The following is a 72,089-nucleotide window of genomic DNA, read 5'->3' on the forward strand; positions in this document are numbered from 1 at the left end:
TCCTAGAAGAAAATATAGAAAGTTTGTAGACATTACCCTTAGTAATATTCCCCTCGGGCAAGGGAAGTAAGAGAAAAAAGTAAACATATGGGATTCATCAAACTAAACAGTTTTTTCACAGCTAAGGAAACCATCAATAAAACAAAAAGTCATACTACTGAATGGAAGAAGATATTTGTGAACAATATATCTGATAAGGGGTAATATCCAAAATTTATCCAAAAACTCATTCAACTCAACACCAAAAAAAAAACCAACCCAATTGAAAAATGGGCAGAGGATATGAAGAAACATTTTTCTAAAGAGGACATACAGATGGCCAACAGACATGAAAAAATGCTCAACCTCACTAATCATTAGAGAAATGCAAATAAAAACCACACTGAGATACCACCTCACCCCAGTCAAAATGGCTATCATCAATAAGTCAACAAAGAAAAAGTGCTGGCGAGGATGTGGAGAAAAGGGAACATTGGGGCACTGCTGCTGGGATTGCAGATTGGTGCAGCCACTATGGAAATCAGTATGGAGGTATCTCAAAAATCTGGAAATGGAGTTACCTTATGACCTAGCAATTCCACTCGTAGGTGTCTATCCAGAGAAATCCAAACACTAATTTGAAAAAATTTGTGCACCCTATGTTTATTGCAGCACTATTCACATTAGGCAAGACATGGAAACAACTGAAATGCTCATCGGTAGATGACTGGACCAAGAGACTGTGGTGCATTTATACAATGGAGTGTTACTTGGCCATAAAGAAGAATGAAATCTTACCATTTGCAATGATATGGATGGATCTAGAGAACACTATGCTAAGTGAAATAAGTCAGATGGAGAAAAACAAATACCATGTGATCTCACTTATATGTGGAATCTGAAGAATAGAATAAGTGAACAATCTAATCAGAAACAGTCTCATAGATATAGAGGAAAAACTGAGGGTTGCTAGATGGGAGGTCACTGAGGGTGAGAGAGAAGATGAGGGGATTAGAAACAATGGGTAACCACAAGATTACCAGGGGCATATGAAAAACAGTTTGGGGAGTATAATCAACAATGTTGTAAAGATTTTGTACTGTATCCAATAGACACTTGTCTTATTAGGGAGACCACTTCATGGATGGTATAGGTGACTGACCACTGAAGTGTACACCTGAAGCTGAAGCTGAATAATAATGAATGTCAACTATAATTATATATACACAGGAAGTGAAGTACAGCATAAGGAATAGAGACAGTGGAAATGTAACGTCTCTGTGCGATGTTAGAGGAGTAGTAGTTTGGGGGAGGAGGCTTATCACTTTGTGAGGGGTATAAAGGTCTAACTATTACATTGTTTTGTACACCTGAAACTAATAATAATAACAAAAAAGAAATGATAAAGTAGAAGTGAAAACTGATACCATAGAAATACCAATGACTATAAGAAAATACTGTGAACAATTATATGGCAACTAATCGGACAATATTTAAGAAAAGGATAAATTCCTAGAAGTATACAATCTTCCAAGGCTGAATCAAGTAACAGAAAACCTAAACAGACTGATTATTACTAACAAAGTTGAATCAGTAACCAAAAAAATCCCAAGAAAGAAAGTCCTGGACCAGATGGCTTCAGAGATGAATTTTGCCAAACATTTAAAGAAGAATCAACACCTATCTTTCTAAAATTATTCCAAAATATTCAAGAAGAGTGAATGCTCCCAAGCTCATTTTATGATTCCAAAACCAGATGAAAACATTACAAAAGAAAAAAGAATATTATTGGCTGATATCCCTGATGAAGATAGATGCAAAAATCCTCAACAAAATATTAGCAAACCAAATTCAGCAATACACTGAAAAGATCATACACTGGATCAAGTGGGATTTATTCCTGGGGTGCAAGTTTGGGTCAGTATCCACAAGTCAATTAACGTGATACACCACGGAAACAAAATGAAGGATAAAAATCATATGATCATATCAATAGATGCAGAAAATTATTTGACAAAATCCAGCATCAATTTATGATAAAGATTCTCAGCAAACTGGGAGTAGAGGTTACGTAGCTCAACATAATAAAGACCCTATATGGCAAACCCACAACTAAAATCATAGTCAAGGGTGAAAAGCTAAAAGCGTGTTCCTTAATATCAGGAACAAGACAAAGATGTCCACTTTCACTACTTTTATTCAACATAGTATTGGAAGCCCTAGTCACAGCAATCAGACAAGACAAAGAAATAAAAGTCATCCAAATGGAAAAAGTCATCCAAAGGAAAAAGTAAAACTGTCATTATTTGCAGATGACATGATACTATATAGAGAGAACCCTAAAGATTCCACCAAGAAAAACGTTAGAACTGATAGATGAATTCAGTAAAGTAGTAGGATATAAACTTAATATTCAGAAATAAGTTGCATTTTATGTGCAAATAACAATGAGAAAGAGAAATTATGAAAACAATTCTAGTTATAATTGCAACAAAGTAAAATAAAATACCTAGGTATAAATTTAATCAAGAAAGTAAAAGACCTGTACTTGGAAAATTATAAGACATTGAAGACAGAAATTGAAAATACAAATAAATGGAAGCATATACCATGCTCATGGATAGGAAGAATTAACAGCATTAAAATGTCCATAGTATACAGAGCAATCTATAGATTTAATGCAATCTCTATCAAAATACCAATGGAGCTTTTCACAGAACTAGAACAAATAATTCTAAAATTTGATGGAACTACAAAAGACCCCAAATAGCCATGGCAATCTTGAGAAAGAAGAACAAAGTTGGAAGTGTCACACTACCTGATACTACAAGGACATAGTAATCAAAACAGCATGATACTGTTATAAAACAACAACAACACATAGATCAGTGGAACAGAATAGAGAACCCAGAAATAAACCTATGCTTATATGGTCAATTAATCTATGACAAAGGAGGCGAGAATATACAATGAGGTAAAGACAGTCTATTTGATAAATGATGTTAGAAAAACTAGACAGATACATGCAAAAAAATGAAACTAGACCACCTTATTACAACATATAGAAAAATAATCTCAAAATGAATTAAAGACTTAAATATAACACCTGAAACCATAAAATTCCTAGAAGAAATATGGGCAGTAAATACTCTGACATTGTCCTTAGTAATATATTTTTTTTCTGATACATATCCTCGGGCAAGGGAAACAAAAGGAAAAGTAAGTAAATGGGACTACATCAAACTAAGAAGTTTTGCACAGCAACAGAAACCTTCAATACAGTGAAAAAAAATAGTCTGCTGATTGGAAGAAGATATTTGTCAATGAAACAAATACTCCAGATGCTCCAGAAACAAGGGCAGCTTTAAGGCTCTTAAATACTTTTTAACAATGGTGCAGCTACTGAACTTCTTTGCTCATTAATTTAGCTTATGTCTTAGGGAACAAATTGGAAGTGATATTGGGAAGACTCATTATTATGAGGTACTCCAGAAGGGCTGGATTGTGGAATAAGGGTCCTGTGCCCACCTACAGTCATTTTGAATGCCTTCACAGCATGCTGGAGCAGTGCTCAGCTAATGAGTGAGATCTCTATGCTGTGAAGGCATGGAGGGAAACACAGAGGAGACGGGAGTTACTTAGACCTAGATTCCAGTCCTGACTTTGCCACCAGCTTTGTGTATAACCTTGGGCAAGTCACTATTCTTTTTGGGCTTCAGTTTCTCCATCCAAATAATGAAGGGTTGGGGCTCTTTCTGTTATGAGATTTCTCTGATTACTGGCCAGGGTCATCATTCTCCAGATGTTCTCTTCCCATTCTACTTTTTACATTACTCCAGTAAAAACAGCCACTGCACAATTGGGGGTAAGGAGAGTTCACATGTTTGTTATGAAGGTAGGACAATTATATTCGCAAACTTGTTCCAATGATGTTGCTAACCTTTTTTTGATATCAGAGGGATTATTCATTATGAATTTGTACCAACTGGACAAACAATAAACCAAATGGACTACTTGGAAGAGCTGAAAAGGCTGTGTGAAAAAGTTAGACAACCTGAACTTTTCGCCAACAATTGATCGCTCTTGCATCATGACAATGCACCAGCTCACATGGCACTGTCTGTGAGGGAGTTTTTAGCCAGTAAACAAATAACTGTATTGGAACACCCTCCCTACTCACCTGATCTGGCCCCCAATGACTTCTTTCTTTACCCAAACATAAAGGAAATATTGAAAGGAAGACTTTTTTTTTTAATTTTAAGTGTGGTTTTCCAGGACCCATTAGCTCCAAGTCAAGTAGTTGTTTCAATCTAGTTGTGGAGGGCACAGCTCACAGTGGCCCATGTGGGGATTCAACCAGCATCCTTGTTGTTAAGAGCACCGTGTTCTAACCAGCAGAGTTAACTGGCTGGCCGAAAAGGAAGACATTTTAACGACATTCAGGATGTCAAGGGTAATATGACGACAGCTCTGATGGCTATTCCAGAAAAAGAGTTCCAAAATTGCTTTGAAGGGTGGACTAGGCACTGGCATCAGTGCATAACTTCCCAAGGGGAGTACTTCGAAGGTGACTGTAATCATATTCAGCAATGAGGCATGTAGCACTTTGTCTAGAATGAGTTCGCGAACTTAATTGTCCTCATATTTCTAACTATTGGTATTGACCCATCTAAGAATCTGTTGGACAAGTTGTGATGATTTTACCCAAATAAAAGTATCCAATTAAGGACACTTGATATGTATCATAAACATGTGATTATTAGTATGACTATACAGTTCCTTCAATAAACATTTATTATTGGCTTTGGGGACCAGCACTACTGGTGAGAACACATAGTCTTACTATCTCATAGTGTTGGTAATACATATACACAAATATTTATGAGAATATGTAACATTTATACAATGCTTGCCTTACCAGAAGAACCAAGCACTTTATCAAGTACCTTATAGGTACTGATTTATTTAATCTTTCCAATAACCCAGGGAGCTAGGTACTAACCTGTTTTCAGATGAAGAACCCAAGTCTCAGAAAGGGCAAATAATTTACCCAAAGTTACCTATGTAATAAGTGACAGAGCTGCCGTATTCCAGAACACACGTGCTTAACCACTATGACTCACTGCTTCCTAATTTGATCCAAGACAGTATGAGTAAGGCATTAGAAGTGCAAATAAAGGGATATGTGGTCCCAGAGAAGTGAGAATTTGCTTCTCAAAGCTCAGTGAGTGGAGACAGATACGAAAATTGGTCATTTGAATATGCTGTTGGGGTCATTTGAATATGCCCACGGGGGTTTCAGAGTGATTAATCAGGGTTGCATTCCTTGCCTCATGAACCTCACTTCCAGAGTGGGTAAGCTGGTGGAGGACCTTCTCCATAGGTCCACAGGGCACAGCGTGCAGACACAAAAGTGTTCCCAACACACTGCAAAAGTAACTGCCAATGGAAGGTACAGCCACAGCTGTTACAAAGTGGGCAAAGTCACCATGGGCAAGAATGGCCTGAGAAAGAAGGAAGATGAGATCTTGGATCTGGGACTGGAAAAATGGATGCAATTTGGTTAAATGGAAAGAAAGAATAGATTAAAACATGATTCTCTCATGTGTTCAGCTCTTTAAATCTTGCTCTAAACCCATGCCTTCTATTTACTGAATGTTGCTTGCCTTGAACACTTGGTTAGTTGTATTTTTTCCCCTTGGGCATTTTGAAGGCTAAGATAGGTGGGAGAAAGGATTTAGACAAAGGAAGAATGAATAAGGTGTTATAATTAAACATTGATAGAATTTTCTGCAATGATTGGAAGGTTCTATTCTGTGCTGTCCAATATCACATGTGGCTACTGAGCAATGAAAATGTGGCCAGTGTGACTGAGGAAATGATTTTTTTCATTTTATTCATTTTAATTTAAACATGGTTAGTATCTACTAGATTGGAAAGCACAGCTCTTAACCACTTAGCAAATAACCCATACACACCCTAGTAATGGTGTAATTACATATGAGTGATTCTATTAACCTAGTTATGGGGGGCACTCATTTGGGGGTGCATGGGCTTACTGAATCAGGGGTTGGAGCACCGACTCTACAAGGGTTTATTCCTACTGGTACAGTGCCTTTAGGCACATTATCTCATTTAATCCCGTAGCAACCCTGAAGAGGGTAGGGTGGAGATGATCATCCCCATGAGACCTGGTAAATTTTAGTAATGATATCATGGCCCTACAGCAGATAAGGGTGTGGACTGGAGGCCAGGTGTTTTTCCTCCTAGGTGGAAGATTTTTTCTAGGGGGAAAACATGGGGAAATGATGTCATGCTACTAATGCCCGCTGCTCACAGCCTGGGCCTCACAGATGAAGAGGTGCTCTGCTTCATGTCTCTGCCTTTTTCCTATTGGACTGTGGCTATCTTATTCCCTTCCCACTGCCTTGATTTAGGCAAAAGGGATGTTTTTGAAAAATGTATTTATATATTCAAGATTAAGTATTGAGCACTATGCCCCAGGCACTGTTCTAGATTTGGGGATACAGCTGTGAACAAGGTGGAAATCTCTTTCTTGTGGGGCTGACAATTGCGATGGAGGGAGATTGGTAATAAATGGTGTATGTACTGAATTGTATTAACATTTCAAACATATTTTAAATATACCGTGGCATACATTATGCACTGTCCAGTGTATAATTTGTGTAAATATGGACTTGCACTTCAAGCAAACTTCCTGGCCAGCTGAAATGTGGAAACACCTTTCAGTTTAGTCTTTTAACATGTCTTGAGTGCCACCTATGTGCAGAGTTAGATATTGGGGACTTCAGAGAGATGCAGAAGAAAGAGCAGACAGGATCCAATCTTAGGGGGTTCCCAGTCCAGTGAATAAGGTAGTCCCTTCCTTTGCGAGCTCCAAGGCTGTAGAAGCCAACAGTCTAGTCTGGGAAGGCAAATAACTTCACCACCCACTTACAAAGGGGAATCCGCAGGACATGTATAATGAATCCAGTCTAGACTGTTGGAGTCGGGCAAACCGTCCTCTCTCAATGATGGGGAACAGGAGCTGTTGTATATCCCAACAGCCAGGAGGAACCCAGGGGCAGCCCCTCCTGGAATATTGTTATCCTGGCAAGTCTTCCGAATAAGATGGGATCTGAGGTGCCGCTGCAAGAATGAAAAACTCACGGGCAGGATGGGCTGGGTGGGGCCATTCCAGGTAGAGGGTGCCTCCTCGGGGCACTGGGCAATGAAGCAGTCTTAGACACAAGCCTGGGCAATAATCTCCAACGCAAACCCAGTTTGTGTTGCAGAAAAGAGAGGAGGGCCAGTGTGGGGTGGTCTTGGACAAGCCCTGTTGCTGCGGAAAGGCAGGGAAAGGAGAGGGTCAGAGATGTTGTGGGTGAGTGGGGGCAACCTGGGCGGGGTCCTTCCCAGAGCACCAGGGTTCCTTGACAACTATTAAGGAGGTCAGGTGAGAAAGGGTTAAGTGTGCCCCTCCACCGCCCCCAAATGCTTTCTGTGTTTGAAATCCTTCAGGTCTCCCAAACCCTCTGGCTTCCAGCCAGGGGGGCATTGTCCAGGGAGCGGTTGTGGTTGCTGGAGCTGCAGTGCAGCCTTTGTTGTGGGGCTACCTCCAGGTTCCCTCTAGCGCCCTGGCTGGGGCCACAGACTGCGTGCCCAGAGTGGGGAGGTGTGGGATGCTCGCCCCTCTCCGTCTTCCTGGCTTTCCCTCCAGCCCTCCGGATGACCACATGACCAAGTGGGCTCGAGGCCAAGCCACAAGCTACAAAATGCAGCCCCTGGAGTGAGCAAGCAGCATTCTCGCTGGCAGTCTGGACCACGGGCAGCTAGAGCCTCGGCCGAGCAGCTAGCCTCTTGGAAAGAGTTCGCCGCTGCCACAGGAGCCGCTGAGGCCAGCTTGGCGGCGCTGCCCGCTCAGGGGTGGGAGGCTGAAGGCGAGTGGAGACGGAGAGCACCCACGGCTTGCCAGCCTACGGTGCGGCCCAGGAGCCCCGCAACCTCCGCGCACACCCGCCGGCACCAGCCGCAGCTCGCGCTTTTCTTGGCCTGCGGGCGCTGGGCCTCTCCGCCTCCCTGCCCCCTGGCCAGGGCCGCGGCGTGGTGGCCGGAGGAGCAGCATGAATCTGCGGTTCTGCGTGCCAGCGCTCCTGCTGTTGTGGCTCTCCCTGACCGCGGTGTGTGGAGGTGAGTGCGCTCCTCCCGCTCGCCGGCGCTCCCCTAGCCGCTCTCCAGCTGACGCCGCCGCGCTGCCTACCCTCGGCCGCAGCCGCTCGCTCTCCGCCTGCCGAAGCGCAGCGCCCGCAGGGCAGGAGCAGCTACGGGTCGGCTGCACCCGGCAGTCAACTGACAGGACGCCCCCCGGCTAGGGACCACCCGGCTGCGGCCTCGGGCATCATCCGCCCTGCGTCTTGCCCCTCCTGGCCGCTGCTAGCAATCTCAGGAGCTCAGGGCCGCAGGAGTGCACCCCGTGTCCCGCGCCCCATGTCCCACATGGTGGAGGGTGGTAGGGGCCATATCCCGCTCCCCTCATGGATCAATGAAGGGAGCCCGGTGGGCTAGGCTCCCGCCTTGAAGGTTTTTGGCCCCTGAAGGTTAGGAACTGCTGGCCTGTACCTGGGCACAAGCCACTGGGGATGATGTGCCAAGATGCAGACGTGACACTTGTTGCATAGGCTGGAGAATGCGGAGGGGGCAGCGACAGGGAGCCCAGCTGTTGCTCCCTTCAGCTTGCATGTGAGCAGAGGCAGCCTCCCCCTGGCCTAGCCCAGCAGGGCCAGGCCAGGCTGGTCTACCTTACCCCAAGGTCCTGTCTGGTCTGTTCTGTTCCTTCACAGGAGGTCCACAGACTGTTCTTCCATATCCTGGCTCAGGCCTCCCCTCTGGCTTAGACACAGGCATGTTTCACCTTAGTACCCCTGTCTCCAGGCACTAAACCAGGAAAGCGTGCCTGACTAACAACTCCATTCAGCTCAGGGAAGGGGAGTTCTTTGGTCCCCACCTGCACCACACCCCCCACCTGGCATACTTGGCATTGGTGCTCCCTTGCCCACCCCAAACCTGTTCTCCAATCATGACCCAGGCGCCCCAGCCTGACCTGCCTGGCCTTCGTGTCAGTGTCTCCTGGGGCTGCCAGCTCCCACCTCTACCTGCCACAGTCCTGTGATCTGGCTGTCACTGCTGCCTGCCTGGCACCACAGAAGGGAGGGCCAAGACCAGATGGACTAATGTCAGTGCCAGGGCTGGAGTCCCAAGGAGGTTGGAGCAGAGGGGAGGAGAGGGCAGGGCAACAAGTCTCCTAGAGGAAAGGCAAAGGACCCCACTTGGTTGCAGACCTTCCAGAGCAGGAGCATGGTCTGCAGCCCAGGAGCCTCTGAGGCGCCTGGTGGGGCTCCACCTCTCTCTCTTTGTAGGCCTCCTCCTTTGTCAGCTCTAGTCCTTTGTCACTACTCTGGCCCTGGCTGTTTAGAAAGGTATATCGGTTGGATGTGGCATCACACTGCCATCACCAGTGGTCTTCCACTCAGGGCCTGAGTGCTGGGTCAAGCCATCTCTTTGGTAAGAAGGGAGCAGGCTTTTTCCTTAGAAATTCCTAGTCAGACAGGCAATGGCAGGAAGAGAGCAAGAAATATGAATGAAAGGAACTACCTGGGTCTGCCCTCCACGAGCCTACCATCCATGCAGTTGGCAGGACAAGATAGCCACCTGATACCATTACCAGCCAACAGTCCAAGGTGGTGCCTTCAGGGAAGAAAGGGTGGATGCAGAAAGGATGTCCCAGAGGAAGCTGAAGCTACCTGATCTGCATACCTGGTGCTCCCCCGGAGGCCAAGTGACCACCACTAGAACTCTTTTGGGGTCCAGTTGTTAGGGCAGTACTGGTTAGGGAACACTGTGTCTGGCCCAGACCCTGACGCTTCTTGCTTTGATTCACCCTTCTTCATCGTATCATCTATCTTCACATTCTGACTTGGGTAAATTTGTTGCTCTCACATTTTGCTTAAGCCTAGCACAGGAAACTCCCAAGGCTCCCACTGCCACTTCTCCACCCCATGACCTCTCCTGGAGCTGAGGAATGGCACCTCTGTACAGGTGGCAACCAGTTAAGGACCCAGGTACCCATGCAATCTTCCTCCTGCTTTCTGTCTTGGGTCAGAAACAAGATCCCCAGAACCACGTTACCCTTGGCCCAGACTTGCATGCTCTTCCCACACAGAGTCCCTAGTGAGAGTCCTGGGCCTGAAAACCATGCTTCCTCCACAATACACTCTGTCCTGACTTGGAATGTCCCTCCTCCCCCACACAGCACACACATACTCCTCCACTGCCTCTTGACCTGGGACGCACTTTGCTCTTCTGAGTCTGAGAGTTGCTGGGCTAGGGCCAAGTGTCCCTTGGTCTTTGTCTGGGCACCTCTCTTTCTCTCCTTCTCCTCCCCCTTCCCAGCCCCAGCTCAAAGCCTGTAGTCACAATGATAATGTGAGGACAGCCTACTATACCTCTCCTGCTCAAGGAGTGGGAATCACCACTCCATCCCCAATCCCTATGTGCTAAGCACCCATGTAACCTGAGTCAGGCCTCACAGGGTGGCAAAGGACTAATGCAAGTGAAGTGGAGGTCCAGGCTGCAAGGGCAGCAAAGCTGGCCTGGGAAGATCCCTTAGGGCACTGTGGTGGGGGGCCAGGCAGAAAAAGGAAAGGGGCCTCATCCTGGAGACACATGCAGCACACCCGAACAGTGGAGGAGACACAGCCAGCAAGGTCCCCACCAGAGCACTTGTGTGGGCTTTAAAAGCAATCACAAGATAGCCTGGGTGACTAGAGGTATGTCATTCCTGGTGAGGTTGGCTTGTTCTTGAAAAGTCACATGTACCTTTTTGTGCATTGGCAGACTTGGAATCTAGGCTGTCTGAAAATCAAACCCTGCTTACCCCTGACTGTGGTTCTCGGTGTGGAGATGCGGGAGCTTCATTGCTAATGGTGTTTTGGAGAGCAGTGGCTGCAGTCCCTCTAGGCTGGAGATTCTTTGGGGAATTGCCCCAGCCTCCCTTTAAGTAGCAAATTAGTTTGAAGAAACTATTTAAGTGCACTGAGGATGGCCCCCATTTCTAAAGGGTATTCTTTTGTACAGCCAGGACATCTGTGGTGATGAGAATCAACAGCCTCTAAAAGTCTCTTTGGACAGGATAAAGCCTAGGTGTCAGCTTATCTTAGGGTGAGCCAGACTCAGAATCAAAAGTAGGAAAACGGTGGGTGATGTGGTGGGTGATGTGATCGTGGTGAAGGAAGAGCTGCAGACTTCCGGCTATCAGTACAGTGAGCCCCCCACCCTATGGGATGCCAGAAGCCAGGGCCTTCTGAGTGGCTGCTCTTCAGGGCGTGGCTGAGAGCTCAGTCAGGTCAGAGTAGTTCTTCTCTGCAGACTTAAGAGTCTAGGCGTCTCCCTGGTCAGAGTGTGAGCCACTGTCCTTATTCTCCATACTGGTTCTCGGTTTCCCGTCACTTAGAGCTCTTCACCCCTAGCCCTCCCTCCCTGAATGCCACCAACACTCACAGTCCTGGGTACTGAGCGTATGGAGATGATACCCCCCATCATTTGGCACCATGCCTCTCTTCTCCATGTCCACTGTATCCTTGGGGCTGTAGCCCATGCCCACCTTACCCCCAGTAGTCAGCAGGGATACAAGACCCAAGGCCTCACTTACATTGTCAAGGCCGCTAGGGTCCTTCTCTGTGTCTGGCCACACCTTCAGCACAGTCCTTCCATCCCTAGTGTTTATTTGGTACTGATTCCTCATCAGCATCATTTTTATCACCGTTAGTGAGCTGGGAGAGTTTTGAGGGGATCCCAAAACACAAGGAAGAAGCTGAAGCAGCTGGGGTAGGGGGTTTAGTGAAGATTCTTCCCTCCTCTCCCTTCATGGCCCAGTCCCTTTGCTGGTGACACCAAGAGGGTAGCTCTGTGGAAGACGGAAGTGGCCTTCTGGCCCCCATCCATGCCTACAGATCCAAAGTACAAATCTAATTGGTGTTTTAATTCTTATTAGGTGATGGGTTTAGGGGAGGAGCTGACATATTAATCCATCCTGACCAGACTCATGAGAGGGTGACTGGTAAATAGGGTTGTAATGGGTCTGTGACTTTTCTCGGGGAAGGAGGGTGGAGGACTAGAGTGTGTGTGAGTGTGCGGCGGGTGTGCAGGTCTGAGAGGAGAGCAGCAGGTCCCAGGACCCTGGGTAGGGAGGGCCCTAAGGACCAAGAGGAGGATAAACACCTGGAAATTGTGTGCAAGTGGAGGAGGAATCACAAGAGGAGCCAAGGAAGGAACCAGAGCATAGAGATGCCGGAGGCAGGGAGGAGGGAAAGGAGGAGCCATCAAGGGCATGACTGGGGGCTAACAGCCAACAGGGGTTTATATGGAAACTGTGAACTAGTGGTGTGGATTCCTGGATGGATGGAACAGGAGCTTGAGGGACAGGGATACAGCTGAAGATTAATCTGATGTTGTCAGGGGAGAGAGACTGGGATTCCTGATCACTGGCCTTGGAAGCCATATTCCTGCAGGCCAGCCCCATATTGGGCATTGCACAAATACCCTGCCACTCCACCTCTTGCCCAACACTATCTCACCACATCCTGTTCCTGCTTCCAGCTTTCCTTGGCTGGACTGCAGCCTCCACAAGAGCCGGCCCATATGCCTGTTCCCTTATCGCACCTAGGAAGACCCAGCACCACTTGGATTCTATTGCCAGAGCTTGGGCTTCTACTCTAAGCGAGATGTGGACAGATGCAGAGCAGGACCACAGAGAGCAGAAGAGAAGTCAACTGGGATTGAAATGGATGGAAATTACATCCGACATAGGATGGGAGTATGATCTGGGGATGAACAGAGATAGGGCATGTGGTGGGGATGTGCCAAATGCAGCAGCCCAGCACCCTCCTTGTGCAGACTTGTTGCCGTTCACTCACTTACTCACTCATCCATTCAGGCGATATTTACTGGCCTCTAAATCTGGTCACAGGCTGAGTAGAACCCAGCATAAGGCACATGTAAGAGGCAGAGGACACTCCCAACCATGCTCACAGAGAGGCCACAGGAGAAGTGAGTCCCAGAGATGCCTAACCACTGATGAGATGCCAGGGGTGAGGTATGAGATCTACCACACTCAGAAGTGGGTCACCTGCAGAGCAAAGGACGTGGGAGTATAATGACATGATGTTCCAGATTGGCTTGAAAATACTTCAGCAAAGAGAAAAGAAAAGGGATAACAAAAACATATGAGACTCCATCTGGATGACTTGAGTATGGGTGATGGGTACGTGGCAGTGGGGGCATTCATTTCACTTAAATGTTTTATGTTTAAGTGCATCTGTTGCAAGGGTGCAATGGGGGCTTATTGGCTGCTGTGCCCCAGCCAAGTACAGGCATCATGCCCAAACTGCACCCCCTAATGATGTTCTAAACAAAGAACAAGTTTGTGCCTGCCCAAAACATAATGAAACTGTCAAGAGGACATCAAGTTAGCTCCAGAAATAGCAAGATGTGAGTAGTGAGTTCCATTTGCCCCAGGGCAGTGTAAAAATTGCAAATTATTCTCAAAATATTAGACAAAAACAAAGAATAGCTATGAGGAATACCACCTCATGGAGAAATTGTCCCCTACTAAGGGCTTATGATCTGTGGCCGTCTGCCCATTCACATCAGCCTTCCTACTAACAGTCTTTCTCCTTTCTACAGGGCCCCTGCTGCAGCCTTCTGCTGGGAAGGGGCTGGAGGAAGGCAATATCCGCCACTTGGTGCAGCCTAGAGGGTCGAGGAATGGACCAGGACCTTGGCAGGGAGGTCGGAGGAAATTCCGCCGCCAGCGGCCGCGCCTTTCCCATAAGGGCCCCATGCCTTTCTGAAGCAGGTACTTGAACCTCCTGGTCAGTGGGCAGCGTGGAGAGGGCGGGGGAAGGGCAGCCTGGAAGCTGGGTGACCCTGTGCTTATCACTGGCCAGATACCTGCCCCAAGCAGTCCTGGCACTACACACAACATAGGGGCTTACAGAGCACCTGTCTCACCCCTTCATTTTACAGAAGAGGAGACTGAGGCCCAGAGAAGGGCTTGGAACTCCAGGCAAATCTTCTGGCTCCCCAGGAGTTGGGTGCTGGGTACCCCCACCCTGGGGTTCGATAGGCTGGCCTCGTTGGAGAGTTCTAGAAGTCCTGAGGGGCCTTGATGAGCTAGGGAGGGGTGCCCCAGGGCATGCCTACAGGTGTGCAGTGTGGATCCTTGCCACAGAGGGGGAGGGATGCAGAGAGCCTTGAGGGGTAGCAGGCAGAGAACTGGAAAAGAGTTGCCCAGAGCATGGAAAGGAGAGAAAAATCAAAAGTGGCAGAAGAGAGAGCACGGCCTAAGGCTGTCCCTGAGGCCTGGTCGGCTGTCTCTCCCCATGTAGCCAGGACAGAGTGGCACCAATTCAGAGGCCTGAGGCTTTAGGTTTAGGGTTGTGGGGAGGAGGCAGAATGAAGGCTGTTTCCCCTCCTTTCCCTAATGGTTTCTTTGACCTAGGTATGTCAATGACTTCTCTCTGGTCATTTTTGTCTCTTTAGGACTGAAGGGGCCCTCGAGTACCCACCCCCTGCACTTCTCTCTACTCCATAGATTGGTCTGCTTTTCTGGAGCCCTCACATCCATTCGCCTCTCATCTTGCACCCGTCCTAGCTGCTGATGGTCCTGGCTCTTCTCATCCACCAACCTCCCTGAATGGTGTGGTCCTGCCTCTAGTTCATGATTCCCTTTCTCTCCCAAGGACCCATTCAGCCCCTCTTCCTGGCCCTTACCCTGACTGACTTTGGAGACCCAGCATTGGAAAGCCATCCTTCTCCCCTGCTCTAGTCTCCATCTCTCCCACCTAGAACCCCAACCCTTCACCCAGCCCTGCCTTCCTCAGGTTTGCCCTGGGGGCTGTGTGGAAACACTCCTTTCTTCAGTGGGCTCCATCAGATCCCAGGTTTTTGCGCCAGTTCGATCCTTCAGCCAGCCTCCAGAGGGAGGAGAGAGATGCACAACGAGAGACTCTGGTTAGAGGCCAGGGGCATTGGGATGCAGACAGGGTGCCTTGGGGAGCATTGGAGTGGGAAGCTGGTGCTCTGGTGAAGGGAAGGGGTGAAGTATTGGAGAAGAGGAAGAACAGTTCTGTGGCCTCTTCCTCATCCCCATGTATGGCCTGGTTAAGGGAGAGGTGAAGGAGAAGGGCCACAAAGTACTTTGTCACTTCTCTCGCCTTAACTGTGTCTTCTAACACTCCCCTCAACTCACTTTCCACCCCAACTTACTCTGCCTCCTCTCCTGCTATTTCAAGTTCTAGATCAGGAGGGGAGGGTGCTGGGCCTGAGGTGGCTCTATACCCTCCTGGGAGCAAAAGCCAAGCAGATGGAGTTTTTGTCAAGAATTGCAGACTATCAGAGCCAAAAGGAACCTGGGGGATCACTTAGTTCCACCTCCTTATGCAAACTCCTGCAAAAACAGAAGCCTAGAGAGGGACAGTGACCTGCTTAGGGTCACTGCAGAGCCTGAATGAGGACTCAGTTCTCCCAACTCCCATTTGATGATGTCCTCTTCCCTCTTGATGTCTTTTCAAAACACATTAAGTGCCTTTTCTTGGGTTTGGGGCTGGGAAGCAACTGGGAGGGGAGAGGCAAGCTGGCTGTGAACTGCCCCATGGTGGGGGTGGCATGGGGAGAGAGCTGCTCCCACCTCCCTGGCCTACCCCTGCTGGTCCATTCCCTAACCTGGGCTGAAAAGTTTCTTAATGGACCTGCTGACCCCATTTCTTCAGCACTCCCAGACCCCTGGTATTTTCTTAGGGACAGCTAGGCACCGAGACTACCATTCCAACCTCAACAATGTTTTTCAGGAGCCGAGAGGTGGCCTGAAATAATTAGACTCAATAGTCTTCCCTTAATGTTGACTGGATCTTCTTTGCCAGTGGCCTTCCCTTGGAGGAGGAGGAGAGAGAGAAGAAGGAACAGAGGAAGGAAAAGAGAGGAGGAAGGAAGGAAAGATAGAGGGACGTACAGGTCTGAGCAGGCTTCCTTCTCAGAGGCCTCTCAGGAGGGAGAAAAGGGGAGACAAGAGTCTGATGGTCACCTAAGTATGTGTGGGGGTAGGGGGAGTTAGGGTCCCCCCATTCTCACAGTAACCCCGATGTTGCCTGCCCACCTCTCCTCCTTACCTCCGCTGCTGCTAATGTTACTGCCCTGCTGCTGCTGCTGCTGCTGCTGCTGCTTCAAGACCCACCCTGGGGAGCCAGGCTGGGTACCCGCCTCCCCTCACACCCCTCAGGCTCAGAGTGGGGGCTGACCAGAGTCTAGCAAACCTCTTCTGCCACTGATGCCCCCACCCGGTGCTGGGCCTTCTTCTCCCTCCTCCTCTCTGCGTCTCCTGCCTCATCAGCTGCCCACCCCATGGGGAAGAGGGGAAAGGGGGACAGCACAGGGCAGCTGAGGGCAGTTGGGGAGCTGGGGAGCTGTCTTATTTAAAGTGGGTGTGTATGATTCTTATACTAATTTATGCAAAGATATTAAGGCCCTTTTCATTAAGAAATTGTCCGTTTCCCATAATTGTGTTCACTGTGTTTGTAAAGATTATTCTGTGTAAATATGTCTTTATAATAAAGAGTTAAAGCTGACAATTTGCCCTTACTCTTAGAGGTCATGTTCAGGAGGGGTGTTCCTATCCCCTGAGGTCTATGGTTGTCCCCATGTCCACATGTTGCACGTGTAGGGCAGTAAGCCTGCATCCCAAATCAGTTGCAAGTCAGATTGCCACAAGCCAATTTGCCATAAACTCAAAAAGGAATCTCTATACTTACTGGTTCAGATAAAATTCAGTCTACTTTTAAGTGTTTTGGCATCTGTTTGGGTGCCCTGATTTCTTTTTTTTTTCTTTTTCTTTTAATTTAAGAACATTCTGGTTAAAGGTGGGGATAGCTCCTAAAAATTGTTTTGTATTCTTGGTGGGTGTCTTCTAATTTTATCTACATTTGAACACTTTCAGGACTTTTAAGCCAGTTTGTCTTTCTTGAAAAATGTTATGTTTCCTGCAATAAACACATTTTGTAATGACTTTGTATGTATCATTTTATGTTTCACAAAGCAGAGTTGCTTGATGAATGAGATAGCCTGAAAAATAAAACGCAAGGAGTTCGATACAACTCTGCCCCATCTGTCTCACTTATTCATGCTTGTCAAAATGTCAATGCCTTGCTAAACAAAGGAACATTGGGTACATGCTAATTCAGTTAATCAATCCGTTAGGTGCACACGGGCCAACCGGTGTTTATGGTGCTAAGTTAAACCCAGCAAAGGGGGAGGGAGGTGATCAAAAAAGTGCATTCGATAAATCTTGTGGGAAAGTCTACAGATTTGACAACTGTTTAGTGCTAGAAATATACAATTTTAAGAGAATCTTCAGACAAATTTGCTAAAAAGTCATAAAACTGCTCAATAGGAGATAAAATAGAAAAGTCATCCACAAGCATACGAAAGTATCTCATCATCGACAGACTGTGACAGAGAGATTTAAAAATATGACATTATGTTGGAAGTGCCTCTTAAGAAAATTGGTACAAAATGCCTTTTTTCAAAATTACTAGTTTGACTTTTAGGCAAACTGCTTGTCAGAGTATTTGGTTTTAGGAAAGGAGGTTTTGGGTAGGCTGGCTTTATACTGATTCATCTGTTAGCTCCCTAATGACCCCCAAAGCTCTAATTTCACATGAAACCAAGGAGAAGGTGGTGGTGGCAGGGCAAGACAACTTAATACTGACACATAAGTGTATAGCCCTTTAACAGTTTACAGAGCTCTTTAAAAAAACACAACCTCATTTTATCATCCTAACAATTGGGCAACACAGACCACAATGCCTATTTTACAAATGAGAAAATAGGCTCAGAGAGGTTAAGTGACTTGCCCAAAGCCTCACAGCCAGTAAGTTAATCTAGAATCTGGATCTTGAATTCTAGAATGCGAACTCTTTCTATGGTACTATAGAAGGTCCCCTCATTAGAGAGCAGACTTAAGAACAAAGTATGTTTGGTATTTTCAGTAAGTACAGTAGAAATGGATGGCATGGTGTGAGAAAGTCTAATGGAAGCTAACCAACTAACACTGGCTCCAGAAGGCCCAATTGAATTTGGTTAAATTGGTAGGAGGATGCTGGGCAGTGGAGGTGGAAACAGAAAGGAGGAGAAGCCACCAGGGTCCTCTGGGCACATGCTCTCAACTAGACGCTAGTTGGTGGCTGAAAGTCTGAGCTCCTTGGGGCAGGGGATGAGGGAAAGGAAAGCTGGTGGCTTTCTGGGAAGATAATTAGATCTCAAACCAAAAGAAGGCAGGACATGTGGGTTGCCACCCTTTGGCGATATCTTAACTTGACCAAATTGCTTGTCAAGTTTCAGGTCCCATGCCTTGCCTTTTGCAAGTTTAAAAAGTAGTTCTACCTCCCCTCAACCTATGCTAACATTTTCAGACCCCAAGCATAAGAAAGCTCATTTTTCCTGCCCCCTACTCAAAGACCAATTCAAAATAATTCCCTGGATGATCAGCTGAAAAACACTCACCCTGGGTAGGACACAACATGAGAAACAGTGGAAAAGACTTGTCTGTGGGACGTTCCACAGAAGGGTGTGCGGTGAGTAGGGTTTCCAGGCGGGAATTTCTGCTCGTTCTCAGGAATTTTTTTCATTTTCCCTTTCCCGAATCCTGAGATATAAGCTGGTTTCTGTTCTCCACGATGAATCGTTTCCACTAAGTGACAGCCGATACTACCAACAACCTGGGTTCAAGGAGCCGATTTGCCGATTTCCTGACCAACTTTTCTCAGGATTTGGGAAGGGAAAAGCAAAAAAAAATCCTGAGAAAGGGCAGGAATCCTGCCTGGAAACCCTAGTGGTGACGGTGTGACAATCCTTGATGACTGTGGCTGCCACAGTGCCCTCTAGACAGCCTAGGCTGTGACCCTGGCCCCAGCAGGGGTGTGAAAGAGTGAATAGCTATCAGGAAGCAGAAACTGGGAAGGCCTCAGCCTAGGTCACCCAAACCCCATTGCTCCTCTAGCTCCTCTGGTCTCCCCAGGCTTTCCTTCCCTGGTTCTCTGCCTCCCTCAAATTCTCCATGAAGCTTCACCCAATGCTCATCCAGCCCTGAAGGTCACCGGCAGGTGATGCCCAGATGGGAACCCAGGCTTGTCTCCCTGCAAAGCCTGTGTGCTTTCCAACCATACACTCTCTTGCTAGACTGAGCACTGCTCTAACCATAGTGGAGGTGACGATGCCCACAGTGATGACAGGAATCTAATGATTGCACCTTCTAACACAGGGTCTGGAGACTGAAAAATCCTGACTCCTCCAAGTACCAAGCCTGGGTTGCTTACTTCACCTTTCTGGGCCTCAGTTTTATTGTTTCTAAAATGGAAATAATAATCCCTAGCTTCCTCACAGGCTTGTAGTGAGGCTCAAGTAAGTTTCTGAAGTTAAATGTTTGGATGTTGGTGTGAAACAGGAAGAAATATGCCAAACCTCAGAGGGTGTCCTGTTTGCATATGAAAGTGCTTTGTCATCGCAAAAGTTCATAGAAATTCATTTCTCAGCATTCAACAAATGTGTATTGAGTGCCTAGCCTGTGCCAAATTCCTTACAACCTGGTGACGGAGAAAATCACAAGGGAATGTCTGACCAAACTGTCGGAAGGGCTCTAGGAAGTTTATTACAGAGAGAACTCATGACCTAGTTGGCCAGAGGGGTCAGAGAGGCTTCCTTGATAAGTGGGAGCCGAGACTTCAGGGTGAGTAGAAGTTAGGCAGGAGGAGAGAAGTCCTGGCACAGAGAGCACAGGCACTGAGCAGCGAGAGAGCAGAGGTGATTTATTCTTACACCTATTTTACAGACAGGAAGTAGGGTCCCAGAGGGCTGTGACTTGCAGAATGAGATATTCTATTCAACTCCTGTGTGCTGGCTGATTCCCTTTCACGCTCTCTCTCAGCTTGGCAGAGCTAGAGCAGGGCCCTCTATGATAGCTAAGACATCCTCTCTTCATAATCTGCCCGATGCTCTATCGATTTCACCAGCTGGGCAGATAGGGCTGAGGCCTCCCACCTACAGGAGTGAGTGGCTGTGTGCGCCTGGGCCAGCCTAGCTGGCGGGGCCTTTTGAAAACTTCTTAGGAAGTTCCGCTTTCCTTGCACTCCGAGGCCTGCCTCCTCTGGGCCTATCAGTTTTAGGGTAAAATTCAATGCGGTGTGAGCGGCTGCCCCCTGCTGGCAGAGCCTGGGAACTGCAGGGATTTCTTACTGCCCGCACCAAGCCTAGGACAGGATCACTTAAGGGGAAGCTCCTGAAGTCACCTCATCTGTGCTTTTCCACAGAAGGTGTGAGGAAGAGCAAAGACCTAGATGTGTGTGGAGGGGCATCGATTGGAGTTAGTCAAAGCAGACTCTTCGTTACTTCTGCTGCAGGATTCTGAGTTTGTGAATGATTTTGTGGGTGTGAGTTTAAAACCCATGACTTGAGAGCGGGTGAGGGTGTATCTACAGGTCATGGGCATAGGTGGACTCTGTACAAACACTGACTGTCAGGTATGTACATTTGCACTGTGTTAAGTCTGTGTGCATACTAACTGCTTGTTCATGGTATGTGGGTGGGGGAGAGAGAGAAGTTGCACCCAAGAGTCCCAGTGGTGATGTTCTCCAGTTTGTGACTGCAAAGGGAAGCAGCCGGCTCTCTTGAGTCCAGGCCAATCTCTGTCTGTATCCATACAGGATGGTCCTGGCTGTCTGGCTCCCAAGGAGCATTTCTTTATTCCACCAGTCTTCCCCCAAGCAGGTATACCATGCACCCTGCTGCAGGAGATCTTATAGCCTTGGGAGGCAATGAGCAAATCTGAATTCTGCATGTGCTCACAGTGGAGGCCTAAAGGAACAGTACCACCCCAGGCAAGTCACAATCCAGGGCTGCCCTTTTCCTCTGTGTGTTCTAGTACCCCCTTCCTGGGTGTTTCTGACCAGCGAACATATTGATTAGCTGGTACCCATACCATGCTGGTTATTAAAAATTTTCGGGGCAGCCGGTTTGTTCAGTTGGTTAGAGTATGGTGCTCTTAACAACAAGGTTGCGGGTTCAATCTCCACGTGGGCCACTGTGAGCTGCGCCCTCCATAACTAGATTGAAACAACTACTTGAGTTGGAGCTGATGAGTCCTGGAAAAACACACTTAAAAATAAATAAAAGTTAAAAAAAAGATTTTCAGTGTTGCCCCTGTTAATATAAATATATTAACCTGGAGCTTCAGGAGGCCATGAGTTAGTGTATTACTCTTGTTCTCAAGTCTAACAGAAAGTGGTGTGTTTTTTTTTTCAACAACCCTCTTCATCGCCTCTCCAAATAGCATGAAAACAATAGTCCACCTTACTAGTCTCAGCAAGCAAAATCCCTTGGTCAGGCTATCAGCCATCAGATAAACACTTGAGCCATTAGGTTGGGAACAGAAATGCCAGATCAGAGTCTAATGACTCCCTTGAACTTTACCCAAACGCCCAGCTTTCTGAGTGAGTTCAGAGGGATGGGAATGCTGGAGGATTCAAGTTCAGCTTCAAGTCAGTGCTCAGGAGCAGTCCTAGCATTGTCCTTTGCCCATGGGTGGGGCATACCAGCCAAACCCAAAGCATTTCTAGGAAAGACCTTCTTCTACTCCCTGGTCTTTAGGCTTAGCTCCTCGGAGAAAGCAGTGGGGAGCTGCTTTCCACAGGTTACTACTGGGAAGGGCTTCTCTTCTGCACACTGCATGATTTGCCCCTTCCAACTGCTGTCTTTCCAATAAGCTGGCCCTGAGGACTATGAGGTGGTATGATAGAGTGGAAACTTCCATCTCAGTTCTGCCACTTGGTAGCTGTGTCACTCTTCCCCTCTGAGCTTCACGTCCTTTATCTATAACATGGGGATGATAATTGTATCTCTTGCATTGTCTTGAAACTCAATTAAGACACTGAATCGGAAAACACTTTGAAAAGGAAGCTATTGCTGGAAGCATGAAAGGGAGTGCAAAGCTCTAAGGTGCTCCCTTCAGCCAGCTTCCCAGAAGGACAGTCTCATCCTTGCCAGAATCCTTTTTATAACCCAAGGGTGTTCGGGAAGATTTGTAACCAACAGTAGTATAGAATCCCAGGGTTGAGTCATCATTAGATAAGGCAAGCTAATGTTTATTGAGCACTTATTATATGTTAGGTACTGTTCTAAGTGCTTTTCATATATAGAGGGTGCCAAAAAAAAGTATACACATTTTAAGAAAGGAAAAAACTATATTAAAATAAAGAGGCAACCTACCGAATGGGAGAAGATTTTTGCAAACAGTTCCTCCGATAAGGGTCTAATATCCAAAATATACAAGGAACTCATGAAACTCAGCAACAAAAAAACAAACAACCCAATTGAAAAATGGGCAGAGGACCTGAAGAGACATTTCTCCAAAGAGGACTTACAAATGGCAAATAGACATATGAAAAATTGCTCAACATCACTAATCATCAGAGAAATGCAAATAAAAACCACAATGAGATATCACCTCACCCCAGTCAGAATGGCTATCATCAACAAGAGAAATAGCAACAAGGGTTGGAGAGGCTGTGGAGAAAAAGGAACCCTCATACACTGTTGGTGGGAATGCAGACTGGTGCAGCCGCTATGGAAGGCAGTGTGGAGGTTCCTCAAAAAATTACAAATAGAATTACCATATGACCCAGCAATCCCTCTCCTGGGTATCTACCCAAAGAATTTGAAATCATTATTCATAAAGACACGTGTGCTCCAATGTTCATTGCAGCTTTGTTTACGGTGGCCAAGACATGGAAACAACCAAAATGTCCTTCGATAGACGAATGGATAAAGAAGTTGTGGTATATATACACAATGGAATATTATTCTGCTTTAAGGAAAGATGATATAGGAACATTTGTGACAACATGGATGGATCTTGAGAGTATAATGCTAAGCGAAATAAGTCAGACAGAAAAAGCAGAGAATCCTATGATTTCACTGATATGTGGTATATAAACCAAAAACAAGACAAACAAATGAGAAACAAAAACTCATAGACACAGACAATAGTTTAGTGGTTACCAGAGGGTAAGGGGGTTGGGGGATGGGAGATGAGGGTAAGTGGGTCAAATACATGGTGATGGAAGGAGAACTGACTCTGGGTGGTGAACACACAATGGGATTTATAGATGATGTAATACAGAATTGTACACCTGAAATTATGTAATTTCATTAACAATTGTCACCCCAATAAATGAATTAAAAAAAATTGTAATACAATGAATGACGCTAGCATTAATTTGACTGACGCCATCTTTTGAGCGAACATCATAGTACACATTGCTATGTAGTTCAACTTCGAAAAGTAATACGTAGATAACATCTCTTAAAATGTGTATGCATTTTTGGCACCCCTGGTATTATACTCGTTTAATTCCCACAACAACTCCACTAGGAACAGACTCTTATCATCCCCATTTTACAGAAGACGAAACCAAAGCTCACAAACTAAGTAAATTGCCTCATAGATAGCCCATTGAGATGAGATTTGAAATCTGGCAGTCTGACTCCAGAACCTGTGCTCTCAATCATTATGTTCTATGGTCTCTGCAGTTTTCACTGAGCAGTTGTTTTATCTCTGCTTGCATACCTTCAGTGATGGGGAGCTCATTAGATCTCAGGGTAGCCTGTTCTGACTTCCCACAGCAGTGGCTGCTAGAATCTTCTTACATGTCTGGCCAAGCCTTTGGTAATCCAGCTTACACAAAGGTCCTAATTCCTTGAAGACTCAAGCAGGGTGTAGGCTAAAAACAGGAGTCTATAGAAAGCAAACATTTTCCTAGTGCCCACCACTCCACAGACCCTCTTATGCCATTCTCTTTGGCATGCCAACACCTTCTCCTCAAATGGAGATTGAAGCAGGAAGATGGTTCCCCCACCTCACTATTCTTCTTTCAGCTGAGGAGAGTGAGTGAGCAGGTATTCCTATAGTTAGTGCCCAGGGCACACACAGCATTCATTGTATTAATAGGTGCTCAATAAATGCTGAATGAATGCATGGACAAGTGGATGAAGGGCTGGCTCATAGCCTCCTTTCCTACCAGTCACAATTTATTGGAGGAGTTAGTTTTTGCATCATGCTTTGAGATCCTTAAAGGCAGCGTTTCCATGGTAACGAGACATAGCTCTGACACTCTACAGGGTCCGATTCTTTCATGCACACTGGCTGTGAGCTCACTCCAGAAAAGATCCTAAACTACCTTAAGTGTCCGAGGTGTGAGTCACTGTCCACTGGGAGGCATGCAGAATGGGCACTGCCATGGGTGGATCCCCTTGTGCACATCTCCTCAGGGAAGTTCCCAGGCTGATCGACCTTGCAGGGGTTTCCATGGCAACAACACTAGGCTAATGGGTTTCCAGGGTGATGGTGTGCTATTGCTAAGATTGCACAGGACTGGACCACACAAGGCCACTGAGTTGAAAAAATGCTAATAACACCTTTCTGAGTCTCCATGGCAACAACACTTAAGCACTGGATAGGCTTTGTCCAAATGCAGATTAGACCCCAACCTCCACACTCAGCAAGAATGCCCTGGGAGGTGGACCACTGGCTCAGTGTCCTGGGGGCTTGGCCCCTGCCATTCTCTCCCAAAAGGAAGAGCCAGCCAAGACTTCTTCCCCATCTCTGCCCCAGGCTCTCTCACCATAGTGCTCCTTGGGGTTGTTTGGCCAAAAGAACCTGGTTTCGGGCAGTTGGGACTGTCAGGGAGAAGGGCTGAGGCAGGAAGATGGCTCAGGCTAGTTCGCACTGGAGAAAATGGAGATTGGGGCACCTTTTGGATCAGGGGCATCTCTTGGTATGGCGGCTCCCAGGCCAAGGAGCTCATGGACTCTGGAGTTGAGGAAGCAACCAAGGAACCATCTTACCCTGGCAAAGCCAGGAGCATGGGGCCAGAGTTTTCAACCTACTTTTTTTTTTTTTTTTTTTATTAATTAATTTATTTATTAGTTTCAGCTGTACAAAACAAGGTAATACTTAGACGTTCATCATTTATATCCCTCATACTGTGAACCCCCCTCCCCCCATCCACTATCCCTCCGACCTCACACTGAACCATCACATTATATATATAAAATTATAGTTGGCATTCATTAATGTTTAGCTTCTGATGTATTAAAGCTGTGGCACATATGAAGTCCACCAAACCAAGATTAGAGCCCCAGAGCCTCACCCATTCAGTCTTGTTTGTTTGTTTGTCTAAGATTTTTATTACCAAAATACAGCTAACATACAATATTATATTAATTTCAGGTGTACACCACAGTTATTCAACATTTATATACCTAAAGAAGTGTTCACCACGTTAAGTCCAGCAACCATCTGACACCGTATCATGCTATCACAATATTACTGGCTATATTCCCTATGTTGTACATTATATCCCCATGACATAACATGGTGCTTAGACATTTATATAATTTAAGAAGTGATCCCCCTGACTAATCTAGTACCCATCTAGCATTATACTGAATTATTACTACATTATTGACTAAATTCCCTATACTTTACATCCCCATTACTATTTTGTAACTATCAATTTGTATTTCTTAATCCCGTCACCTTTTCCACCCTGTCCCCCAACCCCCCTCCCCATTCAGTCTTATCCTTTTTCTCACTGCAGTGTCCCCATAAGCTCCTAGACTTTTGGGGAACATAGTATTAAAAACCTCTGACGTAGGCCAGTCCCTCATAGTCCATATGGAGAGGCTAACTGGGAACCAGAGAGGGCAAGTTACTTGCCCAAGGCCCCACAGACAGTCATTAGTGTATCCAGGATTAAAACCCAGGAGTGTCATGCCAGTAGGGCCACTCTCGATAAACCACGGTATTATTAACTTGTAAGTGACCTCTAACTTGGGCTCTTTGAATTCCCAAGAACTGCTGGGGCTTTTGTTATAATAAGGATCTGGAGATGGCAGAAGGTTCCACTGTTGGGGCGGGCAAAAATATTTAGAATGGGGCTTCCAGATTGACATTTTTGAGTACCTACTATGTGTTAGATATTGTGCTAAAGCATGCTTTTTGTGCTAGATGTCATCCTACTTCTTTTTCTTTTTTTTAGTTTATTGGGGTGACAATTGTTAGTAAAATTACATAGATTTCAGGTGTACAATTCTATATTACATCACCTATAAATTCCATTGTATGTTCGCCACCCAGAGTCAGTTCTCCTGCCATCACCATATATTTGATCCCTCTTACCCTCATCTCCCACCCCCCACGCCCCTAACCCTCTGGTAACAACTAAACTATTGTCTGTGTCTATGAGTTTTTGTTTCTCATTTGATGTCTTGTTCTTTTGTTGTTTGGGGGTTTATATACCACATATCAGTGAAATCATAGGGTTCTCTGCTTTTTCTGTCTGACTTATTTCACTTACCATTATACTCTCAAGATCCATCCATATTGTCACAAATGGTCCTATATCATTTTTTCTTACTGCCGCATAGTATTCCATTGCGTATATATACCACAACTTCTTTATCCATTCATCTATTGAAGGACATTTTGGTTATTTCCATGTCTTGGCCACCGTAAACAAAGCTGCAATGAACATTGGAGCACACGTGTCTGTATGGATAAATACTTTCAGAATTTTTGGCTAGATACCCAGGAGAGGGATTGCTGGGTCATATGGAAATTCTCATCGTAATTTATTGAGGAACCTCCACACTGCCTTCCATAGCGCCTGCACCAGTCTGCATTCCCACCAACAGTGTATGAGGGTTCCTTTTTCTCCACAGCCTCTCCAACACTTATTTACTATTTGTCTTGTTGATGGTAGCCATTCTTTTTTTTAAATTTAAATTTATTTATTGGGGTGACAATTGTTAATGAAATTACATAATTTCAGGTGTACAATTCTGTATTACATCAACTATAAATCCCATTGTGTGTTCACCAACCAGAGTCAGTTCTCCTTACATCACCATATATTTGATCCTCCTTACCCTCATCTCCCTCCCCCCACCCCCTTTACCCTCTGGTAACCACTAAACTATTGTCTGTGTCTATGAGATTTTGTTTCTCATTTGTTTGTCTTGTTTTTGGTTTATATACCACATATCAGTGAAATCATAGGGTTCTCTGCTTTTTCTGTCTGACTTATTTCGCTTAGCATTATACTCTCAAGATCCATCCATGTTGTCACAAATGTTCCTATATCATCTTTCCTTAATGCTGAATAGTATTCCATTGTGTATATATACCACAACTTCTTTATCCATTCGTCTATCGAAGGACATTTTGGTTGTTTCCATGTCTTGGCCACCGTAAACAAAGCTGCAATGAACATTGGAGTACACGTGTCTCTATAGAGAAATGCTTTCAAATTTTTTGGGTAGATACCCAGGAGAGCGATTGCTGGGTCATATGGTAATTCTATTCGTAATTTCTTGAGGAATCTCCACACTGCCTTCCATAGCGGCTGCACCAGTCTGCATTCCCACCAACAGTGTATGAGGGTTCCTTTTTCTCCACAGCCTCTCCAACACTTGTTGCTATTTCTCTTGTTGATGATAGCCATTCTGACTGGGATGAGGTGATATCTCATTGTGGTTTTTATTTGCATTTCTCTGATGATTAGTGATGTTGAGCAATTTTTCATATGTCTATTTGCCATTTGTATGTCCTCTTTGGAGAAATGTTTCTTCAGGTCCTCTGCCCATTTTTCAGTTGGGTTGTTTGTTTATTTGTTGTTGAGTTTCATGAGTTCCTTGCATATTTTGGATATTAGCCCCTTATCGGAGGCACTGTTTGCAAAAATTTTCCCATTCAGTTGGTTGCCTCTTTTTTTTGTCGATGGTTTCTTTTGCTGTGCAGAAGCTTGTAAGTTTCATATATTACCATTCGTTTATTTTAGCTTATACTTCCATTGCCTTTGGAGTCAAATACATGAAATGCTCTTTGACACCCAAGGTCCATAAGTTTAGTACCTGTGTTTTCTTCTATGCAGTTTACTGTGTCAGGTCTTAGGCTTAATTCTTTGATCCATTTTGAATTAATTTTAGTATATTGTGACAGATAGCAGTCCAGTTTCATTCTTTTGCACGTGGCTATCCAATTCTCCCAGCACCATTTATTGAAGAGGCTGTCTTTCCTCCATTGTATGTTTTTAGCTTCTTTGTCAAAAATTATCTGTCCATATTTATGTGGTTTGATTTCTGGGTTCTCAATTCTATTCCATTGGTCTATGTGTCTGTTTTTCTGCCAATACCGTGCTGTTTTGATTATTGTAGCCCTGTACTACAAGCTAAAGTCAGGGAGTGTGATACCTCCAGTATTGTTCTTTTTTCTTAAGATTGCTTTGGCTATTCGGGGTCTTTTGTGGTTCCAAACAAATCTGATGATTTTTTGTTCTATTTCTTTAAAAAATGCCATTGGGATTTTGATGGGGATTGCATTAAATCTGTATATTGCTTTGGGTAATATGACCATTTTAACTATGTTGATTCTTCCAATCCATGAGCATGGAATATCTTTCCATTTCTTTGTGTCTTCTTAAACTTCTTTTGAAAATGTCTTATAGTTTTCAGCATAGGTCTTTCACATCCTTGGTTAAGTTTATTTCTAGGTATTTTATTTTTTTTTCCTGCAATTGCAAAAGGAATTGTTTTCTGTATTTCTTTTTCTGAAATTTCATTGTTAGTATATAGAAATGCAATGGACTTTTGTACGTTGATTTTGTAGCCAGCAACTTTACTGTATTCATTGATTGTTTCTAACAGCTTTTTGGTGGAATCTTTAGGGTTTTCTATATATAGCATCATGTAATCCGCAAAGAGTGACAATTCAACTTCTTCACTCCCAATTTGGATGCCTTTTATTTCTTTCTCTTGCTGATTGCTCTGGCAAGGGCTTCCAACACTATTTTGAAAAGAAGAAGTGATAGTGGACAGCCCTTGTCGTGTTCCTGAACGTAGAGCAAAGGGCTTCAGCTTTTCACCATTAATTACGAGATTAGCTGAGTGCTTGTCATAGATGACCTTTATTATGTTAAGGTTTTTTCCTTCTATACCATTTTATTAAGTGTTTTAATCATAAATGGATGTTGTATCTTGTCAAATGTTTTTTCTGCATCAATTGATATAATCATATGATTTTTGTCCCTTATTTTGTTTATGTGATGTATCACATTGGTGGATTTGTGGATGTTGAAACATCCTTGTGCTCCAGGGATGAACCCCTCTTGGTCGTGATGAATAATCTTTTTAATGCACGGTTATATTCTATTTGCTAGGATTCTGCTTAGGATTTTTGCATCTGTATTCATCAGAGATATTAGTCTGTAGTTTTTTTGTGTGTGTGTCTTGTCCTTACCAGGTTTTGGTATCAGGGTAATGTTGGCCTCATAAAATGAATTTAGGAGTATTGTCTCTTCTTCAACTTTTGGAAGAGTTTGAGCAGGATTGGTATTAGATCCTCTTTGAAGGTTTGGTAGAATTCACTAGTGAAGCCATCTGGTCCCAGACTTTTGCTTTTGGGTAAGTTTTGGATGACTGATTCAATTTCGTTACTGATGATCGGTCTGTTTAGATTTTCCAGTTCTTCATGTTTCAGCCTAGGAATGCTATATGTTTCTAAGAACTTGTCCATTTCTTCTAGGTTATTGAATTTGGTGGCATATAGTCCTTCATAGTATTCTTGGATAATCCTTTGTATTTCTGTGGTGTCCATGATAACTTCCATTTTTTCATTTCTGATTTTGTTAATTAGTGTCTTCTCTCTTTTTATCTTACTGAGTCTAGCCAAGAGTTTGTCAATTTTGTTAATCTTTTCAAAGAACCAGCTGTTTGTCACATTAATTTTTTCTATTGTCTTTTTGTTCTCTATTTCATTTAGTTCTGCTCTGATTTTTGTTATTTCCTTTCTTCTGCTGACCTTGGTTTTCCTTTGTTCTTCTTTTTCTAGTTATTTAAGGTGTAACATGAGGTTACTTGTTTGGGATTTTTCTTGTTCCTTGAGATAGGCCTGTAATGATATAAATTTCCCTCTTAAAACTGCTTTCGCTGCATGCCACAAATTTTGGTAGGATGTATTTTCATTCTTATTCGTTTTTATGTATCTTTTGATCTTTCCTCTAATTTCGTCTTTGACCCAGTCGTTCTTTAAAAGTATGTTGTTTAATCTCCATGTATTTGTGTTTTTTCCTGCTTTCTTTTTGCAGTTGATATCCAATTTCAAAGCTTTGTGATCAGAGAATATGCTTGGCATTATTTCAATCTTCTTAAATTTGCTGAGGCTGATTTTATGTCCCAATATATGGTATATCCTTGAGAATGTTCCATGTACACTAGAAAAAAAGTATAGTCTGATGTATTAGGATGAAGTGCTCTATAAATGACAATTTTGTCCATTTCATCTAATGTTTCATTTAGGGCTGCTATTTTGTTATTTGTTTTCTGTTTGGATGATCTATCCATAGCTGTCAATGATGTATTCAAGTCCCGTAGTACAATTGTGTTTTGTTCCATTTCTCCCTTTAGTTCTGTTAGGAGTTGATTGGTATATTTCGGTGCTCCCTGATTGGGGGCATAAATATTGATGATGATTATGTCTTCTTATTGTATAGTCCCCTTTACCATTATGAAATGTCCATCTTTATTTCTTGGTACCTTTTTCACCCTGAAGTCTGTTTCATCTGATATCAATATGGCTACACCTGATTTTCTCTGGGTACCATTTGCTTGGTGTGTCAATTTCCACCCTTTCACTTTGAGTCTATGCTTGTCCTTGTAGCTGAGCTGTGTGTCTTGGAGACAGCACATGGTTGGTTTTAGTTATTTTATGCAATCTGTTACTCTGTGCCTTTTTATTGGTTAGTTCAGTCCATTTACATTTAGGGTGATTGTTAACATGTGAGGATTTCCTGTCTTTCTATCTTTAGTTCTCTGGTAAGGATGTGTCTCCATTGTTTCTCTGCCTTTTTGCTGTTGTCTATTATTTCTGTGTGGTGGTATTTTATGATGTTTCCCTCTGTTTCTTCTTTTATTACAGTATATATTTCAGTTCTGGATTTTTTTTGAGTGGTTATCCTTAAGTTTATGTAAAAGAAAGTTTGATATTTAGTGTATTCCATTTTCTTCAGCACGCTTACTTTCTGCATTCCCATATTCTGGTTTAGGCCTTTACTCCCACCCTTTTTATGTTTTGGTTGTCACAAATTGTCCCTTTCCATAGTGGTTGAACAGCCTCCTTTAGTATTTCTTGTAGTGCAGGTTGTGTATTAAAAAATTCCCTCAGCTTCTGTATGTCTGGAAAGATCTTCATTCCTTTTTCATATCCAAAGGATATGTTTGCTGGATATATTATTCTTGGCTCATAATTTCTCTCTTTCAATAGTTTTGAATATTTGGGTCCACTCCCTCCTAGCTTGTAGAGTTTCTGCTGAAAAATCTGATGATAATCTAATGGGATTTCCTTTGTAGGTTACCGTCTTCTTTTCCCTGGCTGGCTTGAGGATTCTTTCTTTGTCAATGATTTTAGACAGCTTCAATACAATGTGCCTTGGAGAAGGCCTGTTGGGATGAGGTAATTAGGTGTTCCATTTGCTTCTTGGATTCGAGGATCCAGTTCTGTCCACAAGTTTGGGAAGTTCTCATCGACAATTTGTTTGAATATATTCTCTGTTCCCTTCTCTCTTTCTTCTCCTTCTGGTATGCCCATTATTGTTATATTGCTCTTTCTGATGGATTCAGAAAGTTCTTGTACAGTTCTTTCATTTCTTTTAAGTCTCAAGTCTCTTTCTTCTTCCATTTGTGTAATTTCCAGGTTTCTATCTTTGATGTCACTGATTCTTTCCTCCATCTGGTCAACTCTACTACCTAAGCTGGTTATTTCATTCTTAATTTCTTCTATTGAGTTCTTAATCTCCAGAAATTCTATTTGGTTCTTTTTTAAAATTTCAATCTTTTTTGTAAAGTGCTCATGCTTTTATTTAACTGTGTTTCTGGGTTCATTAAGCTGCCTTTTTCTGTTTTCTTGCATCTCGTTGAGTTTTTTTAGAACTGAAATCTTGAATTCTCTGTCATTTAAGTCATATATTCCCATATCTTTAAGTTCCTTTTCTGGAGACTTTTCACTTTCTTTCTGAGCTGTCTCGTTGCCTCGGTTATTCATGGCAATTACTGATTTATTATTTCTGTTCCTAGACATCTACAGGGGTGGCTTCTGCAACAGGTTGATAGGAAGAGGTCTTTCTTTTGTTTTCCAGTACTTTTTGGTAGAATGTTTTATTTTCTCTCCGACTACTGCCTTTTTTTTTTCTTTCTCACACGGTAGTGCTATGTCTTCTCTGAACTATTCCAGCTTCTCACACAATGGGGTTATTCCCTGGGAGACAGGCTTCTTCTCTGTTAATAGTTCACCTTGGTCACAGGGCGCAGTGTCCGTGTGGGTATGCAGAGAGCTTTTGAAGTTCCAAAGCTCTTCCTGCACCTGATTCAGAACCCGTATGTTTCAGCAGTTCTGTTTACTCCTGCAGGGATCTGCCCAGATAGGTGGGGCCAGGGGCTGGGTGAGTTGTGAGAGGTGGCCCAGAGCAATGGGGGTGACCACACCACAGTCGGTCCTGCTTCCACATCTCCTTCCCCTTTGCAGGAACTAGTTGGGATGCGAATCCGTGTCTGTGGTCCACAGTTCTCAGAGCAGCAAATGTTTTGTTGATTTGATCTGACACTGCTACTGTTCTGCTTCTAGCACCGGATGTGGGGCGAGCTCTGGGAGGGCAGGGAGGGGGCGGGTAGTCTCAGTGCCTAAGTCTTCCGTTCTCTGCTCGGCAGTGAGGGCTTAAACCACCATTTTCAGCCTTCTTCCCTCAGTCTTTTCTCCAAGGTCTCTGCCATGAGCGTTGGGTTCATCCGTGTTATATGCTGTCCCCTCAGCCCTGTTGCCCATGAACGGAGCCCTAGCAGTCAGAGTTCTTCCCTCTCCTGAAGCTGCGGTAGTTCCAGGATCCAGTGAGCTCGGAGTACTGAGCTAAGTCTGCGTCCTGCGCCCGCGAGGGTTCATGTATGCACTTCTCTCTTCCCTGCTCCCCTGCTCACGCGATTCGCCCACGTTTAAATGAATTCAGCAGTGGGCCTCTTCGTCTTGCCTGTCTGATGTGCAGGGAGTCCTTTGTGGAGTTATAGTTGTTCGATCAGTTGTAAATTCCAGGGGAGATTTACAGAGGTTCACCTCATGCTGCCATTTTGATCTTTTATTTCTTCTTTGTAACAAGCTGTTTACATAGGCATAATTATCTCAAATTAGCAGATGAGAAATCAGAAGCTTCAAAAGTTGACTGAAGCTTGAGTCTATTAAATATTGACATCTCTTCAGAAGGCATACCTTTGGACTAGCTCCAAGATGATTCTGGGATGAATGCTGACCCCGGCCTACCTCTGGTGACATTGAGATGGGGCAGATAGATGCATTCAGAGCATTAAAAATCTTTATCACCTGCTCCCCGCCAACGAATATCCACATCTAACTCTGTCCCATCTGGGGACACTGGAGGGTACATCCAGTTTTGAAGGTTGGGTGTGTGTTATTTCTTTACACAGCTGCTGACCACAACAGACAGAGCATCCTATGAGTTGGGATGAAGTGTGGTGATTCTTAGTAGCCATAGGAACTCAGGGGTTGGTGTCATGAATATGAAGTCTGCCAAGTGGAAGGTCTGGGGCAGCAGCAGACCCAGTTGGTGGGCTTGGTGGATGTGGCCCTCCTTTGGCTGCACCAGGCACTGCCAAGTGTAGGGGCTGCTGTTAGAGGCTTTCCCGGGACTTCACTGGGGCTCAAAGGACACTGAGCTTTCTCAAGTCGCACTCCTCCCCCTAGATACTTGTTCCCTCCTTTGGACTCCATCTCCCGTAGGATCACTTCCTTTTCAACCCTGCCTGTCTCCCACCACTTTTCTAGTGCACAACTCCTTTCCATCATTGGGGCTTGTTTGCATTTGCTCTGCTGCAGTGGGGAGCTGACTCTGGGTCATTCCTTTTTGACTCACTGACTGTGTGTTCCTGGGAAAGTCATTTGACATCTCTGGGCCTCAATCTTCCTCTCTGGAAACTGGGCTGTGGTGAGAATCAAACAAGATCTCAGCTGCAAGTGTCAAGTTCTCGGGGAAACATTCCCTGGCACAGTAGACCAGATTTGGACTAGAACTAGGTTCGGTCCCACAGCCATCTCACTGGCCCCCTACTGGCTCCATAATATCACAGTGCGACTGTTTGCTAGTTGCTCTCCCTCTCTAGACACTGAACTCAGTGACTGCAGGGGCAGGCTTCTAGCCTATTGCTGAAGCCCCAGCCCCCTGCATAGGTACATAGTAGGTGCTTAATAAGTATTAAGTAAATAGAAAGACATGCTGCCCTGTACATTCTTCCTCCTTTCCTTCATGGCAGCCTCCTGAGGACCCTATGGATATCTGAGAGACTTATGTTAAAGCCTTCATTGGGGCCAATGGCTTAATAAGCCCTTCCCTCAAGTGCATCAGGCCCCATGACAAGTAGAGGTTGCATGGAAGTGTGTGGGATTCTGGCAACCCCAAATCATGTCCTGTTATGTCACCAGCAGTGGCAACAGCTCCACTACAAGCTGCCTTTTTTCAGTCAAAAGGCAGTGTAGTCTAGTGGTTAGGAGCATGGGCATTAAAACCACTTATTACCTTTTTACTGTTCTGTAAAATCGAGGTGTTGATAGTGCCTGCTTCATAAGGATCTTCTGTGTCAGTGCTGTGTGTGTGTGTGTGTGTGTGTGTGTGTGTGTTTCTAATGCTGTTTAGCACCAAGCAAGCACTCAAAAACTGAAGGGGAGGGCAGCCAGATTGTTCTGTTGGTTAGAGCACAAGCTCTGAACAACAGGGTTGCTGGTTCAATTCCCATATGGGCCAGGGAGCTGAGCCTTCCACAACTAGACTGAAGACATTGAGCTGCCGCTGAGCCTTCAGAGGGGAAGCTGGATGGCTCAGTTGGTTAGAGCGCAAGTTCTCAACAACAAGGTTGTCGGTTCAATTCCAGCATGGGATGGTGGGCTGCGCCCCCTGCAACTAAAGATTTAAAATGGCAACTGGACTTGGAGCTGAGCTGCACCCTCCACAACTAGATTGAAGGACAACGACTTGGAGCTGATGGGCCCTGGAGAAGCACACTGTTCCCCAATATTTCCCAATTTAAAAAAAATAAAAAATATTGAAAGGGAAAACAAGGTTGCAGTGGGGAGGGGGCTGTTCATCCCAAGTAAAGGTACAGCTTCCCTCCCTAACCTCCTCCCTAACCTCCTGCCATTGCCATCACCATTGCCATCACTCCAGTTTCTGGTTTCTGGTCAGAGTTGGGTTCCATAGGAAGAAAGCCCCGATGGGAAGAAAGCCTCGACTGGAATCACTGATTTGGATACAGCAGGCCCCAGAGAGAGTAGAGTTTTCTAATTCTCCGGTCTGGTCCTTCCCTCCATTCCTGCAGCAACAATCATTTTTATTTTATTTATGATGCATTTGTTAAGTGTGGGGAGCCATGATTTCTTGTTTCTCAGAAACCTTGTGAGCTGGCTAGTATATAGTTAACTTGTTTCAGCTCCTAAAGCATTATCTCTGCAAAGAACCTTGAGAGTGTTTGCAAGTTGCTGAGGAATGAGATGGGACTGGCCGGTTTCCCAGACACAGATAACTGGTGGCTATCAGGACATTTGGTAGTCTCTTTCATATGATAATTATGTCTGGGAAACTTTGTGATGATTCTGTAGTTTCTGTGTAAAAGTTAAAAATTTATTTTGTTTGAGGTAATGCACCCATGTTATTGTTAAACTGCACGTACCCATAGGGTATATATTGGTGAAGGTGATTAAATCAGACGCTTCAGCATCACTGAAGACCGGCCACATCATCATTTGTGTGAGTGTCTCTTTTTTCATTCCCACTCCCCCCTTCAGGTACTGTTCGACTCGTGGCGGCTGGCTCGCCACAGTTAAGCAACTAATGCATGCCACTTCTCAAACCCTCTCACTGCCCCCCTACTGGCTCCATCACACCACAGTGTGACTGTGAGTTGCTCTCCCTCTCTAGACAGTGAGCTCTGTGACTGCAAGGACAGGCCTTCTCAAGCCTTCTCAAATATTGCTTGGATCAACTCCTTTACACTCTGCTTAGAACTCCTGGCTTTGCTGCACAATGGTCCTTTGCTAGCATCGAGTCTCCTTCAAGCTATACCCCGCCTTGACTACTCAGTAGCTCTATGATCTTTCACCAAACTCCTCCTTCTTCTGTATCTCAATTTCTTTATCTAAAAAATGAGGCTCTAGAAGGTCTTTGAAAACCCTTGTAGCTCGAGTGGCTCCAGGTGGTCGGTTGTCACTGGTTCCTTGTCCCAGGGTCAGGGTGAGATGTGTGTGCCCTGGGGGCTCACAGAGGACAGGGTTTGGGTTCCCTGCCTGCCAGGAGACACACAGCCACCAGTCTCAAGGTGCTGTAGATCTCCTGGGGAAAGGCTAACGCCATGGTTGGGGATGGGGTGGGGCCTGAGGCAGAGATTCCCAGAAAGGACACCACCCTTTCCCCAGTGGGTTTCCAAATGTTGCCCAAAGTGGGCCAGATTCCAGCTGAAAGGGGAAGAAAGGCCTTGGTGAGGCTTGATAAAAGCAGCTGCCCAGATCTCACTAGGGCCTTCCAGGCCTGGATGGAAACTTTTTCACTGGGCTTGTCAGCTGCCTGCAGAGCCAGTGGCACTGAATGGGAGAGGAAATCATGGGGACAGCTTCTCCATAGTGAGAGCCAGCCTCCCAGGCCATGTGCCACCCCTGAGGGATCTTGCTTGACCCACATGGACTCAGAAGCTTTCCTGCACACATTCCTTCATCAGGCCTAAACAGAGAGCCATAGACTCTGCAGCATATACCTCACCAGACTACTGTACAGGGTCTTCCCTACACTTCCTTATACCCCATAGCCTCCCTATTAGAGTTACAGTCCCTTACTTTCAAGGAATTCTTAACACCTTTCCAGCTGAAATTGAAAATGTAGTCCTTCATCTAGTCCCCTTGGGGTGAGGAGAGGCACAAGGGAACCAGGTTGGTTCTTGAGCAGTGGAATGGCATGCTGAAAGTGCTGAGGCCTGGTGAGGAGCCAGCACTGGACTTGAAATGCTGGGAGACAGACTACCTGAATTTTAGTCCTGGCTCAAACATTGGCTATATAACCTTGGGAAAGTTACTTCCCCTCTCTGTACCTGTTTCCTCATCTGTAAATGAGGATGATGCTATAACCTGTTCTACCAACCTTACTGGGTTGACATGAGGATCAAATAAGAATGTATTTGTAAAAGTACTTTTAACCTACAGTGTGCTACATAAATGCTTAGCGGTAGATGACAGGATGTCCTTCCTCCTGTCCTGGGGACCTGGCTTCACACTGGCTCCTTCCCTTTGGTCTTTAAATGTGCTCAGAGCTTCCCTGTCCCTACACTGACATGTCCCTCCACTGACATACACTTTACTTTCACCACCAAAGTTCTGAGACAGATGGTCTCTGCCAAATGCCTTCATTTTCTCAGCCCATAGTCTACCCTCCTCCTCTTGCTCTCTAGCTTTCATCCCCTCATCATCATCATCCTCCATCCTCTTTGATAGCTCTGCAGGCATTTGATCCCATTGATCTTGCACCCACCTAAGTCCTCTAATTTCTGTGGTAGGTCGCCACTACGATGGTCCCCATGTTCTTCCACCTCCTGGTATTTTCTCCTTTGTCTAATCCTTCCTCCTAGTGCATAGGCTGGACATTGTGACTTGTTTTGCACAAATAGAATATGGCAAAGGTGATAGGTTGTCACTTCCAAGATTAGAGTGTAAGACTGTGACTCCTGTCTTTCTCACACTTTCTCACCATCTCTTGCTTGTGCTGTGGAAGCTGGCTGCCATGTTATGAACTGCCCTGTGGAGAGTTCTACATGGCAAGGAACTGAGGGTGGCTGACAGCTGGCAAGATATGAGGCTGTCAGTCCAACAGACAGCGCCTGAAGTCTCCTGCCAACAGCCTCATGAGTAAGCTGGAAGCGATCCTCCCCAACTTGAGTCTTAAGGTACTTGCAGCCCTGGACAACACCTTGACTGCAGCCTGTGAGAAACACTGAGACGTAGGGTCCATACCCTATTCCTGATCCACACAAACCGTGAGGTAAATGCTCATTGTTTTAAGCTGTTAAGTTTTGGCATAACTTGAAAAGTGCAAATCATTGCTGTCACTTTCCAGCAGTTTGGGCTACATGAAGGAAATATCACCAGGAAGAAAACTGGTTGGGCCCAGCTCAATGAAAAGGCACAATAAAATCAACAGATACGGATTGTTTGCTATAGCCTGGAAATTAATGATTCCATGCATACAGGTGGAGGTAGACAGACATAATCATTTAATATTTGTGTGTCTAGCACCAGAAAGCATTGCATCACACTCCATGGCAGCAGAAAAAAACATCCAGAAATTCAAACAACCTAAATCTATTAATAGGGGAATAGGTACATATATTCAGGCATAATTATTCAATGAAATATTATAGAGTTGAATTGAAAGGACTATACATTTCAGCATAATAAATCTCAAAAACTTAATGTTGATCAAAAAGAGCAAGTTACAAAATATATGTATATTGTATCATCTATATAAAATTTAAACACTTATAAAGCAATCCTAGAAATTGTTTATATACACAACACACCATAAAAGCATAAAAACATGCATGGGAAAGGTTTAGGTCTCTCTCCTGTGTTCTAGACTCGTATATCCAACAGTCCACTCGCTTCTCCATTTGGATGTTTGATAGTTTTCTCAAACCTAATATGGCCATAACTCAGTGCCTGGTTTTCTTCCCATTCATCGCTCAGTAAATACTTGATTCTCTCCTCCCTGCCGTAAATAGCAACACCAAAGTGACACAGGTAGAAACCATTTGAGTAGTTCTTGATTCTTCTCTTTTTTTTCATATCCCCCCACCACCATCTAATCCATTGGCAAATCCTTCTGACTCTACCTTCAGAATACATCTAGATTCTGCCCATGTCTCCCCACACCCACCACTGCCACTGTGGCCGAAGATACCATCACCAGTCACCTGGATTCTTTGAAGAGGCTCCTAACTGGTGTCCCTGTGTCTGCCCTTATCCCCCTCTATTATAAACACAGCAGCTGGAATAATCCTTTACAATCTAAGCCAGATTGCATCAGGCCTCTGCTCAGAACCCTCTGGGAGCTGCCATCTCCCTCATTACAATGGCAAATAAGGCCCTTATAGGATCTGACCTCCATTACATCTCCAGACTTACCTGCTACTACTCCTTTGAGCAGTCTACTCGAAATACTCCTTGTTATTTCTTGCTTACTCCAGGCACATTCCTACCACAGTGTCTTTCAACTTGCTGCACCCTTGTTCTGGAATATTATTCTCCTGGATATCAGCATGGTCTACTCCCTCACATCCTTCAGTATTTGCTTACATTTCACCTTCTCAGTAAACCCTTCCCTACCCACCATATTTAAAATTGGAAACCCTCTCCTTACTCACTCTTCGTCTTTCACCCTTTATTTTTTATCCATAGCATTTATCACCATGCCTCATAGTATACATTTCACTTGTGTGTTTATTGTAGTCCTTTCCCTACACTGGACCATAAACTTCAGGAGGGCAAGTCTTTTGTCTGGTATGTTCTTTACTGTATTTCCAGTGCCTGTAAGCCTAGAACACAGTAGGTAGGAGGTGGGGTCAGCTCCCTCCTAGGAAGGTTTGCCTATCATCAGAAAGGCTTTCTGGAGGTGTCTCGGTCCATACCCACAGCAAAAGTAGCTTCTGGCCCCGCCACACCTGACAGCGTCCCTGGAAGAATGGGTTGGGTGGGAGTGTGCATATGAGGGTGTGTACGGAACTGTGAAGAAATGAGTAGGATTGGGAACAGGGGTGTGGTTGTGTGTGTGTAACTGTAGGGTAACTGTGCATATGCTCAGGAGGGAAAGGGGGAAAATGCCCTTCTGGGGCATTTAGGGTGTGTCTGTGAAACAGAGGCCCAGTTAGCCCCTCAGATTCTGTCTTTGGCCCCTAGTAGGTATACTTGTGGTGCAGCCAGCCTAGCCAGACCCTCTCAAGCAGTGTCCCTTGAGGGCCCAGGAGTGCTGGTGACTATTCATCAAGCATCTCTAAGGAGGTGGGGTGGGGAGTGTTTCAGGCATTTCCTCTCATGAGCCAAAGGAATGTTGGAGAAACCCTGAGAACAATGGGGAGCTGAGAGCCCCTCAGCGGACCTGTGACGTGGGACCTGAGGGGGCACACAGCTGCCTTCTAGAACTTGGGACAGGGGAGAGGTGTTGGTGCGGATACAGAGGAGCCAAGGAATTCTTGAAGGAGGAAACCGGAAGCAGCTGGGGATGACACTGATAGGTATTTCCTGCCTCAGGATGCCCTCCTGCTTTCTTCACTGCCGCTGCAGCTGCACAAGCAAAAGCTGCAGCTTCCTTGTAGTCCTAAATGGCCGGCTTAGAGGTTGGGAGCTGTAGGGCCCCAGTCAGCCCCTACTCCCAGTCCCCCTTCCTGTCCCTGAGGAAGGCAATCTGCTCCCTCAACCCACAGCAAGTTTCCCCTTGGACCTAAAAGAAAGCTAGGCTAGTTTAAAGTGATTGCCTATATTTCTTTCCCTGCCTGACCCCAAGCTTATGCTTCTGTTGCCCAAAGTGAGGCTGGTTCTAAGGGCTTTGCGTCTGGAAGACGTGATTGCCCTCTCACCTTTTCACTGGGGCCCACACTCGTAAGGTCCTGCTGGCCATTGCTCAGCCTCCACATCTTCTGTCAGTGTCTCAGTGAAGAGCACCAGGCCCCAGAGGCCTCTCACTCTGAACAGCCCATCCTACCTTGGTACCTGATTCCAGGACTTCTCAATCTATTTGCCCTGCAACATACTCCAAGTATGCTCCCATTGACATTCTTGGGTTATGATAACTCCCCCTGACCAAATTTGTAGTCATCACAGCCACACTTATTAGTGATCATTAATGGTTGCTCAAGGGTTACACATAGGGAAGACAGTCAAGGGCTCATGTGCAATCCCCAGCACAGAAGCTATAACCACCCCCTTCCTCTCCCATTTAAGAAAGCCTGCTGGAATGAAAGTGACCTTGTTCTATGGGGGACTCTGACTCCACTCTTATTTATAGTAGGGATAATCTTGACTCCAACCTAGTTTACGAGGTCAGACAATTAAGTTCGTGAACTCATCCTAGAAAAAGTGTTACATACCTCATTGCTGAATATCACTATGGTCACCTTCAAAGTACTCCCCTTGGGAAGCTATGCACTGATACCAGCACCTAGTCCACCCTTCAAAGCAATTTTAGAACTCTTTTTCTGGAATGGCCATCCGAGCTGTTGTTATATTACCCCTGAAGTCCTGAAAGTCATCAAAATGTCTTCCTTTCAATATTTCCTTTATCTTCAGGTAAAGAAAGAAGTCATTGGGGGACAGATCAGGTGAGTAGGGAGCGTGTTCCAATACAGTTATTTGTTTACTGGCTAAAACCTCCCTCACAGACAGTGCCATGTGAGCTGGTGCATTGTCGTGATGGAAGAGCCATGAATTGTTGGCGAAAAGTTCAGGTCATCTAACTTTTTCATGCAGCCTTTTCAGCACTTCCAAATAGTAAACTTGGTTAACTGTTTGTCCAGTTGGTACAAATTCATAATGAGAATTCCCTCTGATATCAAAAAAGGTTAGCAATATTGTTGCAACAAGTTTGTGAACTTAATTGTCAGAACTTGTATAATAAAAAGTCAGTCATTTGTGAACTTCGGTACTTTATTAGTAACACACCTCATAACTGATCTGCCTAACTTTGTTGTTGACAGAAATGGCCCTATCCAGAACCTGCTCTGGTATTCTATTGCCTACGAGGGGCCCCAGTAAGTGGCTCTCCCAGTAAGTGGATGTTTTAGATGGCAGTTTGCACCAGGGGCCAGCACCTGGGCTGTACGCATAGCAGCATCAGCTTGGTTCAAGCCACCTTGAGTGCTGGAAAGCATCCTGTTCACCACTCTGTAGGTACACATCACAGAGCTGGAGCCTATTCAGACAGAGCCAGCTGAGAAAATCCAGGGACAGGAGCGCTGTAGGGCCTGAAGACCAAAGATGAGGACACACTTCAGGAGAGGAAGTGTGGGAGAGGTAAAGATACAGGGAGCTCTTCAGTGAGAGAGAGTAAAAGGTGTTGAGAGATCACGTAGATCTCTGATGTCCAAAACAGTTACTAGCAGCCAAATGTCACCATGGAGCACTTGAAATGTGGCTAGTACAAAACAAGATGCACCATCAGTGTAAAACACACCAGAATTTGAAAACTTTGCATAAAAAACAATGTTAAATATTTCATTAATAATTTTCATGTTGAATACATGTATAAATAATAAAATTTTAATATATTGGGTTAAATAAAATATACTATTGAACACATACAATTACAAAGGGGCACGAGGACACTTGTGGGGGTGATGGTTATGTTCACTATCTCAATTGTGGGAATAATTTCACAGGTGCATACATATGTCAAAACTTAAATTGTACACCTTAAGTATGTGCAGTTCATTATGTCAATTATACCTCAATAATGTTGTTAAAATTATTTAGTAGTTCCCCCATTGTTACCCAAGAGGATAAAGAACTAATTGTACCTGTTTATTTTTGTGTATGTGGCTATTAGAAAATTTAAAATGACATATGTGACTTGCATTATACTTCTACTGGACAGGACTCAGTTAGTAATTTTAGTTCATTTTACAGATCATGAAACTGAGGTCCAGAGAGGGGAAGAAACTTGCTCATGTAATGAGGTGGAGAAATTTTTATTACTTAATGACAATAAACCACAGAGCAAGAACTACCTATGTTGGTATAAAAAAATACTTAGCTAAATTCTTGAGGGTAGAAAGTGACACCTATCCCTGATCTTCACACCATTACTAGGTACCAAGGCTTAGAGGGGAGGAGGAGAATTTGGTGCAACCTCAGAAACCATGCAGGGAAACGATAAGGAGCAGAGGGGAAAAGGGACAGAGGAGCTTGAAAAATGGAGGAAGCCTGTGAGCTGTGTATGATGTGATTCCCTCCCCAGGACTCCACCCACCAAAGATCTTCAGTAAACTCTACTCTCATTTTCTTGGTGGGAACTGAGGAAGGCTCTAGGTTTCATGCCTTAGTCAATGTGGTGAAAGCAGAGACCATGCTCAAAGCTGCAGGAACCTGGGTGGTGCAGGAGGTCATGAGAATGTAAATCTTCCCTATTCCTTTACCCCAAGAAATTAAAAATACATTGGACAGGGCTCTTGACTTACATGGCTCATGGCATGGGGTAGAGAGGAGCTCAAAGCAATGTCATTTAGATCTTAAGAGGTATGCAGGACCCTGGTAACTCAGGGATACACTAGTATGATAAGAATTTTAAAAGTTAAGAAGAACATAATCAGAGTGATTATAGCTTTAGTTCCCTCCTCCCACATCTTAATTCAGCAATTAAACAAAAATGATTAAGGAAGCCTCTGCTATGTGTAAGACCAACCTCCACCCCCACCATGCTAGGTGCTGCGAAGTATACAAAAACACCATGGTCACTTGAAGCCCACAGAGAAGTCATTTCAGCAAGTGGTGGCACAGGCAAAAAACAATAATCTGAGAGTAGAGTAGTTAAAGGAACATAGGGGAGCTTGGGGTCATCAAGAAAATAGCTCAGCACCCTGGTAGGGCTCAAGTCCAACCTCAATGGGCCTGACTCAAGGAGGTGTTAATATGTTTATAATCCCTGGCCAGGAGGGAAAGGAGGGAAGGGAAGTAAGCAACATCAGGAGCCCCAAGATCAGCAGAAACTGAGTCAATTGTATGGTAAGGGGAGCAATGGGTTGCATTTTGCGGGGGAAATCTGTGAGGTTTGGCTCAGTTCATGATTGATCTGGTCCTACTGCAGACCAAGAATCCCAGGATTAGAGTAGGCAGAGAGTAGCCCAGATGTGATCCAGGGTGCCTGAGTGCTACCGTCAGCAGACAACCTGGTGGAGGCTGCTTGGTGCATCCCTTCATGTTGTCCCCTGTGGACTGTATTGCAGGCTTGTCCATGTTCACAAGGAAGGACTGATCAGGGTGTAGCAGTGGATCCAGGTGAGCTAGCCCCAACTGCTACACACATAACTCGCTGGTGATTGGTCCCTTCTTGTGGGAGGCCAATCGTGGCTCTCCTCCTTCCAACTCCGTTCAATCATTCACCAAGGATCTATTGAGCAACTATGGATCCTCAGGTAATTCATACCTGTGTGTACATTGTTATGACACCAAGTAGTTAGTTCCCCAGGACAGATCCAGCTAAAAGGCAAGGGGACGTTAGAGGAAGGAGACAGCATTTCCACTTGGGTGGGTCAGGAATACTTCATGGAGGAGGTGGTATTTGAGCCAAACTTTGAAAGGCACTAGGATTTGAATATGAATTCCTAATACTTTATATAGTGCTTACTATGTACCAGGTGCTTGTCTAAGTGCACCACAAATAGTAGCTTGTTTAGAGCTAACCACAATCCTGTGAAGTAAGTGCCTTTATCATCACCCCCATTTAACAGACATGGAAATGGAGGCACAGAAAAGTAGGCATTGGATCCTGGAATCAAACCTACAGAGTCCATGTTCATAACCACGATGTATACTGTCTCTTGGATGGGCAGAAACAGGGTGGGGACAAAGTGGTCCAATGAAGAAAATAATCAGAAACTCAGGAATGCAAGAAAGCATGGCCCTCTCATGGAAAGGAGAGATGACTCTGTTCTGGCTGGAGTGTTTGGTGCATGAAGAGGAGTAGTCCAAGATGGGATAGAGAAAGAAGGTGGTTTCAGGCTAAATCTTCAGGCACCTGAGGGCAATGTATCTCTTGGTGCTTTGAAGGGAACAGTTGCAGCATTCATGCCAGGCCTGACTCAAGAAGGTAGGCATGCCCCTCTGAACCTAGTCCCAGCTGAGACAGACTTTCCCATTTCCATGAGGGTCTTGCCTTGCCCCAAGCCAGCCACTAATCTCTAAGGAGGGTATTCATTTGGAAACAAGAATGGAAAATCCATCATGCTCAAGGCAGGATATTCCATAATGAAGGTCATCCCTTGAACTGCATCTTTGCAGCAAAAGCCATCGCCCTTGCGAGGCAAGTCCCATTCCTGTTTTGTTTGTTTGGAGACTGAATGTTGTTATTCTCTGCTCTGCCTGTGTTTATGCCGGGGAACATTTGCCTTCAAAAAACAAAGTCCAGGCAGCACCCCCACCAATGAGTGACCATGGATGAAGCCCTTCACTCTGGCATTTCCAGGCTTTCTCCCACCTGATGAATTTTCCAATTGAACATAAACGATCTGTTCTGGCTTCCATGTCATCTTAAAGGGACTGGTTCTGAGAGGAAGCCATTTGATTCTGAAAGAAAAGCAACTTCTAGACATGGTATCCTCACCCATCTCCAGCCTGAGTGAGAAGTGAAACAACCCCAAGCAAGCAGGAGCAGGACACCCAAGGCCTGGCCCCTCATGCTTCCCCTCCAAGATATACATCTGCAGGAGCCGGCAGGGCCAAGGCCAGGGAGAGCAGCCCCATGGCAGCAGCTCTTATTGAATCACATTTCATAAGTGGAATGGAAGCAGGGGAGGTGACACCACCGGCCTCCAATATGAGCATCCTTATTTTGTAGATGAAATAATGAGACTCAGAGGAGGGAGGAGGACCACGAAGAGACCCAAAGAAGGGAGAGAGTATAGGGAGTGGTGCAGAAAAGGGCTAAAAGTAGAACAGAATAAGGGCTTGAGAGAAAAGACCACCCCCAGGGTCTCTGCAACCATCCGGCAAAAGGATCCTTTGTGCCTTTCTTCTGTCACCACCTCTGACCCCCACCTCTTGCCTGGGTCTAATCCACATCTCCTTCATTCCTCACCACCTGGTGGTCACTCAGACAGCCCCCAGACAGCTGATTGAGTCTGCTCACCCCATTCCAACCCTTCCTTTTTTTCAAGGTCAAGGCCCAGTCCCTATTCCTCTGCTGTGGCCCTCACTGCTCTTGTCCTCTTCTTTCACAACATAAAGCATAGGCTGTATAATTTAGCACTGGGTTATATACAAGATCTGACAATTAAGTTCATGAACTAATCATAGAAAATGCTACATACCTTATTTCTGAATATTATTACGGTCACCTTCTAAGTACTCCCCTTGGGAAGCTATGCGCCAACACCAGTGCCTAGTATACCCTTCAAAGCAATTTTAGAACTCTTTTCCTGGACTGGCCATCAGAGCTGTTGTCATATTACCCTTGATGTCCTGAGTGTCATCAAAATGTCTTCCTTTCAATATTTCCTTTATCTTTGGGTAAAGAAAGAAGTCACTGGGGGCCAGGTCAGGTGAGTAGGGAGGGTGTTCCAATACAGTTATTCCTTTACAGGCTAAAAACTCCCTCACAGACAGTGTTGTGCGAGCTGGTGCATTGTCATGAGACAAGCACCAAGAATTGTTGGCGAAAAGTTCAGGTCATTTTCATCTAACTTTTTCACGCAACCTTTTCAGCACTTCCAAATAGTAAACTTGATTAACTGTTTGTCCAATGGGTGCAAATTCTTAATGAGTAATCCCTCTGATATCAAAAAATGTTAGCAACATCGTTTTGACTCTTGATTTGGAATAACAGAATTTTTTTTGTCATGGAGAATTGGCTGACTTCCATTTGTGTATTTTGATGCCTTGTTTCAGAGTCGTGTTGGTACACACGTGTTTCATCACCAGTGACAACATGGCCCAAAACATCGTCTTGCCTCTCTCAAAGGTCTTGGCAAACTTTGACTCTCCTTTGCTTTTGTTCATTGGTGAGCTCCTTTGAGACCATTTTTGCACACACCTTTTTCATGCCAAGATTTTCAGTTAAGATTTTCCTGGGTGGGGGAGGGGGGATGGTTCAGTTGGTTAGAGCACAGTGCTCATAACACCCAGGTCACTGGTTCAATTCCCACATGGGCCAATGAGCAGCGCCCTCCACAACTAGATTGAAAACGACGACTTGACTTGTAGGTGATCTGCACCCTCCAATATTACACTGAAGAAAACAATGACTTGATTTGAAGTCAGAAAGACACAGGTTTAGTGGTTACCAGAGTGTAAGGGGGGCGGGGGTGGTAGATGAGGGTAAAAGGGATCAAATATATGTTGATGGAAGGAGAACCGACTCTGGGTGGTGAGCACACAATGTGATATATAGATAATGTATTACAGAATTGTACACCTGAAACCTAGGTAACTTTACTGACAATTGTCACTCCAATAAACTTTAATTAAAAAAAAAAAGATTTTCCTAACTCATTCTCTATCGATGTTTAGTTGGTCTGCTATGCTTCTCACAGTCAGCCGATGATTTGGACGCACAATTTGACAAATTTTTGTAATGTTTTCATCAGTTCTGCTTGTTACTGGCCACTCTGATGTCTCTTCATCAATGATGCTTTCTCTCCCCTCAGAAAAATGTTTAATCCATTTATACACTGCCTTTTCTTCATGGCATTATCCCCATAAACTTGGACTAACATGTCCCTGACTTCACTTCCACTCCTGCTAAGTTTAATAAGAAATTTAATGTTTGTTCTTTGCTCTAATTCAGTCTCAGACATTCTCGCAATGGCACACAAACACACGCAACAAGTGACGTCATAGGAATAGCGGCAGCGAGGTGGGATTTTTGAGTTCTCCTCTGGAACTTACCACAAGTTGAACATCTATAACCCATCAAAGGACTCTCTGCTCATCACATAGAACAGCTAAGAGACTTGAAGGAGGATTACTTGAAGGTGGGCAAACAGGGCAAGAGGGGAAGAGGGAAGGTAGCACTGCGGAGGCTTGGCCTGCATCTGCTACTGCGGGGACCAGGGGCCTCAGGAAGCAGACCATAGATCAAAAGAGCCAGGCAGTGGGCTCTTTCCCTGCATCCCACAGCTGATCTCTCCTGACGAGAGAGCAGCGTTTCCAGCATTTGAGGCAGTAACCTCAGCTGAGATCTCTAGCTGGGTCCTACCTCGGACACAAAGACATAAAACAAATGCCATACCTGGGGCTCCTCCCCCCACTCTCCCACAGGAATCCTACCCCTGCCCCTCCAGAGTCTGAAGCTGGTCCCTGAACTGAGGAGTAGTGTCAGATTACAGACGAGCTCTAGCGCTCAGGATCTGGAAAAAGCCAGTTTGCAGCTGTGAGTTAGGGAAGAGAGCAGGCTGGGAGAGGGAAGACACCTGCCTTCCCAGCTACCACCTTTTCTGGGCTGCTCACTGCAGGACAATTGCAGCTGCAGAGACAAATGCAGGGGTCATCAGTGGGTGGCAGAGGCAGCTCTGGGCTTTCAGCAGCTCAGAAATCTTGTGCCTTCCACACACCCCGATGGAAGAAGTGCCCTAAGACCCCGGAGACCGGTGCACAGGGAATAACCCTACCTCCTAGTGGCTGGCAGTGGTGCACTAAGCACACATTTGGGCAGGTGAGAACAGAAACTGCACTGTGTAAAAATTACCAACCACACCTCATAACCCCACTCATCTAGAACTGCATTGCTAGGGTAACTCTGGACACCAGGTGGCCGGCTCTGCCTCCAAAGGACTCAGAGCAGTCTTTGTACAACGGAAGACAACATGGAGATAGTTCGGTGGGCTCAAGCCAACATTGGCACTGCTTTTCTTATTTTTTCGTATTTTTTACATTTTTGCCTGTGTTGAGTGTTGGTTATTGGTTGTTTTTACATGTGAGTGTATTTGGTTTTTTCATGGTTGTTGTTGTTGTGCTTGTTGATTTGTTTTGCTCTTAATTGCCCGACACCAGGGCTGAGAACAAGAGGCACAACATTCACACACTCAGAGCCCAGCTCTAGACCAAACCAGAGTATTACCGGGTTTGACCTACAAGTGATACACTCATAGGGAATTCTCTATAGGCACAAGAGCCCATAGGGACCGAGCCTCATTTGAGCAGTCAACCGTCATGCAGCAGATCATCCATTGTGGGCAGAGCCAAGTCTCACAACTAGTTAGCCTAAGAGTCAATCACACCTACTGACAAGCCAAAAGGAATTAAAGCTCAACTTTAACAAAGGAATACACACAACACAAGGGTCACCTCTGGAGTACATGGACGGGAGAATATGAAAGCTGAACAAGTCAAATATAAAGGACACATACTACATAAAACCACAAAGCAAAGACTGAGAACCCAATGGGATCTACCTAATACATCGAAGCAAACAAAAGAAAATCAGCCAGAATGAGGAAACAAAGAAACATGTCCCAAATAAAAGAACAGAAGAAACCTCCAGAATTGGAACTAAATGAAATAGAGGTAAACAACCAATCAGAGACAGAGTTTAGAACACTTATTATAAGAATGTTCAAGTTTATTGACAACATATAGAAGGATAGAGAAATCATAAAGAACAACCAGTTAGAGGAAAAGAATACAATAACTGAAATGAAGAACACACTTGAAGGAATTACCAGCAGGTTAAATAAGGCAGAGGATCAAATCAGTGACTTAGAATACAAGGTAGCAGATATCGCCCAAGGAGAACAAAAAAAAAAAAAAAAAGGAAAAGAAAAAAACAAAACAATGAAAATGGTTTAAGGGACCTTAACATCAAGCGCATAACATGTGCATCATAGGAATACCAGAAGGTGAGGAGAGAAGCAAGGGATCGAGAACATATTTGAAATAATAATGACTGAAAACTTCCCTAACCTGGTGAAGGATAGCGACATACAAGCCCAGGAAGTACAGAGTGTTCCAACCAAGATGAACTCAAAAAGGCCCATAACAAGACACATTATAGTTAAAATGGCAAAAGTTAAAGAAAGAGAGAATCCTAAGAGCAGCAAGAGAAAGACAGTGGTTTACATACAAGGTAACTCCCATAAGACTATACAACGACTTTTCTACAGAAACTTTGCAGGTGAAAAGGGAGTGGCAGGAGTTATTCAAAGTGATGAAAAACAAAGGCATACAACCTAGATTGCTTTGTCCAGCAAGGGTATCGTTTAAAATTGAAGAAAAGATAAAGAGCTTCCCAGAAAATAATAAGTTAAAGGAATTCATTACCAGCAAGTCAGCAATGCAGGAAACGTTGAAAGGTCTTCTGTAAGCAGAAGAAAGATGAAAACAATCAAACTAATGAAGACCAGAAATACAAATAACAAAAAGACAATAACTACATACCTAACAATAATCACTTTAAATGTAACTAGATTAAATGTTCCAATCAAAAGACATAGGGTGGCTGAGTGGATAAGAAAACAAGACCATTGCATATGCTGTTTACAAGAGACTCACCTTAGATCAAAAGACACACACAGGCTGAAAGTGAAGGGTTGGAGTAAGATATTTCACACAAGTGGAAATGAGACAAAAGCTGGACTAACAATATTATCTCTGACAAACTAGACTTTAAAATGAAGAATATATTAAAAGACAAAGATGGGCACTACATAATAACAAAGGGATTGATCCAACAAGAGGACATAATCCTAGTAAACATCCATGCACCCAACATAGGAGCACCCAAATATATAAAACAGATATTGACTGACATAAAGACAGAGATCAACAGTAACACTATCATACTAGGGGACTTCAACACACCACTGACAACAAGGGACATGTCCTCCTGATGGAAAATCAATATGAAAACAGTGACCTTAAGTGACACATTGGACCAGTTGGATATAATTGACATTTTCAGAGCATTTCACCCCTAACCTGCAGAATACACATTCTTCTCAGGCGCACATGGAACATTTTCCAAGATAGATCACGTTAGGCCACAAAACAAGTCTCAATAAATTTAAGAAACTGAAATGATATGTAGTGTCTTCTCTAACCACAGTGCTATGAAATTAGAAGTCAATTGCAAGAAAAAACTTGGAAGGCACTGAAATACATGGAGACTGAATAACATGTTACTAAATAATGAATGGGTCGACAATGCCATTAAGGAAGAAATCAAAAGATATATCGAGACAATCAAAAATGAAAACAAAATGACCCAAAATCTATGGGATGCAGCAAAAGCAATCGTAAGAGGGAAATTCATAGCAATGCAGGCCTACCTAAAGAAACAAGAAAAATCACAGATCAACAACTTATCCTTACTCTTAAGTGATCTGGAAAAAGACCGGCAAAATAAGCCCAAAGGGAGTACAAGGAAGGAGATAATAAAGATCAGAGTGGGAATAAATGAAATAGACACCAAACAACAAAAAAGCAATACAAAATATAAATGACTGACCTCATAAAAATGGCAGTGTGAGGTGAGCCTCTTGAAATCTCCCCTAGATTTTACAACAAATTGAAGAACTATTGAAGAACTCCAGAAAGGACTCCCTGCACAGCACACAGGCAAGACTAAGAGGGGGACTACTGAAATCATCTGAAGGTGGGCATATTGTGCAAGCGGGGGAGGAGGGAAGGGAGAAGTGCCAAGACGGGGATACATGGGTACAGGACACAGACCTAGCTCATGCTCAGAGAAGCTGTGGGAGAAGGAAGAACTCAGACTGCTAGAGCTCCACTTACGGCTCACAGGGCTGAGAGGATAGCATATAACACAGCTGAACCCAACGCTCACGGCAGAGACCTCGGAGCAAAGACTGAGGGAAAAACGCAGAAAACAGTGGTTTAAGCCCTCACTGCCGAGCAGAGAATGGAAGTTTTGGGCACTGAGCCTTGCTGCCACCTCCCTACCCTCCCAGAGCTCTCACCACCCTCACCCTCACAGTGTTAGAAGGGGAACAGTCGCAATATCAGATCAAAAGAACAGAATATTTGCAATTCTGAGAATTGTGGTGGGCAGGCATGGACTTACAGCCCAACTAGTTCCAGCAAAGGGGATGGAGCCATGGAAGCAGGACTGGCTGGTGGTAGTGGTTGCTGCCATTGCTCTAAGCCACCTCTCACAGCCCACCTCGTCCCTGTTGCCACCTATCTTGGTGGATCCCTGAAGGAATAAACAGAGCTGCTGAAACACACGGGCTCACAATCTGGTGCAGGAAGAGCTTTGGAACTTCAAAACCTCTCCACATCGCCCCACAGAGGTGGCACCCTATGACCCAGGCGAACTGATCACAGATGAGAATCTGCCTTCCAAGGAACCCCCCCCCCATTGTGCAAGAAGCCAAAATAGTGCAGAGAAAATATAACACAGGAGTGTGAGAGAGAATAAAAGGCTGCAGTCGGAGAGAAAATAAAACATTCTACCAACACTTACTGGAAAACAAAAGAAAGACCTCTTTCTATCAACCTGTTGCAGAACCCACTCCAGCAAATGTCTAGGAAGAGAAATAATAAATCATTAATTGCCATGAACAACCAAGATAACAAGACAGCTCAGGAAGAAAATGAAAAGTCTACAGAAAATGAATTTAAGGACATGGAAATATATGATTTAAACAACAGAGAATTCAAGATTGCAGTTTTGAAAAACCTCAACGAGATGCAAGAAAACACAGACAGTTTAATAAACTCAGAAACACAATTAAAGAACAAAATGAACATTTTACCAAGAGATTGAAATTTTAAAAAAGAACCAATTAGAATTTCTGAAGATTAAGAACTCAGTAAAAGAAGTGAAGAATGAAATAGCGAGCTTAGGTAGTAGAGTTGACCAGATGGAGGAAAGAATCAGTGACATTGAAGATAGAAATCTGGAAATGACACGAATGGAAGAAGAAAGTGATTTGACATAAAAGAAATGAAAGAATTTTACAAGAACTTTCTGACTCCATCAGAAAGAACAATATAAGAATAATTGGCATACCAGAAGGACAAGAAAGAGAGAACGGAACAGAGAGTATATTTAAACACATAGTTGACAACAACTTCCCAAACTTGTGGAAAGAACTGGATCCTCAAATCCAAGAAGCAACTAGAACACCTAATTACTTCAATCCCAACAGGCCTTCTCCAAGGCACATTGTATTGAAGCTGTCAAAAATTAATGACAAAGAAAGAATCCTCAAGGCAGCCAGGGACAAGAAGATGGTAGCCTACAAAGAAAAGCCCATTAGATTATCATCAGATTTTTCATCAGAAACTCTACAAGCCAGGAGGGAATGGAGTCAAATACTTAACTATTGAAAGAGAGAAATTATGAGCCAAGAGCAATATATCCAGGAATGATATCCTTTAGATATATGAAGGAGAAATAAAGAACTTTCCAGATATACAGAAGCTGAGGGAATTTTCTAACACATGACCTGCACTACAAGAAATACTGAAGGAGTGTATTCGACCAGCATGAATAGGGATAATTTGTGACAACCAAAATATAAAAGGGGGGAGAGTAAAGGCCTGAACAGGGATATAGGAATAGAAAAAGTAAACATGCTGACAAAAATGGAATACTCTACATATGAAACTTTCTGTTATGTAAACTTAATGGTAAGCACTCGAAAAAAATCCAGAACTGAAATAGTAATGCCATAAAGGAAGAAACAGATGGGAAAGTCATAGAAACCCACCACTCAGGAATAATAGACAACAACAAAAAATGCAAAGAAACAATGGAGACATAGTCTTAACCAGAAAACCAAAGATACAATGATAGGAAATCCTCACATAACCAGCCTAAATGTAAGTGGACTGAACTCACCAATAAAAAGGCACAGAGTAACAGATTGCATAAAAACAAACTAAACCCTACCATACGCTACATCCGAGAGGCACATCTCAGCTACAAGGACAAACGTACACTCAAAGTGAAAGGGTGGAAATTGACACTCCAAGCAAATGGTACCCAGAGAAAATCAGGTGTATCCATACTGATATCAGATGAAACAGACTTCAGGATAAAAAATGTAACAAGAGACAAAAATGGACATTTCATAATAATAAAGGGGACTATACTACAAGAACACATAACAGTCATAAATATTTATGACCCCAATAAGGGAGCACCAAAATATACCAAGCAACTACTAACAGAACTAAAGGGAAAAATTGACCAAAACACAATCATAGTAGGGGACTTAAATACATCATTGAAAGCTATAGATAGATCATCCAAACAGAAAATAAATAAAGAAAAGCAGCCCTAAATGACACATTAGATGAAATGGACATAATTGACATTTATAGAGCACTTCATCCTAGAACTTCATATTCTACATTTTTTTCTAGTGTACATAGATTATTCCAAAGGATAAACCACATATTGCAAAATAAAACTGGCCTCAGCAAATTTAAGAAGACTGAAATCATCCCAAGCATATTCTTTGATCACAAGGCTTTGAAATTGGATATCAACTGCAAAAAGAAAGCAGGAAAAACCACAAATATGTGGAGATTAAACAACATACTTTTAAAGAGCAACCAGGTCAAAGAAGAAACAAGAGAAGAGATCAAAAGATACAAAGAGCAAATGAGAATAAAAAGAAACATCCTACCAAACCTCTTGGGATGCAGCAAAAGCAGTTTTCAGAGGGAAATTTATATCATTGCAGGCCTATCTTAAGAAACAAGTAAAATCCCAGAGAAATATCCTCACATTATACCTTAAAAAACTAGAAAAAGAAGAACAAATGAAACCCAAGTTCAGCAGAAAAAAGGAATTATTAAAAATCAGAGCAGAACTAAATGAAATAGAGAACAAAAAGACAATAGAAAAAAATATGTAACAAAGAGCTGGTTCTTTGAAAAGATTAATAAAATTTACAAACCTATGGCTAGACTCACTAAGATAAAAAGAGAAAAGACATTAATAAACAAAATCAGAAATGAAAGAGGGGAAGTTATCACGGATGCCACAGAAATACAAAGGATCATCCAAGAATACTCTGAAGAAGTATATGCCACCAAATTCAATAACCTAGAAGAAATGAACAAGTTCTTAGGATTATATAGCCTTCCTAGTCTGAATCACAAAGAATTGGAAAATCTAAAAGGATTGATCACCAGTAAGGAATATGAATCAATCATCTGAAACCTTCCCAAAAGGAAAAGCCTAGGACCAGATGGCTTCAGTAGTGAATTCTACCAAACCTTCAAAGAGGATCTAATAACTGCCACACTGGAGCTTAGGGTCTCAACATGTGCATTTGAGGAGTGGGGACGCAATTCACCAGTTCGTAACTACATCAGCTCATAAATGGTTTACATTACTTCTGACGACTCTCCCTTGGTTAGAATTAGTCATGTGCCCCAAACTCAAATGCAAGGGAGGCTGGGAAATATAGGGGAACAAATGGATACATGTTGAGCACAATCTCTACCACCACTCTCTTCTGGGCTGAGCCTTGCTCAAGAAGTCTCTAAGACTGAAACAAGACCCGGTTGGGACCCCCAGAAAAGAGGCCTTGCAATGTCCCTAGCCTCGCCTCTTCCTGCCCTAGTGCTTAACAATTGAAAAACTCCCTCCTTGCAGTTTGAGCTTGAAATGTCCCCTGTCCAGTTCCTTGTTTCAGATAATTACTCTGAAACTTGTACTTGCTTAGGATCACAGTACCCCTTGCTTATGATCACAATACCCCTTGCTTACTGATCACAATCTCTATGGCCTAGCATTCTTTCCAGGTTACTGCCATGCTGCTCCTGGGTTAATGACCATGATGGAGAGCCACATTGCCTGAGGGAAGATTCCATGCAGACCCCTAGAACATCACTGGCCTCTGGAGGAATGTCCAGATTTTCCCTTAAATATCCCAGGGGAGGGATTTCTCAGGGCTTGGGCCCCTGTGGACCACCCTGAGTCACAAATTAGAAGACCACACAGGTTGGCCCAGGGTTAGCCCTCCCATGGCCATGAGGAGGTTTGAATTCCTTCAGGAACAGGAGGGCCATCTCAGCACTTCAGTTTCCCTGTGACTTTTCACTGATATGCCTCTCTTGGGCCAGGCCGCCTGTATGACCATCTCTTTAGACCATCCATGAGAGAGTATGGAAGTGAACTTTGGGGCCTGCCCTTTTTGGCAAGACTTACCTACAAGCATTTTCTTCCATCTGACCTTCCAAATTTTTCTCTTTCAAAGTCAAGCTCAAGCCTTATCTCCTCCAGGAAACCTTCCCTGACTCCCCCTTCCCTTTTTAATGCCTGTAAATAACAGTAGCTATACCAACTTTGATTGTATACCTCTACCTACCAAGTCCTCTGCTAGCTCACATTTCTTGTATGCTGTCTCGTCTGACTCATTCAGATCCTGAGTGAGGTGTTATCATCCCTACTTAAAAACTAAAGAAACTGAGGTTCAGAGAGAAGTGGCTTATCCAAAGTTGCACAGCTAATACATGGCAGAGTGTCCTTGTACCATCCACTTGCTGTATAACTTGGAGCAAGTTTCCTAACGTCTCTGTGGTTGATCTGTAACAAACCAAAGAATGTTTTTAACTACCTGAAGGCAGGTATTAAATGGAAACTAAAATAGTTTTTTAACTACCTGAAGGCAGAGGGCTGGTTTGTATGGGCTCTTAAGTTCCTTTCCTGTTTTGTGTTTTCATGATTTAAAAATAAAACAAAACACCAACAATAACTCTCCTTGGAACTGGAGAAGGGAGCCAAGCGCCAGAAAGGCATCTTTCTGTACCACTCCCCCAATAAGCCAAACAAAATTGAGGTTATTCTGCCCCCTGCAGTCACTGTTAGTGATCCATTTAGGTTTCTGGAAATTTAAAATCACTTATGCTCATTAATTCATTCACATATTCCTTAATGCCTTACACATTTATTGAGTGCCCCACTCCAGGTCAGGTTCTGTCCTACAGTACACTGTGGGTACAAAGTTATATAACACTAGGGCCCCTCCTTGAAGGGGGCTGGAGTCAAGCAGGGCAGACAGACACACAAAAATATCATTTTGATGTAGTTAAATAATTGCTTTGTTAAAGATCATTATGTGGCACAAAGGGCAGTGAGCTTGGCTTGAGGGAGGCAAGGGGCGTCTTGGGAAGAGCGTGGCAAGAAGTGATGGTTGAGTTTGATGACTGACTTTGAATTCTTTAGATGGCTGGGGGAAAGGCCTTCAGGACACAGATGGGTGTGCGTGAAGGCATGCGGGTACCTGTAAGTGACTACAGGACATTTTTCAAGCTGGGCTATAGTATGGGTTTGGAGGACAGTGGGAGAAGAAGTTGAGAGCTTGCTGGTGGTCAAGGCATGGAGGGACTTGTGTACCACAAGGAGCATTTGAACCTGATCCATGCGTGGTAGGCAATCTTTGAAGGGCTTTGAGTGACATGGTTAGATGTGAATTTCTGTGAGTTCATTCTTGCTGCTTTTACAGAGAATGGATTATAGAGGTGGAAGGCTGAGGAGGCTCTTGGGAGGAATGCCAGATTTAGAAACAAAACAAAACAAAAGAAAGAAAAACAAACAGAATGCCCACTGAAATTGGCATTTCAGATAGAGAACAATTTTTAGTATAAGTGTATCCCAAATATTATATGGGATGAACTAAAAACTGTTCTTTATTATTCAAAACTCAAATTTTAACTGGGCAACCCATATTTTACCTGACAACCCTATTTTAGAGTCATCAAGGAGAGATGATGGAGGCTTGGACTAGGGTGGAAGTACTATAGCATTGTATAGAAGTGGAAAAATTCAAGGGGTATTCAGGAGATACAAATGGAAAAATTTGGGTTGGAAATGACGTAGATGAGGGAAGGTGAGAGAGAGAGTTGTCAAACATAACACCCAAGCTCCAGTTTGGGCTTTCTCTGTGTTGGATCCTCTAACTGCCCAACCACCACACACACTGAGGTCAAGAGTCCTTCCTAAAACATCCCAGAAAACCTCTAAACCCAGGAGCCAAGACATTGTCCAGAACCCTGCCCCGCCCTCCTCCCCTACCTCCTGCTCCACTCTGGCCTGCCTCCTGCTTGGTTCCTCTCAGTTCCACACCTGCTTGGTTCTGTATTTTGGTCTCACCCCTTATTTGGTCCAGCTAACCAGCCAGGGTCTGGTGCCTGGAATCAAGCCAGCACCCCTTTAAGCCTCTGTTCTTTTCCTCTCTGTACCACTCTTTGCAACAGCTAGCATGAGGTGCCCAGCCCAGAACTTTATGGCTGATTAGGACAGATCCTTGCTACCATGGAGGAAAATCCCAAACATATTCAGAACACCACAGGCTTCCCTAGGGTCTTTCTCACCCCCAGATCACTGAGACTGGAACAGTGGACTGGTTTCTTGAAACTTCTTGTGACACAGCAGTGCCTCCCAGTGTTCACACAGCACACTGCAGGCTAAGGTGAGATGGGAGACTGGTTTTTAGACCCTGGAAAAGTTTTACTTTCCTGATTACTCCTCTGGCAAGGCACAGGGGTCCTCTTCCTCTGCGGTGGCCATCCATCAGGAGTGTTAATGGCACTTCTCAGCAATTAAGGATCTGAACAACACATGTGTTTGGTGGACCTGCTGGTAGAGAGGTGGCCCAAGATGACATCCGAAGAATGGAACAACTAGATTCTTAGGTCTGCATTCTTGGCAGGACTCAGGAAGATGCTCCAGGTGGAAGGGGTCAGAGTCTCCAAAATCCGAAGCCTTCCATATTTGATAGATACTGCCCTACAAATAAAGATAGTTATGTTTGAGGAACCTCCCAGCCCCAACCTTCTTGTGGACATACACAGAAAATAGGAGAGGTGGGGTGTGTCTCACAATTGGGTTCCCAATGGTGGGCATATTGCCAGCCAGCCAGTGGGCTTGGCCACCATAGAATGTTACAAAGAACCTACCTACTGTTCTACTCTCTCTCCCTTCCACGCCAGAGCCTGTGAGTGTATGGCCAGAGCCTCATATGACCTTGTGGGTTAAAGCACAAGGCTTGTCTGGTGTAATTGAAAAAGTGTTCTAAGGAGCCCAGGTCAGAAAATGCAACCCTCTGACTGCAGGTACTTGCCATATGTTCTTGGGGACACTCCAGGTGTGGTGGGGAGGCTGAAGTGATCACTGACCCACTGATGGTGTCTCCAGTACCATCTGGCTGGAGATGATAAGCTATCCCCTAGGTGTGGCATGTGCTCTGCTTTCCAGCAGGTTTTGGTCATCAGAAAGAACCAACCCTGCCAACACCTTGTTATAGTCCTAAACTCTAGTACCTGTGAATGTGATCTTATTTGGAAATAGGGTAATTGTACATGCAATTAGTTAAGTATGATGAGGTCATATTGGAGTAGGGTGGGCCCTAATCCCATATGACGGGTGTCCTTATAAAAAGAGGAACTATGGACACAGAGACACACACATGGAGAGTGTCATCTGAAGATGCAGGTAGAGATCAATCCGGGTGATGCATCTATAAGCCAAGGAACAATTAAGCTTGCCAGCAAACCACCAGAAGCTAGGGGGACACACAATTCAACCCATAATAAGCCTTTTGGTCTCCTTTCTTTCCACTTCCTCTCCAACTGTCTGGCCAGGGGTCATTCTTTTCCCTCCCATTCACATCTGTACCTCCCTCTCCTCCAGCTGTTTCATCCATCCTTCCAGTTCACCTTTCTCTAGAGAAGATCTAAGTCAACAGCTTTCAGCAATGAAAGATAGAACTGAAACTTCCATGACCTTTAGTCAATTTCAATCCAATCCTGAAAAAAATGGTTTATGGTTGCTGTTGACATTTTAGGCCACAAGAAATTTGAAGAGACTAGTCCATCAAATTCTTCAAAATAAAGAAATGATCATGAAACCAAAAAAGTAAGTGCAGTTTTAAATACCAGTTTTACAACTGGGAACAGTTGTAAAACAGTCTGCCATCTGCTGGACACTGCTACAATCCATAAATGACCCCTGCTTTGTTGCAAGTGTGCTTTGTGCATGCACATGGCTTAGAATGCCAGGCCCAGTGGAGTCCTGAGGCCCACAGTCAAGATGGGACCTTGACTAGCCAGGGAGCCCCAAGGCTGCCTGGTGGCTGCTGGTCTGACATGCCAGTAGGTAGAGGAGAGAAGCTTGCAGATGCAAGGGACAGAGAAGACCTGGGATGCAGGGGAGCGGGGTGGAGTGGGCCCGGCTACATGTCTGAGCATGACACTTTGTCCATTCATTATAACACACAGATGTTTCTTTTATGAAATAAAATTTTCTTTAATCTTGTTCTGATGTAAAAAGTAACGCATGCTCATTGTAAAACATTTAGAAAACCAGACAAATACAACAGTAAAAAAAAAAATCATTTATGTTGGCACCAGAGGGTGGCTTGGAGGCTTCAGCATAATCTCCATCAGCATCCCCAAAGTCATTCCAAGTACACATGTAATTTAAGGAAAAACTGCTTGCTATGCAAAGACAACTTACAGTTTCAAGACAAAGTTCCTAGCCGCCCTTTGAATGGCTTCTAAACCTTCCTTTATAGACATTCTGGAATCGCCGCAGTGCAATCACCTAGGGGTGGCTGCTATTTACGGAGCATTGATTTTCACCATTTTGGTGCCTATGTATTACCATCTTTTTAAATTTATTTTTTATTGAGATGTAGTTGACATGTAATTTATAATTGACATATATTAGTTTCAGGTGTACAACATAATGACCGATATTTGAATATATTGTGAAATGATCACCACAATAAGTCTAGTTAATATCTATCACCACACATACTTACACATTTTTTCCTTGTGCTGAGAACTTTTAGCAACTTTCTTTTTTTTGACTGAAGTTTATTGGGGTGACAATTGTCAGTAAAGTTACATAGATTTCAGGTGTACAATTCTGTAATACATCATCTATATATCATATAGTATGTTCACCACCCAGAGTCAGTTCTCTTTCTATCACCATACATTTGATCCCTTTTACTCTCATACACCACACTCTCCCCCGTTACCCTCTGGTAACCACTAAACTATTGTCTGTGTCTATGAGATTTTGTTTCTTTATTTGTATGTCTTTTATTTGTTTTTGGTTTCAGTTTTATATACCACATACCAGTGAAATCTTATGGTTCTCTACTTTTTCTATCTGACTTATTTTGCTTAGCATTATACTCTCAAGATCCATCCATGTTCTCCCAAGTGGCACAATTTCATCTTTTCTTATGGCCGAATAGTATTCCATTGTGTATATATATATATATATATATATATATATATATATATATATATATATATATATACCACAACTTCTTTATCCAATCATCTATCGAAGGACATTTTGGTTGTTCCCATGTCTTGGCCACTGTAAATAAAGCTGCAGTGAACACTGGAGCACATAAATCTTTATGAATAAATGTTCAGATTTTTTTGGTAGATAACCATTAGAGGGATTGCTGGGACATACGGTAATTCTATTTGTAATTTTTTAAGGAACCTCCACACTGCCTTCCATAATAGAGGCTGCACCATTCTGCATTCCCACCAACAGTGTAGGAGGGTTCCTTTTTCTCCATAGCCTCTCCAACACTTGTTACTATTTGTCTTGTTGATGATAGCCATTCTAACCGGGGTGAGGTAATATCTCATTGCAGTTTTGATTTGCATTTTTTTGATGATTAGTGATGTTGGATTTTTTTTTCATGTCTATTGGCCATTTGTATGTCGTCTTTGGAGAAATGTCTCTTCAGGTCCTCTGTCCATTTTTTTTTCTTCCAGGTTCAGGTTGTATTAATAAGAATTTTTTTATTAGTTTCATGTGTACAAAACACTATAATAGTTATACATTTATAATTTATACCCCTCACAAGGTGATAACCTCCCTCCCCCAATCTACTACCCCTCTGACATTGCATATAGCCATTACATTTCCACTATCTCTATTCCTTATGCTGTACTCCACTTCTTCTGACTACATATCCATATATTAAATTATATTGACATTCATTTTATTCAGCTTCAGCTTCAGGTGTACGGTGCAGTGATCAGGCATCTACAGCATCCCTGAAATGGTCTCCCTAATAAGACAAGAGTCCATCGGATACCCTACAGAATCTTAACAACATGATTGATTATATTCCCCAAATTGACTTTTATATCCCTGTGGCAATCTTGTGATTACAGATTGTGGTACTTTCTAATGCCCTCACCTTCTCCCTTATTCCCACCTCCTGTCCCATTTAGCAACCCTCAGTTTTTCCTCTATGTCTCTGAGACTGTTTCTTGTACTTTGCTCATTTATTGTATTCTTTAGATTTCACATATAAGTGAGATCATATTGTATTTGTCTTTATAGAATAAATTCTGTCTGATTTATTTCACTTAGCATAATGTTCTCTAGGTCCATCCATATTGTTGCAATGGTAAAATTTCATTCTTCTTTATGGCTGCATAATACTCCATTTATAAATCCAGTCTTCTTAATCCAGTCATCTACCGATGGGCATTTCGGTTGTTTCCATGTGTTGGCTATTGTGAAGAACTGAAATAAAATTAGGGGTGCATAGATTTATTCGAATTAGCATTTTGGAATTCTCTGGATAGATACCCAAGAGTGGAACTACTTGGTCATAAGGTAGTTCCATTTTCAATTTTTTGAGATACCTTCATACTGTTTTCCATAGTTGCTGCACAAATGTGCAATCCCTTTTCTCCACGTCCTTGCCAGCACTTGTTTGTTGATTTATTGATGATAGCCATTCTGACCGGAATGAAGTGGTATCCCATTGTGGTTTTTATTTGCATTTCTCTAATGATTAGTGAGGTTGAGCATTTTTTCATATGTCTGGTGACCATCTGTATGTCCTCATTAGAAAAACGTCTCTTCATGTCCTCTGTCCATTTTTTAATTGGATTGTTTGTTTTTTAGGTGTTGAGTTGAATGAGTTTTTTATGAATTTTGGATATTAACCCCTTCTCAGATATATCATTGACAAATATCTTCCCCCATTCAGTAGGCTCCCTTTTTGTTTTATTGATGTTTTCCTTACCTGTGAAAAAACTTTTTAGTTTGATGTAATCCCATATGTTTATTTTATCTCTAACTTCCCTTGCCTGAGGGGATATATCAGTAAAAATATTACTCCAGGTAATGTCTGCAAACTTTCTTCCTATATTTTCTTCTATGAGTTTTATGGTTAAACATCTTACATTTAAGTCTTTAATACATTTTGAATTTATTCTTGTATATGTTGTAAGGAGGTGGTCCAGCTTCATTTTCTGCATGTGTCTGTCCAGGTTTCCCAGTACCATTTATTGAATAGACTGTCTTTACCCCAACATAAGTTCTTGCTCACATTGTTGTAGATTAAATGACCATATAGGCATCGATTTATTTCTGGGCTCTCTATTCTGTTCCATTGATCTATGTGTCTGTTTTTATGCCAGTAACATACTGTTTTGATTACTATAGACTTGTAGTATAATTTGATGTCAGGTATCGTGATACCTCCCACTTCGTTCTTATTTCTCAAGATTACCATGGCTATCCAGGGTCTTTTATGGTTCCATATAAATTTTAGGATTATATGTCCTATTTCTGTGAAAAATGTCCTTGGTAGTTTGATAGGAATTGCATTGAATCTGTATATTGCATTAGGCAGTATGAACATTTTAACTATTAATTCTTCCTATTCATGAGCATGGTATGTGTTTCCATCTATTTGTATCTTCTTTAGTTTCTCTCTTCAGTGTCTTATAACTTTCTGAGTACAGGTCTTTTACTTCTTTGGTTAAATTTACTCCTAAGTATTTTATAGTTTTGAAAGAATTGTAAATGGGATTGGTTTCTTAATTTCTCCTTCTGATAGTTTATTATTGGTATATACAAATGCAACTGATTTCTGAATATTAATTTTGTATCCTGCTACTTTACAAAATTCATTTATCAATTCTAATGGTTTTTTGGTAGTCTTTAGGGTTCTCTATATATAGTATCATGTCATCTACATAGAATGACAATTTTACTTCCTCCTTGCCAATTTGCATGCCTTTTATTTCTTTTTCTTGTCTGATTGCTGTGGCTAGAACTTCCAGAACTATTTTGAATACAAGTGGAGTAAGTAGGCATCCTTGCCTTATTCCTGATCTTATGGGGAATGATTTTAGCTTTTCTCCATTGAGTATGATGTTAGCTGTGGGTTTATCATATATTGCCTTTACTATGTTGAGATATGGTCCCTCTATTGCCATATTCTTAAGAGCTTTTCTCATAAATGTCTGCTGGATTTTGTCACATGCTTTTTCTGCATCTATTGGTATGATCATATGATTTTTATTGTTCATTTTGTTAATGTGGTGTATCACATTAATTGATTAGTGGATGTTGAACCACCCTTGCATATCAGGAATGAATCCCACTTGATCATGGTGTATGATCTTTTTAATGTATTGCTGAATTCAGTTTGCTACTATTTTGTTGAGGATTTTTGCATCTATGTTCATTAGGGATATTGGCCTGTAGTATTTTTTTTTTTGTAATGTCTTTGTCTGATTTTGGGATCGGGTTGATAGTGGCCTCGTAAGAAGAGTTTGGGAGCCTTCCCTCCTTCTGGACTTTTTGTAATAGCTTGAGGAGAATAGGTGATAATTCTTTTTTGAATGTTTGGTAAAATTCACTTGTAAAGCCATCTGGTCCAGGACTTTTATTTGTTGGGAGCTTGTTGATTACTGATTCAATTTCCCTGGTAGTAATCAGTCTATTCAGGATTTCTGTTTCTTCTTGAGTTAGCCTTGGAAGGTTATATGCTTCTAGAAAATTATCCATTTCTTCCAGATTGTCTAATTTGTTGGCGTATAGTTTCTCATGGTAATTTTTAAAGATTTTTGGTATTTCTGTGGTGTCGCCACTTCTCCTCTTTAATTTCTGATTTCATTAATTTGGATCCTCTCTCTCTTATTTTTTGATGAATCTGGCTAAAGGTCTGTCTATTTTGTTTATCTTCTCTAAGAACCAGCTCTTGTATTCATTGATCTTTTGTACTGTTTTTCTGATTTCTACTTCATTTATTTCCACACTGATCTTTATTATCTCCTTCCTTGTGTTCCCTTTGGGCTTATTTTGCTGTTATTTTTCCTGATCCCTTAAGTGTAAGGCTAACCTGTTTTTTGTGATTTTTTTTCTTTCTTCAGGAAGGCCTGCATTACTATGAATTTTCCTCTAAGAACTGCATCACATAGATTTTGGGTCATTGTGATTTCATTTTCGTTTGTCTCAAGATATCTTTTGATTTCTTCCTTGATCTCATTGTTGACCCATTCATTATTTAGTAACATGTTATTCAGCCTCCACGTATTTCTGTGTCTGTCAATCTTTTTTCCTGTAGTGCATTTCTAATTTCATAGCACTGTGGTCAGATAAGACACTTGGTATGATTTCAATTTTCTTACATTTATTGAGACTTGTTTTGTGGCCTAACATGTGGTCTATCTTGGAAAATGTTCCATGTGCTCTCAAGAAGAATGTGTATTATGCAGCTTTGGGGTGAAATGCTCTGAAAATAATTAAATCCTACTGGTCCAACGTGTCATTTAAGCCTATTGTTTCCATATTTATTTTCTGCCTGGAGGACCTGTCCCTTGTTGTTAGTGGTGTGCTGATGTCCCCTGCTATGATAGTGTTACTGTTGATCTCTGTCTTTATTGTCAGTCAATATCTGTTTTATATATTTAGGTGCTCCTATGTTGGGTGCATAGATGTTTACTAAGGTTATGTCCTCTTGTCGGATTGATCACTTAATTATTATATAGTGCCCATCTTTGTCTTCTAATATGTTCTTCATTTTAAAGTCTATTTTGTCAGATATAAGTATTGCAACTCCAGATTTTTTCTCATTTCTATTTGCATGAAATATCTTACAACAACCCTTCACTTTCAGCCTGTGTGTGTCTTTTGATGTGAGGTGAATCTCTTGTATACAGCATATACAAGGGTCTTGCTTTCTTATCCACTCAACAACCCTATGTCTCTTGATTGGAGCATTTAAACCATTTACATTTAAATTGATTATTGATATGTACATAGTTATTGACATTTTTAAATTTGTAATTAGATTGTTTTCATCTTTCTTTTATTTACAGAAGTCCTTTCAGTATTTCTTGGAATGCTGGCTTGGTGGTAATAAATTCCTTTAGCTTATTCTTTTCCGGGAAGCTCTTTATGTCTCCATCAACTTTAAATGATAGCCTTGCTGGATAAAGCAATCTAGGTTGTAGGCCTTTGTTTTCCATCACTTTGAGTACCTCCTGCCACTCTCTCCTGGCCTTCAATGTTTCTGTAGAAAAGTCATTTGATAGTCTTATGGGAGTTCCCTTGTATGTAACCTTCTGCCTTTCTCTTGCTGCTTTCAAGATTCTCTCTTTGTCTTTAAGCTTTGCCATTTTAACTATAATGTGTCTCGGTGTGGACCCGTTTGGGTTTATTCTGGTGGAAAAAGCACTTCTTGGGCTTGTATCATGGTTTCCTTCATCAGGTTAGGGAAGTGTTCGGACATTATTACTTCAAATATATTCTCAATCCCTTGCTTCCTCTCTTCACCTTCTGATATTCCTATGATGCACATGTTGTTGTGCTTGATGTTATCCCAGAGGACTCTTAAACCATCTTCATTGTTTTTTATTCTTTTTTTCTTTCTGTTGTTCTGTTTGGGTGATCTCTGCTAACTTGTCTTCTAAGTCACTGATTTGATCCTCTGCTTCATCTAACCTGCTGGTAATTCCTTCAAATGAGTTCTTTATTTCGGTAATTGTGTTCTTTAGTTCTAACTGGTTGTTCGTTATGATTTCTACATCCTTCTTTATGTCATCTCTAAGCTCCTTAAACATTCTTATCACCAGTGTTCTGAACTCTGTCTCTGATAGGTTGGTTACCTCTGTTTCATTTGGTTCCACTGCTGGAGATTTCTTCTGTTCTTTTATTTGGGACATGTTTCTTTGTTTCCCCATTCTGGCTTACCCTCTGTGTTTGCTTTGATGCATTAGGTAGATCCCCTACAGTTTTTATTTCTTGATGGGTTATCTTATGTAGTATCTGTCCTTTATATTTGACTTGCACGACTTCGTTCTTCCTCTCTGTGTGTGCTCCAAAGGTTACTCTTGTGTTGTGTATATAGTCCTGTTAGAGAAGATCTTTAATTGCTTTTCGCTTGTGAGTAGGTGGGGTTAACTCCTAGGCTGACTAGTTGTGAGACTTGGTTTTGCCCACCGCAGGGTGTTCTGCTGCGTGAGGGTTGACCGCTTAAATGTGGTTTGGCCTCTGTGGGCTCTTGTGCCTGTAGAGAATTCCCTCTGGGTGTGTGACTTGTAGGTCAAACCGGTAGAACTCTGGTTTGGTCTGTAGTTGGCCTCTGGATATGTTGAATCTTGTTCCTCTCAAACTGGACCCTGGTAAGGCAATTTCAGAAGAAAACAAATCACCAAACACAACAACCACAATAAAAACAAAGAAAAAATCAAATACGTTCACATGTAAAAACAACCATGAACCCCCACTCAACACAGGCAAAGATATCAAAGATATAAAGATACAAAACAAAACAAAACAAAGCAAAACAGAAAGCAGCGCCAGTCTTGGCTTAAGCCCAGCAAGTAATCTCCAGCAGGTTGTCCTCTGCTGTACCAAAGAGTCCCCTGCCTATTGTGCAGCCAGAGCCGGTCATCTGGAGCCCAGAGTAACTTTGAGACTGCAGATTTAGATGCGTGGGGCTGAGGGGACTGGATGGTACTTTTTACAAAGTCAGTGCAGTTTCTGCCCTTGCCTGCACATATGCACACTGAGAGTAGCACTACCAGCCCTGTGTCCAGTTCTCCTGAGTCTTAGTGCACTTCTTCAGTGTGTGTGTGTGTGTGTGTGTGTGTGTGTGTGTGTGTGGCGGGTGGGAAAGTTCTGAGCTGCTAAAATCCGGGAGCTGCATCTTCCGCTTACTGCTGATCCCTGGGAGTGCCTCCACAGATGTAATTGCCCCGCCCTAAGCAGGCCAGAATGGATGGGGGTTGGGGTTGGAGGGGTCTTCTCTCTCTCAGCCCAGCCATGTCACACTCTTCCTGCAGGCCAGAAAAGGTGGTGGCTGGGGGTAGAGGAGTCTCTTCTCTCCAAGCCCAGCAAAAATCACACTCTTCCCAGCCTCTTCCCTGGGTCAGAGCTGCTTGCCAGTCTTCCCCGAGCCTGAGCACTAAGGCTGCTCTGTAATCTGACAGTACTCCTCAGTTCAGGGGCCAGTTTAAGTCTCTGGAAGGGCATGGGTAGGATTGGAAGAGTAGGGGGGAGGGGCCCATGTATGGAGTTTTGTGTCCTTTATCCGACCTAGGGCCCAATTAGCTGCCCCCTTTGTGGGAGAGATCACCTGTGGGACGCAGGGAAAGATTCCAACACCTGGCTTTTGTGTTCTCTGTTCCATCCTGGGATCCCCTATGTCTCTGCAGCTGCGGATGCGGGCCGCATCTCCACCCCCGCAGATGTGGGCCACGTCTCCACAGCCGCAGATGTGGGCCACGTCTTCACATCCGAAGGTGCTGGCCGCATATCCACAGCTGCAGATGCAAGTCTCGTCTCCACTCCGCTCTGTTCCCTCTTTCCGCACTCGCCCAATTTGCTCACCTTCAAGTAATCCTTGCACGAGTCTCTTAGCTCTTCTGAGTGATGAGTAGTGAGTCCTTTGATGGGTTATATGTCCCGTTTGTGATAAGATCCGGAGGAGAACTCAAAAAGTGAGCCCCGCTGCCGCCATTCCTATGAATGACATCACTCTCCTTAAACATTTTTATCATTAGTGTTCTGAAGTCTGTCTCTGATAGGTTGGTTGCCTCTGTTTCATTTGATTCCAATTCTGGAGGTTTCTTCTGTTCTTTTATTTGGGACATGTTTCTTTGTTTCCTCATTCTGGCTGACTCTCTGTGGTACCTTCGATGTATTAGGTAGATCCCCTGGGGTTCTCAGTTTTTTTTGCTGGGTGGTCTTGTGTAGTATTTATCCTTTATATTTGACTTGCACCACTTCCCTATTCTCCTGTGCATGTGCTCCAAAGGCGACCCTTGTGTTGTTAAGCTGAGCTTTAATTGCTTTTGGTTTGTCAGTAGATGGTATTGACGCCTAGGCTGACTAGTTGTGAGAATTGGCTATGCCCATAGTGGATGAGCTGTTGCGAGAGAAATGACTACTCAGATGAGGCTTGGCCACTAAGGGCTTTTGCACCTATGAAGAATTCCTTCTGGGTGTGTCTCTTGTAGGTCAAACCTGATAATACTCTAGTCTGGTCTGGAGTAGGCCACTGGGTGTCTGGAATCTTGTGCCTCTTGGCCTCTGCCCATTTTTTAATTGGATTGTTTGTTTTTTTGTTGTTTTTCTATGAGTTTCTTATATATTTTGGACATTAGCCCCTTATAGGAGGAGTTGTTTGCAAAAATCTCCCATTTGTTTGGTTGCCTCTTTATTTTGTTGATGTTTTCTTTTACTGTGCAGAAGCTTTTTAAATTGATATAGTCCCATTCATTTATTTTAGCTTTTACTTCCCTTGCCTTTGGAGTCAAATTCATAAAATGCTCTTTCAACCCAAGGTCCATAAGATTAGAACCTATGTTTTCTTCTATGAGGTTTATTGTTTCAGATCTTATGTTTAGGTCTTTGATCCATTTTCAGTTAATTTTGGTATATGGTGACAGCAGTTGAGTTTCATTCTTTTGCACATGGCTTTCCAATTCTTCTGACACCATTTATTGAAAAGGCTATCTTTTCTCTATTGTATGTTTTTGGCTTCTTTGTCAAAAATTATCTGTCGATATTTATGTGGGTTTATTTCTGGGTTCTCAATTCTATTCCATTGGTCTGTGTGTCTGTTTTTCTGCCAATACCATACTGTTTTGTTTATTGTTGCCCTGTAGTACAAGTTACAGTCACGGTGTGTGATATCTCCAGTATTGTTCTTTTTTTTAAATTAAAGTTTATTAGGGTGACCTTTGTTAGTAAAGTTACATAGATTTCAGGTATACAATTCTGCAATACGTTATCTATATCTCAAATGGTGTGTTCACCACCCAGTCAGTTAATTTTCAACCACCATATATTAGAACCCGTATACCTTCCTTAAGAGCCCTCCTCCCACCTTACCTTCTGGTAACCCCTAAACTATTATCTATGTCTATGAGTTTTTGTTTCTTCATTTGTTTGTCTTGCTCTTTTGTTCTTTTCAGTTTCATATACCACATATCGTGAAATCATACGGTTCTCTACTTTTTCTGTCTCACTTATTTTGCTTAGCATTATAATCTCAAGGTCCTTCCATGTTGTCACAAGTGGTACTATTTTGTCGCGTCCTGTGCAACAAGGGCAGTGAGGATGCGAGAAGGAGGGGTTTGGGTTAAGTTTTTAAGAAAGAAACAAACAGAGACTTAATGCAGTTAAATCTTTCAGAAGGCCAGGGGTCTCTCAGTCTCAGAGGACTGGAGCCCAGAATAAAGCCGGCTGGAGGCTTTTATTGATAGGTATACAAATAAAAGAAAGTAACATTGTTTTTTACACGGTCTGTGAGACTCAGACATCACAACAGAAAAATGTTTATTCCAATCACCCTTTGTCTGTAAACAGCGGAAGCACAAGGTCCAATGATGTTTTTACTTAAAGTATGTACCTTTTCAGGATCAAGTCTCTCACATTGTAACAACTCCGTTGAGATAAGTGGAAACAGGTGCAAGGGAAAAGCCAGAGCCGGCAACAGACTTTCCCACGCAGGGGGAAGGAGACGCAAGGCCCTTTCCCATATTTGTCTAAGGCAGCTCACTGGGGGGCCCCACTCGGTTCCACCTGGCTTAGGCTGTATCTCCCGTGAGATATCTTACCCGTCTTTGGCTGCAAACTATCTTTTGGGGACCAGAGAGAGAGACATAAGGTGTAAACACAAGGATAGAACAGAGTCCCAGAAAGGCACAATCTCACAAACTCTTCTTTACTTAAGGAAAGACATAGAGGGACAGTTGGTTAGGCTGTTGTGCGACTACACTATTTCATCTTTTCTTACCGCAGAATAATATTCTATTGCATATATATACAACAACTTCTTTACCTATTCATCTATCAAACGACATTTTGGTTGTTTCATTGTCTTGGCCACTATAAATAAAGCTGTAATGAACATTGGAGCACACATGTCTTTATCGATGAATGTTTCCAGATTTCTTGGTAGATACCCAGGAGAGGGATTGCTGGGTCATATAGTAATTCTATTCTTAATTTTTTTGAGGAACCTCAAAAAATAGTGGCTGCACCAATCTGCATTCCCACCAACAGTGTATGAGAGGTTTTTTCTCTCCACAGCCTCCAACAATTGTTACTATTAGTCTTGATGATAGCCATTCTAACTGGGGTGAGATGATATTTCATTGTGTTTTTTATTTGCAGTTCTCTGATGATTAGTCATGTTGAGCATTTTTTACATGTCTTTTTGCCATTTGTATGTCGTCTTTGGAGAAATGTCTTTTCAGGTCCTCTGACCATTTTTCAGTCGGATTGTTTGTTTTTGTTGTTGTTGTTGAGTTGTGTGAGTTCCTTGAATATTTTGGATTTTAGCCTCTTATTCGTGGTGTTCTTTGCTAAAATCTTTTCCTATTTGGTTGGTGGCCTCTTTATTTTCTCATGGTTTATTTTGCTGTGCAGAAGCTTTTAAGTTTGATATAGTCCCATTCATTTATTTTAGCTTTTACTTCCCTTGCCTTGGACTCAAATTCATTAAATACTCTTTGAACCCAAGGTACATAAGTTTAGTACCTATGTTTTCTTCTATGCAGTTTATTGTTTCAGGTCTTATGCTTAGGTGTTTGATCCATTTTTTCATTAATTTTGGAACAGATACCATTCATTTGCACGTGGCTTTCCAATTCTCCCAGCACCATTTATTGAAGAGGCATTCTTTTCTCCATTGTATGTTTTCGGCATCTTTGCCAAAAATTATCAGTCCATATTTATGTGGGTTCATTTCTAAGTTCTCAATTGTACTCCATAGGTCTATGTGTCTATTTTTGCTACAATACCATGGTATTTTATTTAATTTATTGGGGTGACATTTGTTAGTAAAATTACATAGATTTCAGGTGTACAATATTGTAT

The 72,089-nt window shown here is 43.3% G+C and overlaps 1 protein-coding gene across 1 annotated transcript; it reads left to right on the plus strand.

Annotated features, from left to right (window-relative positions):
- The first annotated feature begins 7,803 nt into the window (after window positions 1-7,803).
- APLN (apelin) lies at window positions 7,804-17,143 on the plus strand. Its single transcript, XM_081042812.1, has 3 exons — window positions 7,804-8,169; window positions 13,720-13,891; window positions 14,578-17,143. Exons 1-2 carry the CDS (start codon window positions 8,103-8,105, stop codon window positions 13,884-13,886), a joined length of 234 nt encoding a protein of 77 aa, XP_080898938.1. The 5' UTR covers window positions 7,804-8,102; the 3' UTR covers window positions 13,887-13,891; window positions 14,578-17,143.
- Window positions 17,144-72,089: the final 54,946 nt, after the last annotated feature.

Source organism: Rhinolophus hipposideros, assembly GCF_964194185.1.
Source record: "Rhinolophus hipposideros genome assembly, chromosome: X".
Classification (NCBI taxonomy): domain Eukaryota; kingdom Metazoa; phylum Chordata; class Mammalia; order Chiroptera; family Rhinolophidae; genus Rhinolophus; species Rhinolophus hipposideros.

What these genes read in the sequence shown, in the direction of transcription:
- APLN (XM_081042812.1), top strand. Translation starts at nt 8,103, where the DNA reads ATGAATCTGCGGTTCTGCGTGCCAGCGCTCCTGCTGTTGTGGCTCTCC. An exon ending in CCTGACCGCGGTGTGTGGAG is followed by an intron (nt 8,170 to 13,719) that starts GTGAGTGCGCTC and finishes TCCTTTCTACAG; the next exon opens with GGCCCCTGCTGCAGCCTTCT.